Below are 72,089 nucleotides of genomic sequence, written 5' to 3'. Positions count from 1 at the left end.
TGTTATGCGTAAGAAGAAATTACATTGTTAGTTATGGCAATGCACTCTCCAATTTCTGTTGAGTAAAATACTTTGTGTGTATCAATTTTATTCCAATAAAAGTATTACAAGTTTTAAGAAATCAAATTCATTTAATAATTGAAAATTAATCCATAATCTGTAATTCTACCTATCAAATCAAAATTTTATCAACTGACAAACAACTCAAATTAACTCTTTAATCTCTGAGTCTAGTCAAATTATGCCATATAGAACGAAAAAGTAATTCTTAAAAAAGAGCGCTAAAAAGAACATTTACAATCTTGGCAAAAACATAGTGAGAGTTTTGCTATGCATTTGCTTTGATGCTTTTCTTGTTGTCTCAACAGGGTTTTGACCTTTTTCTTCTTCTTTTGGTACCCCAAAACAGATATGCTGACCTGAAGAACAACAGGTTGACTAATTACACCTTCAATTTCGATCAGATGCTTAGTGATAAGGTATGCGAATGGATATCCCTTCGATTAAATGAATAAATCTGTTAATCATTTTCAACGAGTTATTAAACCCAAGTTCAATTCTTTAATTACACCAGACTTCTTTTACAATTTGAGGAGCCGATGCTTGTTCATTTATGAACGCTCTCAATATGTAGGGATATGTTCGTTCAATTACTTATTTTTGCTGCAGCCTTTGTATTCTATTACTCTGTTTGAAATTTGATTCTCTTATTTTTCTTTTATGGGCAGGGAAATACCGCTGTGTATTTGCTGTATGCACATGCTCGCATTTGTTCAATTATCAGGAAATCCGGTAGAGATATAGAGGAGTTAAAAAAGGTAATCTCATCCTTTTTATGTGCTCCAACTGAACTTTTCTTTATCAAGAATTTTTAACCGTTTTCTCTAAGGCCCCTTTTGGCCGCCCCAGAAACATTGAAGTAGGCAAACACATAATAAATGTCATAGTTTATCAATGTTAACTGATATTTCAATCATGTTAAAATTACAACAGTGGCGTTAGAATTACTATATGTGATTGTTGAATCGTTTTCGTTGGACAGAGTGGGGCGATGGATTTGGCTCATCAAGATGAACGCATGTTAGGACTCCATTTGCTCCAATTTCCTGAAGTAAGAATATATGGAATTTTATTACTTGTTAGCACTTAAACGGGTTTTTATTATTCGATTTCTAGGAACGAAGTTTTAATCAAGTAAATTTTGCCATCTCATTTTGCAGATTGTTGAAGAAGCTTGTACCAATCTTTTGCCCAACTTGTTGTGTGAATATCTTTACAAATTATCTGAAGACTTCACTAAATTCTATACCAACTGTCAGGTATGAAGTTCTCCTAGCTGAGAATAATGTAAACCAAAGAAATGCTGAAAACAAATGTTGTGCACCCGTTTAACCCGTGGCTTAAGTTGCAAATAGACCAGCTCGAAACCACTAATAAAACACCAAATAATAATAGTTCATTGTCTAAGATTCATGAAAATCTTGAAAAGTGGTGAAGATACTATGTAGAAATCGCTGAGGGGTGTGGTGGGGTAGCTAAGATCCCTCCACCCTTAACGAGAAGGTTTTTCCAGTAGAGAGCACTTCACACCTTTAGCAGGCCTCTCTGGCGCATATTCAGATCAGTTAGACCGACTTTGGATATCGGATAATTTAACCAAAAGAAAGATACTATGTAGAGTACATATGGTATTTAAGTTGATAGCTAGCATTTACGAATATACATTTTGGAACGTGGCAGGTGGTTGGCTCAGCGGAGGAAACAAGCAGGCTCTTGCTATGCGAGGCAACAGCAGTTGTCATGAGAAAGTGTTTCCATCTTTTGGGTATCACTCCTGTTTACAAAATTTGATCTCATATGAGTTTTTTGTATTCTTCTTTAGTGAGTATTCAAAATTGAAATGTATTTGAACAGAGCGATCCAAAATGTTACTATTAATGTAGTCGATTTTGACTAATTTGAAATTGGAGGAGTAATTGATCGATCAATTGATGTATATATCAGCTTCAGTTTCATCCATACAGTTTGGGACTGAGGCGTAATTGTGTTGTAGTTTCATGTATCCAGTGATTGTTAAGTCAAAATCTTGTAGTCAGTTGTGCCCATAAGTTGGTGTGCTTTTTTATATATTGGTAGTGCAAGTGATGCAAATATTACTCCCTCTTTCATTTTATGTAGCATTTTTTTCTTCAATTTGTTTAAAAAAGAAAAATGCCTTCTTATATTTGAAAGAAAATAAATTTTAACTTTCAATTTTTTCCTTAATAACATGCTTTTGTGTTCATAAAAACATCATGGCACGTTTAAAATAGAGTATTAAACGTTATTTTTTCTCTTAAATTTTGTATTTAGTTAAACCTTATCACATTAGATAAGGTAAAGTTAATTCCTTTTGACTAAAAAAGGAAAAAAGGTTGGTTATCAAATTACTTAGACCTCTGCTTTCTTTTCCAAAATGGTATAATTAAATATTTATTTTTCAATGCTGAATTTGTGCCATGAAATTAATGGGGGTAACTAAGGACATTTCCAATACCGACAATAACTTTCATTGCAATAAATATAATAGCTTTTGTGCTCTTTGATTTTGCACTTTCTAACATTTTGAGTTTAAAATTTTCCTCAACACTCATCTCGTTGATTCTTCCCCTCATTTTAAAAAAAATAAAAATCTTTGACCTCTGTCTGGCAATACTAATACTTTTTTTATTTTTACCTTTTTTTTTTGTGGTGGTGGTAGGCTAGTAGCTAAGAAGCTACAAATTGGACTACAATATATCATGAATTTAAACTTGTATTAGGTGCCATTGTTGTCCATCCAACTCAATTGCTTTATCAAATCAATCAATCAATTTTCTTTCAATCTCAAACTACAGGGGTTCCCACTGCACTCTACGCCACTACATTTTGGTAATTGTCTATTTGTTTATTTATTTATTTTTAAGGTTAAGGTAGTAAGTAGTCCTACCGTTTCAATTTATGTGAACCTGTTTGATTGAGTATGAAGTTTAAGAAAAAAGCGAAGACTTTTGAAATTTATAGTCTCAAACAAGTTAAAAAGGGGTCCAGGATATTTGTGTGGTTATAAAACCTTCTCATTTATGGTAGAATTGTAAGGGTTATCAATTGAGTCTCGGTTTTAGAAAGGGGTCATTCTTTTTGGAACAGACCAAAAAGGAAATATGTTAACATAAACTGATAGCCTGTTTGGCCAAGCTTCTTTTTTTGGCCAAAAGTGTTTTTTTTTTGCAAAAAACACTTTTGGCCAAAATTGAGGCGTTTGGCCAAACTTTTGGAAAGAAAAAAGTGATTTTGAGGAGAAACAGAAGTAGTTTTGGAGAAGCAGAAAAAAATAGTTTCTCTCCAAAAGCACTTTTTTGAGAAACACTTTTGAAAAAAATACACTTAGAAGCAGTTTTTTAAAGCTTGGCCAAATACTAATCGCTGCTCAGAAGTGCTTTTCAAATTAATTAGTCAAACACAAACTGCTTCTCACCAAAAGTACTTTTGAGAAAAACACTTTTGAAAAAAAGAATTCTCAAAATAAACTGATTTTTGCAGCTTGGCCAAACGGGCTATGAAACGGAGGGAGTAATATTTTTTTGAAGTATATTATTCTTTTTAAAATTTGACATCCTCGGAAACGAATAATATGATGACAGAAAGTTGTCTCCAAAAGCAAATTATTGAACATTAGGGTCTCAAGTTTGAGCGAAATAAACATAGGCGTCTTTTGGTTAAGTACTAGCAAATTATTGAACATAAAATAATACATTTTTTTGGTTTTTTGAAAATGATGGAAAATATGTGTTCATTAGTATAGCGAGGGAAAATTTTATTTTGTGTCTCCCACAACTGACACTAGTTGTATGAGACAATTTTTTTGTCTTACAATTTTGTGGACCCAGAAGTGTAAGATTAGGGTCCACAAATTTGTGAGACAAAAAGGAGCCTCATACAACCAGTGTAAGTTGTATGAGACACAAAATAAAACTTCTCAAATATAGAGAAGAAGAGATTTTATTGATGAATTTTTGCGGATATAATTTTGTTTGTTTCCTTGATTTTTCTCTCTAGATCGTCCTCCGTAATTCGAGGACTTAAATAACGTATTTCTCGAACGTAGAATGATTGTAATTTTCTTGAGATATATTTGATCTCCATAAAAATGAAGAACATCCATTGATCACTTCGACGACTTTGAAAAAGACAATATTTGATGTCTTTGATCTCCCTGTGAAAATTTCATGAATTTAGAAATTTCGAGATTTTCTTATTGCATAACTTAATGTATGTATTGTTTCATATTTTTAACCAAACACTATATTATTCGTTACCGTGATTTTTTTTAATGCAGCCAGTATTACATTTCTTATGTTGAATTCTATGTTTGGGTTAATTACTACAAATTATCAACCTAACGACCTCGTAGAGTAGTCCTAAATTAAATTAAGGCGTAGTTGATATATTAACTGATATTTTTTAAAAATATGCCAACATCGTTTTTTTTCTTTCTTTCTTCCTTTTCTAATTTCCAAGGGGTGAAAAAGCAAATTGCCACTGCAAATTTTCTTTTAATTTTTTTTAGAACCTTTCCTTTTTGTGTCTTATAGTCCTTACAATCTTGTCCACCCCCTTAAAGTGATTCTTTTTGTCATTTCATATATTGCTCGTTTCCTTTTTCTTTAACTACTTAGATTTTATTTCAGATTTTCTTGTAATGCCCCTCTTCATAACAAGGAGAAATTTTGTAAGTTACGAAGAAAAAAAAATCAAATATAAGGGAGTTTAAATATTTGTAGACAATTAAAATTTTATTGAATTTAAATCCATAATGAAATTTGGATTTAATCTCAATTAAATGTATTTTAGGTCAAATATTATGGACTAATATAATTAAATTAATTATATAAGTCCAATATATATGGATTAAATAAATAAGTCTTAATCTATTGGGCTAGCCCATTTAATTGGGCTAAAGTGATGAACCCACTTCATTAAGCCCAAGATGACATCTTTCTAGAGGCCCAGATTGGTGTCATGTGTCAAATGACGTGGCATGACAAGTCAAGCGGAAGAGCCAAAAGGATCATGCCACATGTCAAAATGACAAGGCATGCCAAGTCAAATTAAAAGGCCAATGAAATCGCACCACGTGTGCAAGTGTCATGTTCTGACCAATCAAATGCGGCCTTGTCACTCTTCAATTTGATTGGTCGGAAAGAGTTTGTTCTTATCATAATTCTTCTCTCCCACAACTATAAATAGGGGTCATCATAATCTAGAAAAGACACCGGAAGTTATAACAAGAAGCAACAAAGAGCTTGTGGATCAAACGCCGCAAATTTCTCTACAGTTTCAAGCTTCAAGCAATCAAGTTCAAGCTCAAGGACGAAGAACAAATCAAGATCAAGCTCAAGAACGAAGAACAAATCAACATTCAACGAGTACGAGTTCAAATCAAAGTTCGTGCAAGTTGAATTCAAGATCATCGCTCGTAGCAACAAATATAGATTCAAGATCAAGCTCCAAGGCCCTTGAATTTATTTACTATTGGAAGGAAGAATAGCTGTAGCAATAGAAAATAAGGAGAGATTGGACCTTGAAGCGTTGTAAATACGGTGAGAAATCAGTGAAAATACTAGATTCCAACACCATTGACCAAAAGAAGAAGATTAATAGTGGTAGGACCTTTCTTCGTTTTCATCGAAGGTAAAAGGAACAATGATAATATGTTTAGATCGTTTGTTTAGGGCTAGTTATTTGTATTTTAGTGGAAATAACACTATATAGCTGAGGTGGACAGTGAGGTGGACATAAAAAATGATGTGGCACGATTTATAATGGTTACTTTTGCCACGTAGACGGAGATTGCAGAACACGCGCTTGGTTAATTAATAAGCCAGCAAAAACGTGTCTAATTGGTATGAGAATTGCCTAAGAAACGTGTCTACTTGGAAAGAGGTCTAATTTAAGTGTCTAAGTGAAAGATCGTGCCAACTTTAGGTGTCTCCGTATGTATTATGCCAAAAAAAATGAAGGCACATATAATCTCGTTCTAGTCTTGGTTTATAAGTATTACACCAAGTGTGGATTTTATAATTAGTACAATTTATATAAGGTAAAATATTAATTGATACTATGTCCTAAATATTAGAACTTTTTACATAGTTTAATAAGGATAGATTTAATATGCAAACTTTTAATTGATTTCAATGTCCTAAATATTAGGAGAGTAACTTAAATTATAATTTTGTCTATTGTGAAAGTTGTTTTTGAAGGGTAAAAAAGACGAACGATATTTCGCTAAGAGCCTTCGTACTTTTAATATAGTATAGATAATAATAAAACTATTTGTATGTAATCACGCATGTATGAAAAAGAAATAGTATCTTATTTGGTATTTGTATTTTTAATTAATGACTACTAATATGGAGACGTAACTTTGTGCTTATTTTGTGTGCGCGCTAAATATTGAACGTTTATGAATTTTTTTAAAAAAAGCTATTGGAGCAAGCAAAATTACAAAATATTATAGGATGGGACGATGCCACGAGCATCATATTTCGAGATATGCTCAAAAGATAGTGGAGTACAAGCTTATCTATACAAAGAATTTCTATAGCATTATGTTTGGAACCCTCTAAGAAAGGTATGGACAAAAGAAAAAGCAACGAAAGAAAATTTTCAAAAATTCTAAAACTAACGGAAACAAAAACCAAAGGGGAAAAGCCCCCCGTAAGGCAAGAATCTCAAATAATATAAATTCTAAATAATTCTAAAATTAAAAGGAAGCACACGGTAGTTTAAAACTATCAAACCCTAGAATGAAAATGATCTTAAATTAATGAAATATTCAAGGGATATGAGTTAGAATGCCTAACCAATTTTATGCGACAAATGCAACGATCTAAACAACCTATACAACATTTGTATATGAGTCAGTTTTAAGCCAATGACCATATATGAAGTATTGCAAACAAAATCATAATTAACAAATATTCAATGTGGAGCTGTTACTTAATAATGTACGAACGACCATTATTACATAACTTTAAAAATATAGTAAAATTTACCTCAAATCACAAAAAAATTACTTATGCGGACATCAATGCTATGAGCAGTTTATGACAAAGAATATAGGATGGTGACTTCTTTTATAGAAATGGTTAGCTCCTCCTTATTCTAAACTGTTTTAGTATACCAAATTGAATCCTAAACCTACACAAAAAAGACAATAGAAATTGCGTCCTAAACAAACACAAAAAAGACAATGGAAAAAAGACTTACCGTACTAAGGATCCTAAAACTAAAGGAAACAAAAATAAAAAAGAAAAAAAACTCGTACGGCAAGTATGTCAAACAATAAGAATTCTAAATCTAAAAGGAAGCATATGATAGTTTTTAATTTTGCTCAAAAATAATAATTAATGATTAGAATTACAAGTATATCCAACATATAATGCACTTACAAAGGGTAAAAAAGGCGAACAATATTTTGATAGGGCCTTCGTGCTTTTAATATATTGTAGATAGATATAAATATAGATAGATTCACTTGATGAGTAATAAAATTCTTAATTACCAAAAAAAAAAAAGAGGCAAAATTCGAATACGTCTTAACGTTTCGACATTTAATTAGATACAGATTCTTTTTCTTTTTTCTAATTATAGAAAAAGACTTTAATTTATACAAGGTAACCGAATTCTTCTTATTATCAAAATTGAATAATAGGTGGTTGTTCTCCATATCACTTCATATGCTTCACAAAAAGATAATAAACAAAAAAAGTTAGTTTTTACATTTTGTGGAGTCTCGACAAGTCATGCATATAGTATAAGATTGCTAAGAATCATTAAATACTTTTCAAATATAAAATTGTGTCATTTTCTAACAAATTTTCTGAGAAACAGCGTTACAATGGGGAAAGAGAGTACGGAATAGTAATTGTGTGACATAGGAGTTAAGGGTTTAGCTCCGGGAATATTTTTCAAATAAGAATATGTTCCCCGTCACCCAAATTCATAAAAATGTCGTGAATATTAGCACATAAAAAATTAAAAATCATTATGAATTTATGTTTTATGACCTTAAAACGTTAAAAATGGAATACGGTCATGGAAAAACAATAACTATTAATCATTAGGTCGTTTCTGATGGGCCCGCAAAATTTTAGGCGATTCGGAGCCCATCGCCCGAATTCATGAAGATAGCGTAGATATTAACATACGAAAAATTAGAAATCATCTTGAATTCCTATTTTATGGCCATAAAATACCAAAGAACGAGGAACATTTATGGAGAAGCGATGACTATTGTTCATTAGGTCATTTCTTATGGGTCCACAAAATTTTAGGCGATTCAAAACCCGCCATCCGAATTCATGAAGATGGCGTGGACATTAGCAGACATGAAACATTGGAAATTGTATAGAATTCTTATTTTATGGCCCTAAAACGGTAAAATTAAGTAATAGTCACAACAAAGCAATGATTATTGTTCGTTAGGTCGTTTCTGATGGACCGACAAAATTGTAGGCGATTCGAAATCCATCACCCGAATTTATGAAGTTGGTGTGAACATTAGCACACGAAAATCGAAAATCGTTCTGAATTCATGTTTTATGGCCCTAAAACGCCAAAAATTGAGAAACAATCATGGAGTAGCAATGACCATTATTTATTAGGTCATTTCTGATGAGACCACAAAATTTTAGGCGATTCGGAGTTCGTCGCCCGAATACATAAAAATGGCGTGGACATTTGCATGAAAAATTAAAAATCTTCCTGAATTCCTGTTTTATGGCCCTACAACATTTAAAACGAGGAAAATTCATGGCAAAGCCATGACTTTTGTTCATAGGTTGTTTCTGATGAGCCCCATTTTCTTTAGGCAATTTGGAGCCCGTCGTCCGAATTCGTGAAGATGACATGGACATTAATTAGCACACGAACAATTGAAAATCGTCTTGATTCCTGTTTTATGGCCCTAAAACGCCCAAAAATGAGGAACGGTCACGGCGAAGCGATAAATATTGTTCATTAGGTCGTTTCTGATGGGCCCACAAAATTTAGGCAATTCATAGCTCATCGCTCCAATTCATGAAGATGACGTGGACATTAGCACACGAAAATTGGAAATCATTCTAAATTCCTGTTTTTTTGCCCTAAAATGCTACAAAATGAGGAACAAACATGGCGAAGAGATGACTATTGTTCATTAGGTTGTTTGTAGTCGGCCCACAAAATTTTAGGCGATTCAGAGCCTGTCGCCCGAATTCATGAAGATGGTGTGGATATTAGCACACAAAAAATTAGAAATCGTCTTGAATTCCTGTCTTATGGCCGTAAACGTCAAAAAACGAGGAACAGTCATGACGAAGTGATGACTATTTTTTATTAGGTCGTTTCAAATGAATCCACAAAATTTTAGACGATTCAGAATCCGTCGCCCGAAATCATGAAGATGGTGTGGACATTAGCATACGAAAATTGGGATATTTCTGAATTCCTATTTTATGGCCCTAAAAAGCCAAAACATGAGGAACGATCATAGCAAAACAATGATTATTTTTCATTTGGTCATTTTTTATGGGCTCGTAAAATTTTAGGTGATTGGGAGCCCGTCCCCAGAATTCATGAAAATGGCGTTGACATTAGTACATGAAAAATTGGAAAACAAACTGAACTCCTGTTTTATGGCCCTAAACCGTCAAAAAAATGAGGAATAGTCATGGCGAAGCAATAACTATTATTCATTAGGTAGTTTCTAATGGGCACACAAAATTTTATGTGATTTGGAGACCGGCGCACGAATTCAAGAAGATAGCGTGGACATTAACATACCAAAATTGGAAATCGTCCTGAAATCCTGTTTTATGGCCCTAAAACGCCAACAAACAAGGAACGGTTATGGCGAAGTAATGACTATTGTTCATTAGATCGTTTATGATGGAACCACAAAATTTTAGGCGATTTGGAGCTCGTCGACCGAATTCATGAAGATGGCGTGGACATTAGCACACAAAAAATTAGAAATCGTCATGAATTACAATTTTATGGCCTTAAAACTCCTCAAAACGAGAAACGGTCATGATGAACCGTATTCAACTCGATTGTATTTAAAACAAAAAATCAGAAAAACAATAATATTCGGCACTATTAAAAAAATACAGACCTTTGGAATACATAAATACAGTCGAAAAAAAATAATGTATTTATACAAAAATATTATGTATTTGAGTGTAGTTGTACATAATACAATATATTTGTATCATTGTATGTGACTCAATAGCAAAGAAGAGAGGAAAGTTCTCCGGATATGGCGTTTTCCGACCAAGCAAAATAATGTATACATTGTATTAAAACTAATAATGGAGACGAACAAAAGCCACCCTCAAATCTTCTCCAATGACTCTGCTTCAGATTTCTAAAAGCTCAATCCGTAGCCATGGCCAGATCTGTTCGCCTACTCCCTCTTCGCTTCAGATCTATTCTCTTAGCTTCAGAAAGTCCATCATCGCCACCAAAAATGGTTGTTACTACGGGTGCCTTGATGGAAAAGGGAGAAAGATTTTGAGGGAGAAGAGAGAGGATTAAGAATCTTGCAGAGAGAGAGAACATAACTGGTATATTTTACGCCTCAATGGTAGGGTATAAAATAAATACTTAGTTTGCTATAAAATAGAAAATATAACTATAGGTAATAATATTTTGAAATTGTTTTAGTTTACAACAAATAGGGTGTAATAGTTTGCTATAGGAGGTAAAATTTCCTTTATGAAACTTGGTAAGAGTTGTCCCTCTGTGGTTAGGTCATTTCAATAATCTTTTTGCAGAAACGATCCCAGATAGCCATTCTAAAGGGCTACTATTTAGAAATTAGCCAGTACGTCCTGAATTCCAATTTTTCTAACAAAAATATTTTGAATTGTTCTGAAGTTAAAACTTTTAGTTTAACATTTCAACAAAAATAAATACTGACTAATCTCTAAATAGCATCCTTGAGAATGGCTATTTATGCACTTGCCCCAGTCTTTTTTGATAAGTGTGGTATCCCGGTTAGCTTACGCTCACCTAGATTAATTTTACGAGGTACTTGCTATCTCTCATTAATACAAGTACTAGGTAACTCAGTCTAGTAAGACCTCGACATATGAAAAGAAATGAAAATTTTACCTCCTATAGTAAACTATTACACTCTATTTATTATAAACCAAAATATTTCAAAATATTATTACTTATAACTACCTTTTCTATTTTATAGCAATATAGGTATTTATTTATACCTACCATTGAGGCATGAAATACGCAAATTATGTTCTTTCTCTATCTCTTCCTTCTCTCTCTCTCTATCAGCAAGAATTTCAATCCTCTCTCTTCTCCTTCGAATCAGCAGAATCGTCGACGTTATTATCGTGGTTGTCGTCAAAATTGTCGGCGTCATCATCCACTATTGGCTCATCCTCTTAGGCGAACAAATCTGGCCATGGCTACGTAGGAGAAGATTTGAGGGCTGGGTTTTTGTTCGTCTCCATTTTATTTTTAATACAATGTATACAATATTTTGCTTGGCCGGAAAACGCCATCTCCGGCAATTTTTTTCTTCTTTTTTGCTATTTAGTCACATACAATGATACAAATACATTATAATATGTACAAGTACACTCAAATACATTATAATTTTTGTATAAATACATTTATTTTTCGCCTATATCTATGTATTTCGAAGGTTTATATTTTTTTAATACAGTTGAATATCTCTGTATTTTGTGTTTTTTTGTTGTTTGAATACAGTAAAATTGAATACAATATATAATAATGAATAATGAATATTTGTGAATTGAATATAATGTATACAGTCGAATTGAATAGAACGGTATACATCCTATTTCTTGATTTTTTGTTGTTTGGATACAATAGAATTCAATATAGTGAAATTGAATACAATTCAATATTGCGCTTTCCGTTATTAAACACTCGTAATCATTATTTTTTAGGCAGATTACCCCATTGTATTTATAAATACATTTGCGCGAATACAATTAAACAATTGTAATCCATTTTTTTAGGCGGATTACCTCGTATTTATAAATATAGTCGCGCGAATACATGGAATGCAACATAGTAGCATCAAAATTTATGTAGAATTGATTTTGTTGAGTTAATAGGAGTGATACACACTAATTGATCCTCTTTCCATTGTTAAATGGCTGGAATTCCCTATTTTCTAGGTGAATTCCACTACTGTATTCATGAATACAGTAGTGCAAATACAGCGAATACAGTCGCAAAGCTGAATAGTAGCTATAGGAAGTAATTATGTATATGATAGCTATATGAAGTTAATATCCACTAAATAATAGTTGTTTCTAAAAATTCCTCAAAAGAAATCACCTATTTTTTTGCCTTCGCTGAAGTTTGAACCCAACTCTCAACCCACTTCATAGACCACTAAGCGGGGCATTTGCATCTATATCCGCTTTTTGTGTCACGTTTTAACTTGTGCCCGCTTTGCAAAAAACAAATGCAAGCGTACCCGCTTTTTCGCATAACTTCAGCATACGTGGCTGAAGTGGCAAAGGCAATCACGCAAAATTTCAGCATTCTAGTAGACGGGCCTGAAGTAACAAGTGTGCTGAAGTTTTTATTTGTAATTGTTGAACTTAAGCATAGTAGCTGAAGTTTTGTTCTCTATTTGCATTGCTGAAATTTTTGTTTTTGTAACTGGGGAACTCCAGCTCTAGAGCTGAAGTTTTTGTTTTGTAACTGGCGAACTTCAGCTCTAGAGCTTAAGTTTTTGTTTTTGTAACTGGCGAACTTCAGCTTTAGAGCTGAAGTTTTGTTCTGTAACTGGCGAACTTCAGCTCTAAAGCTCTAGAGCTAAAGTTATTTAGTTCATTTGTAAAAACTTCTAACACTATATAAAGAAGAAGGAGAAAGAGGAGTAAAACCTATTCAATACTAGCCTAAAGATAATATGTTAAAGTTCTATTTTTACTCAGTTTAAGTTCCTAAGGGAAGTGTCATAGGATATTTACACTGGGGAAATATTGTTTTATCTTTTGTACTATTTTTATGATTTAGATTCTACATTTCTTTTCTTTAGCTGATCAGCTTATTGTTCTAAGGTCTAAGACAGTTGAATCGATTGGGTCACACACATAATCAGACACCAAAGACGTATGACAATGACACATATGGCTCTTTCTTTAGTTCCATAGCAGCACCAACAACAGCAGAAGAAAGAAGAAGAAAACGAAGAAGGAGAAATGGGGCTGAAGTTATTTAAAAAGTAGGTACACGTTAAAAGTTTTTAAAAAATGGGTATAGGTTAAATGTGGGCGACCAAATCACCCCGTGCAATTTTTACCCACTAAGCTATAAACCTCGGTTGACAGGTCATTTCAATAATCTGCAACAGCAATTGTTAAAAGAGAACACTCCACTAAAGTACTATATGTCCTTTGGACAAAATTTTCAGACATTGATGGAAATGAAACTTTATACATTTTGGGAAATTCAGCCGTGTTAAATCATTTGCTTTGATATTTTATACATACACAAATACAAAACTAGGAATGTAATGAAATTTCTCTTCAAAAGAATATCACCAATTTAAATAAGAAGAAAGACAAGGGGAAATTAGAGATGGGGAAGGACCAAAATAAATTAGTAAACATTAGAAACCTATATAGACAATAGTAACTCTTAAGTTGTTAATTGTTAGTAGTATTATGGTTTCTAATATAACTACTTCTCTTAGAGTAGTTTGCAATAGTGTAACTGTAGCGCAAATGCTGCTCAAGTCACTTCTCATTACTTTTTATAACCCATCTATCTCAGACAACATAGTAATAACAATAAACCCAGTGAAATACCACAAGTAAGATCTGGGGAGGGTAGTGTGTACACAAACCTTACCCCTATCCTTGGGAGGTAGAGAGGTTGTTTCCAAAAGACCCTCGGCTCGAGAGGATGAATACAAACAATCAAATATCAACAACAACAGCCAGAAAAATAATAACAACAATGTAAGAACTAAAAAAAATAGATGAAGGAAAGCAATAGCAACAAGGCACAAGCAGCGAAAAACTGAAGCAGAAGATAGTAAGAAGTAGCCGTAATACTAGCACTCTAGGAACAACAACGAGATACTACTAGACTTGCCCTAAACAACCCGGTAAGGATCAGAAAAACGCCCGACAACATAGTAAACAGCTAGATTAAAATCTTTACAAGTGAGGATAGGTCAAATATAAACACACGATAAATGCAAAGAAAGTGGTATCTTTCCCTTTTCAGTGGATAATGGGTATGCCCTTCTACCCTTCTCTACGTATATACTAAACTTGGTTCACAGATAGAATTTTGAACTCGTGTGCACCTACAACATATCTCGCTACTTTTCCTTTTCATAGAGCTTATATTAGATACCTTATAACTATCAACTGACTGCTGCTCAGAGATTAAACTTTCCCATAGGAGGAACATCACCTCTCATTACTCTCCAAGGGCCGCCATACAACATCGGCTTCATTAGAGGCACTTCTTGCCCAGGGTGTTCTTCCCAGTATTTTTCCTGTTATTATAGTGGGGAAAAGCTCTTACATTAAGACAAGAATTTAGAATAAACAGTAAACTAAAGGCTGAAAAAGTAAATTTGATTCTTAATATACAAGGGAAAGTCATCTACTTTGAACAAATGAGTACTTCTATATAGCTCATATGATACAGAACATGAGTAAGCTACTTATCTTCTGAAATGGCAATGACTTATACAAAATATTTTTAAAAAAGGCTATAGCTAGAGGGAAAGATAACTTATTCCGAAAAGCAGATGCATACTGAAAAATAAGAATTAGATCAAAGGAGAAGAAGCAAAAGAAATGGATCAATGTGACTAGATAAGACAGAGACAAATTCAGATGATTCTCCTACCTTGACTGCAATATCTTTTCAGATAGGGAGGTCAAATCAAACTATGTACGAGTCCCGACCATAGGATTTGCACATTGAAAATACTAAACTGATAACTGAAGCTTGTTCATGAACTAAAAAATGATCAATCATAGTTTAGAACCATTTATTATAAAAATCAAATTAATGAAACTTCTGAATAATGAGTGGAGCTCTTTTTCTGACAAGTAAATAATGTGTTGAACTTCCATTCTTTAAAGTCGCACTTTCCATGTATAAATGAGCAAGTAGCAAAAGTTAAGAGTTTGATTTATAATAACTCATCATTGACTCAACGACCCTCTTCTAAACAAAGTAGCAAGGTGAAGGAAGTTAGCACGAGCAGGCTAACATGACACAATTATATGCATTTCCACTCAATCCTGCATTTGTCCAACTAACTATATCGGGGGTTTTATAATCCTGCTCTACCCCTCCAACCAAAAAACGCAGTGGTGCTTTCAAGTTCCAAAAGTAACTTCATGAAGTTTCAATTCCAAGTTTTTCCAAACAAAAAGCCAAGCATTTAGTGTAACAAAATTAAGGACCTAAAGCAACTATACCTTGTAGAGTTGCTCAGTGATGGCTGCCCCAATAACCCCTGTATAAAATGCACAAACATAGATTGTGACAAGAGGTGTAAACGATTTTGGTCTCCTAAATGGTTCGACCATATCCCATAGAATTGTCTTCTCCCACTTTGTGTACATAATCTGCATATTTCCTCCACATATAGGTTGCCATTTCCACGATATCCTTTAATTATCAGTTGAACTGCATGGAGGAAATATCTCGTTAATTCACAGATGTAGCTGTTCACATGCAGAAAAGATGATTTATTAAGGATACTTTTGTTTAATGCAGGACATATCAACATTAGATAGCTCGTATTACTGCAAGTTTATCGGCATAAAAGCAGTCTTACAAATCATTCTATAAAAACATAATGTTAATATGGATCAAGACTATACTAAAAGAACCAATATTACGAGGAGGAAAATCTGCAAGAGAAAAGAGTAACATTTTTGGTAACATTAGGGAGATCTGTTAAGGAGGACAGAGTATTCTTGCAGTTTAACTATCTCCATGTTATCATCAGCAACCTACAAGGTAAAATCTAATTTCTGATTTTTTCAACATTAATGGTCGTTATAGGCTATGTTGCTTGGATCCTCCTAAATTCCACCGCACCCGTGTCAAATCCTCCACCATACTTTACATATAAGTTCTTTTAACTTTCCTATTTTCAATTGCATTACAAACTAACTTCACTTAGAAAAAAAATAGATTTCAGTAATTTAAACCCTAATTTTTATAATTAGCTAAAAGTTAATCAATTTTTTGGTCTTCTATAGAGGAAATATATATAGAAATAGAAATCCAGTACTAGCAAGAAAACCCACATTAACAAAGGATGAACTCTTATAGATACAATATAACCAAACAAAGGATGTGTATAAAAGCTTTCATTTCAATTATTCTTAAGTACAAAACTAACGAAACACATACAAACAAGATCTGTGAAATGCAAACAAGAAAAACGTGAAGAACAAAATTCTAAAAACTGAAAGAACCTATTTGGAGAAAGAGAATTACCAGATCTGTGGGAGAAACCGAAAAAGGAGTAATTTTGAGTGAAGAAAATTTTGAGTGAAGAGTTATGCTAAAAACGTTGAGGCTTGACTCTTGAGGAACTTCAGTCTTCAGAATCTGGAGAGCACAGAAGCGGCTGAGGCGCTGAGCGGGTGAAATGAAATAATAGGCTAGGATAGAGGAAATTAGGAAATAATAAGGGTAGAGGAAAATGGAAATAATAAGTTAGGTTAGAGGAAATTGTATTATAGAATAGGGGTTTAGTTGTCTTTTTAGTATATTTTATCGATTTATCGATAAATCGATAACCGGAGAGGACGAAATCGAAATCGATAACTCGATAAAAAAAATTTCGAAATCGAAATCGAAATCGATAAATCGATAACAAATAATCGATTCGATTTATCGATAAATCGATTCAAATGCACACCCCTACACATAGGTATTTATAATACCTTAACTCTGCACTTGTGGTGTTAAAAACATTACACAATGTGGTCACTTATAAAGTAATTGTAGATTTATTTTTATGACAAATATTAATTGGTAAACTGATTAAGATATCTAACTCACTATTACCAGTAGCGTAGCAAACCTATGTGTCAAGGGTGGTCAAGCGTACATCCTTCGCCGAAAATTATACTGTATATAATTGTCTTTGTATCGTGAAAAAAATGAGATTAAACACCGTAAAAAATCTCTCTCTAGAATGAAAATTTCCTCTTAGTGAAAGCTAGTCATGGGTAGGAAATCGAAAGCTGGAGGAGGAGAAAAACAATAGCAGAGCAATGTCACAAATGGAGGAAAGCAGAATGTACCGCAATCTACAGATGCGAAGAAAACTAAAAGTATTAATGTGCTCCAAGGAATTGCACCGCTGAATTTAGCAAAAGGAACGATGGATCAGACGCCAAACCAATGCAAATTGGTAAATAGAAGTGGAAACAGCAACATGCAGAGTAGCGGGAAGAGCTCATGGGCGAATATGGTAGAAGAAGAAGCGATGGAGGAAGCAGAGGCGGAAAAATCGCAACAAACTGTGAATTCATGGAGTAATGAGTGGGGCCGATTCCTCAAACTGAAGGATTCGACTTGAGTAGTGAGGAATTGACATATCAAAATGTGAAAATCATAATTGACAATATTAAGAAGGAGGTCGAGTACTGGAAATCAACAGTGATTTGATATGCATGTGCTGGGATCTAATCCACCTCTAGCAGTTATGGAAGGTTATTTCAATAGAATTTGGGGAAATAGAGGAATTGACAAAGTTGCAGTAGTGAATAAGGGAGTTTTCCTTGTGAGATTTCAATCTGAAGAAGCTAGAAACAGAACAGTTGAGGAAGGAGTCCAGATGTTTGATAAAAAGCTAATAGTAATCAAGCCTTGGAAGCAGGACATTGATATGAAAAAGGAAACAATTGACAGGATTCCTATATGGATTAGGCTAATAGGATTGGACATCAAATACAGGGGGAAAATGTACTTGCTAAAATTGCAGGAATGGTAGGAAAACCATTGAAGGCAGATAGTGCTACATCACAAAAGGAAAGACTTACATTTTCTAGGATACTTGTTGAGGTATCAATTAATCAACAGTATCCATCAACAATCATGTTTAAAAATGAATATGGGAAGATTATAGAATAAAGAGTAGTGTATGAATGAAAACTAGTACATTGTCCCACCTGTAATATTTTTGGGCATAAACAAACAGATTGCAGAAGGAACATGAAGAAGATTGGTGCAATATTTTTCGATGTTAATTTTATTTTCTTGACGCAATTTAATTTTATTTTCTTGAAAATCTGTTTGCAACTAATTTTCAACATATGAAAAGTAAACTACAACCACAAAAGAATAAAGTAATTTTATTGATAAACATCGCGGGTTACAACTTTGTTTATTCCTTGATTCTTCCTCCGAATTGTCCTCTGTAATTCGAGGACTGGATCAGCTTATTCTCGAACATAGGATGATGCAAACCTTCATGGGATGTATTTGATCTCCATAAAAGTCGATCATTGTATGGATATTCCTCGTGAAGTACTTGATTATCAAGAAGACCATCTATTGATCACGATATTATTTTATGCCTTGATCTCTTTGTGAATATCCCAAGAGTTTATGGAATTTTGTGACACATATAACCCTTATTATAGGTGTGAATTAGGATTTAAGGTAGAGTAACCTCCAAGAAACCCTAATAGACTTCTAGGATTTCAAGAGTCCTATAGTATCTTTAATTTAGAATTTGGCTTGATCCCTTAAAATTTTGATGTCTACAAATGCCCCCTACTTCAAGGTTTGTCGGGGTGTGGGCTTGCCGAAACTTTAAGACGAGACATGAAGTACTCTACATCGCAACAAATGATTTTGAAACTTGGAGTTTTCGATTTACAGGAGGAAGAGATGAATGGCAGAACTGGTCCCACTGAGCGTGCCAATTTGTTTGCAACTAATTTCCAACATATGAAAAATAAACTCCAACCACAAAAGAATAAAGTGATTTTATTGATAAACATTACGAGTTACAACTCTGTTTATCCCTTAATTCTTTCTCTGAATTGTCCTCCGTGATTCGAGGGCTGGATCAGCTTATTCTCGAACATAGGATGATGCAAACCTTCACGGGATGTATTTGATCTCCATGAAAGTCGATCATTGTATGGATATTTTTCTTGAAGTACTTGATTATCAAGAAGACCATCTATTGATCACGATATTATTTTATGCCTTGATCTCTTTGTGAATATCCCAAGAGTTTATGGGATTTTGTGACACATTTTCAAGGGAATATGTGTCATGACCCAAATCGAAGGGGCTGTGACGGGCACCCGGTGCCTTACTCAACTGAGTACCAACGTAACATATCTTTCTTATCATACTATCATGGGTAAATGAACTAGAAAACCTGTCATGAGATAACAAGAATAAAACATAAGGGAATACTCAACATATGATGATCCAACATGATATACAAACTTATACATGTGACATACGGGCCTATAAGGCCGACATGACCATTTATAAACTCAAAACATATGCTGACAAGGCCATACAAGTATCCATACACCTAACATTTATCTACAAGCCTCTAAGAGTACATAAAATCATAAAGGTCGGGACAGGGCCCCGCCATACCAATCAATACATATCCAAAGCATACTGACCAAATAGGCAATTCCGCAGCAACTAGAGTGCACCAAGACCTTCCGCTGAGCTAATAGCCTACTTGGAGGACTGTCAACCTATCAATCAGGACCTACGAGCATGAAACGCAGCGTCCCCAAGCAAAAGGAACATCAATACGAATAAAGTTCCGAGTATGTAAGGCAGAAAAACATAAACAAGAACAATAATGTAAAGAGAGATAAATGAGATACAACCTGTAACATCTGAGTGTCTCTGGGAGCTACTGACATGAAATGCATAATGTATATATACATAAATTTTAAAAAACGTACGACTCTATGGGCATCATCATCATCATCATCATATCGTACCCGGCCTCAAAGAGGACCCAGTAAAAACGTACTCGACCATCATAAGGCTCGGTAGAATCATATTCGATCATGTAGAGCTCGATAAACCCAACTGACCAGTGGTTGCACAATAGGTGCCGCACCCGACCGACTATAGCGCGGCTCGGTAGAGTAAAATAGATACTATATATAATGCATGCTGGACTCATGGAATCACGTTCTAAACCTTTCGGAGTAACCTAAGGTCGTTGCACCTTCGATTAACATTATGTACATCCATATCATCAATATGAACCTCAGTAGAATTTAAGGATCATATATACTTGCTTAGAATAAATTTATAAGGAAAGAACAATATGGGCAACCTTAGTTGCTTGGAGTAGATCCGTTATGAAATAACGTATCATTTATGTTTATTTCATTTTAGATCATGCCAAAAGAAAGAAGGAAGTGCCTTAATATACCTTAAACCCGTTGAGTCCTTAATACCTTCCAAGCAACTCTTCAAACAAGTCAACTCAATCTATCACAGTATAAGGATATTCAAAATCAGTGCTGAGCAAAGGCTAAGTCTGTAACTTAAGCTAGTAGCTTATTTACGTAAATTCGAGCAGCATATCCCCTGTAACAAGGGCCTCCTCCAATACCATATACCAACAACAACAACCAGAGAAATCCATCAACATATAAATATCAATAACAAGATACCATATAATAACAGCAAGTCACAACTACTTCACGATGAACGACAAGCTCCGACTGAAATCCGTATAACCCATATCACCCTTTATAGACTTCTTACATTAACTTAACAGTATCATTAACATGATAATGAAGTCATTCATCAATGATTCCATTCTTATACCATATATTTATAACAAAGGAAACAATCATCAACTCCAACTATCTTCAATTAGTAACTTGATTCACTATTCATGTCTACTCCATCCATTCAACTTAATCAACATCAATATAACCTTAAGAACATGCAAGAACACAATACACATACCTCATACAGTAACTTCAAGTGAAAATCCAAGTTATATTCAGCTTACAACAACCATCAATGGCAATACAACACCATAGAAGTGACTTAAGCTAATCCATGTATTATCTTGTAGTTTATCATCTTAACAACTTAACCAACATAAAATTAAGCTTAAGCACAATAAGTAGGTTGTTATACTCAACTTAGCTAGTAGCAACAACTTGCAATTTCAGCCAAACACAACCCACAACAATCCTCAATGACAACACAACCTCAAAGAGGTATTGTTCTTTACTAGAACTAAGTTTTGATGTTGAAATATGGTGTTATCACTTTGGAATCACTTCAAACCCTTGTGGTATCTATTTAGAAGGGTTAGGAGAAGTTTGGAGACGAAGTTGAATTGAAAATGAGTTAAAAATAGGCGTCCAAATCGTTTATAAAGTGAAGTAGGTCGACCACCGCCTAAGTGGGTCCCATTGGGAGCTGCTTGCGCGGTCTCACGAAAATACGAATATCTCTCTACTCCGATGTCGTATCGATGAGCGGTTTAATGCGTTAGAAACTAGACTCGCAGATCTTCAATTTGGTAGGTAGATAACCCAATAATTCGAAGTATATTTGGAGAAAGATCAGCTACATTGGACCTAATTTTCAGCATATTTATGAATGTAACTTGTGGTGACCTTTGCCAAATTTTTTTCCAGAACTTGCTTGCCTTAAAAACGTAGCAAATGACTATCATACGACTAAAATAACTCATAGAATAACATCCTTGTAATGTTAATAACCCTAGTCTCACCCCAAAGTACATGTTATAATATTCCAAACTTGTCGATTTTCGACGAAACTTGTTTTCTTCAACTGGTTTAACTTCTAAGCTTTCCAACCCTCTTGGTACTCGTTATTCATGATCTTAAAGATTTGTAACCTCCAAGATAACATGATGAACTTACGTTATGTACTTTAAAAAACGATCTCATTTTCGAGCTTACATAAATTGGCTTACAACGTACTCTCACGTACGAAAACATGGTATGTAACAATATGTAACCCTTATTATAGGCGTGGGTTAGGGTTTAGGGTAGAGTAAACTTCAAGAAACCCTAATAGACTCCTAGGATTTCAAGAGTCCTGTAGTATCTTTAATTTAGGATTTGGCTTGATCCCTTAAAATTTCGATGTCTACAATATTCACTAACTGAGACAACATGAAAAAACATAGAATATAATATTCATGTACTCTGAGATCTAAAAAAAATCACATTTTAACCCCACGGCTAAATAAAACTTACTTCTCTTCATAAAATATCTTATTTGCTACGGTACGATTGAAATATCTATTATCTAACAACAGAATATTCCTAATTTTAGAATAATAGTTAGATTAGAGAAAGTAATGATATATTAATACATTACAGTCACATTCAGAATTTTAATGCAACGAACGTGGAATATCACAAACAATTACTTCTTTTAAAAAAAATGGTATTAATATAAATATGTATTTCTTAAAAAATTTCGACCACATAAACATGAATCAATGAATCATCACCTAAGATTGCAATATGCGATAAGGGTTCGAGCCTTGAGAACTAATGTGTCTTTGGTAGGGAGGATTCATACTCAAAGTGATGGATTATCTTGCCTGATTCGAATTAATCGAACCTCAAAACGAATTAATTGCACCCTAAAGTAGATACCGAACATCCAATAAAAAACAAAAGCAGATCTAATGTGCTAAGTACTACACTATTGTAGAATTATATTAAAATAAATCTTGGGCCTAACTCATACCCCAAAGCTAGCTCGAAGAGAGGATGATTGCCCAAGCCTTACAAGGAAACCAGGGATCTCATCCTGGTCCGATGTGGGATTCATTCCATTCATTACCCCCTCACGCCTCGATTCAAACATTTTTATTCGGGGTTTCACTGTCCTATCTGGAGTGTCCACAATCATGGACAAGGAGTATTTCCACTCCTCTCAATTGGTCCGGGGGCATTCCGCCCCTCTTTCTAGGGCCCACATCGATCACGAGCCTCACTCTGATACCTCTTGGGTCTAACTTCCAGTGACGAATTCAGAATTTTAAAGTCATGGGTGCTAATCGATAAAAATTCCAAAAGAAGAGAAAAAAGGAATATTGTGGGTGCTCACTCAATATTTATAATGTACATATTTTTATAATTGCCTCGGTAAATTTACTACATATGATCAAAAGTAATGGGTGCTTAATCACCCACAAATGCCAATGTGGATCCGCCACCGCTAACTTCCCACCCCAAAGGTTAGCTTGAAAGGAGAAAGATTGCCAAGCCTTATGCTACACCGGGAATCTTGTCCCGGTCCAATGTGGGATTCATTCCATTCATCATACTACCATTTAAGCTTTTAGCAAAATACAGTGAGACACAAACCAAATACATATATACATACAGATTCTTTTTTTTAAATACATAAGTAGGAGTAGTACATATTTGTTTTTTTTAAATGTATATATTATACTTTCCTTTTCGTGGGGAACAGACATACCAATATGCCAAATACTACTGTACACTGTATAACATTATTTTATTATTTTATTATTTTAAAGCAGCGGAATCGAAGCTAATTCCCTCAACTCCATTTCATAAATAATTCTTGAATCCGCTGACACAGACATTCACAAAAATACACAGTCCTCTATTTCTCTCTGTCTCTCTGCAATTTTTGCAGTATTACACTCCTCTCGAGCTCAATGAATACAAGTAGTACTACACTTTACAAAGAGCCGTTGTAAAAAAAGTGTACTTACAAAATAAAGGAGTGAACATTTTTGTTTTTATATATTGAGCTAAATAAGAACTCTGAGCTGAGCAGTGAAGAAAGAGCAAGATTTCTTAGAAGAAGTAAAATGATAAGAGGATTTAGAGTCATAATTTTTTCAACTTCTCTGCTCTTATTGATTCTTGGTAAGTTTATCCTTTTGCATTTCTTGAATGAAAAGTTCAGTTTTTTTTAATTATTTAGGTTCTTGATGCTACATTTCACTCATATTAACTTGTTGTTTCAGCTCCCATATCAAATATGTTGTTGAGTGTTCCATAGTTGCTTTAGTCATAAGTGTTACTCCATCTGTCTCAATTTATATGATACATTACAGAATAATATTTTTATATATTTAAAAATAATTTAAATTTAAAATTTTCATTTTACTATAGTTAGACAAATGAAAGTGAGTACGTGACGGTTAAAGTTGCTACCATGTGATTACCATATGACCACTAGGTCATGGATTCGAGCCGTGAAAATAGCTCTTGCGTAAAGACAGTGCAAGACTTCATACAATGTACCCTTGTGGTTTGGCCCTCCCGGACCCGTGCCTAGTGGGAATGTACCCTTGTGGTTTGGCCCTCCCGGACCCGCGCCTAGTGGGAGCTTAATACACCATGCTAAAATAAGTGGAAGGAGATAATTTTTCTAGTAACCTAGGATCCCCCCCCCCCCCTTTCCTCTTTTGTAACTCCATTTTGTGTATATATCTATTCTCTGGTATAAAGATGAAATGAAATGTTGCAGTAAACTTTGACCAGCTTATGCCTTGCTTCATTTGGGGTTTTTCATTGAAAAAATGTACAAAATTTAACTGTAAATCCCTGTTTAGGTGTATTGAAATGTTAGTACCATGCTTTTGCTCCTACTTATGTTAGTGTAAAAATGTGTTAAAGGAACTACATTATTCTGGTGTTTTTTTTTTTTTTTTTTTGGTTCTCCTATTTTTAACCCTCTTTTTTATTTGTTTCTTTTTGTTTACCTCTGCTGATCTTTGTGGGAGGGTAAATTCTTCTACATGACTTGTCAGCATATGTGAAAGGAAGGACAGAACCTGTTAGCTGAACAATTATTGATCCATTATTTATGCATTAATGTGTTGCAACTGTTTTTGTCTGCTTTCAATAATGTTGGCTTTATAAGCAGTGGTGGTTGCATTTCGAATGCTGTTCCTCTAGCTTTTTTAAAAGAGTTTAAGTTATATGCACGGATGGTGTAAAGGATTTGTTGGTAATTATATAATGTGCGATGATGGAAAGTGACAATATGGAACATTTTATATTACTAATGAGCGTTGATTAGTAATATAATTTAAATGGTAAGTAACCTGCTATAACAAGTCAAATCTTAGTGTATATAACTTAAACGTTATTAATAGTGTTGATTGAGTTTGTATGATAACAAGATGTTGAATTTGTTGTAAAATAATGTGCCATGATGGAAAGTGACAATGTCGGAAACAACCTCTCTACCTTCATAAGGTAGGGGTAAGGTCTGCGTACACACTACCCTCCCCAGATCCTCACTTGTGGGATTACATTGGTTTGTTGTTGTTGATGGAAAGTGACAATGTGGAGTTAATCAAATCTCATGTGATTAATTTGCTTTTTTCTGGAGATCACAGATCACAATTCCTAGTTAGTATTTGGCACTTCTCGCTTGGTTTTTTTTTTAACGGTTACTAGATTTCCTCTTCATGTTTGTCTGCTAATACTCGGAAATTAAAATTTGACCCGAGGGAGATTTAGAAGTTGGTGCCACTAGATTTGCATACAAGTTTCAATCTTTAACGAGCGAAGATGAATGAATTAATTGTCAAATGAATTAATTTGCTTTTTTCTGGAGATCACAGATCACAATTCCTAGTTAGTATTTGGTACTTCTCGCTTGGTTTCTTTTAACGGTTACTAGATTTACTCTTCATGTTTGTCTGCTAATACTTGGAAATTAAAATTTGACCCGAGGGAGATTTAGAAGTTGGTGCCACTAGATTTGCATACAAGTTTCAATCTTTAACAAGCGAAGATGAATGAATTAATTGTCAAATGGATTCATTCGCCTGATTGTTTCTTTTTATCAGCGCCGCACATTGCAAATCAAAGCAATGTGTTTCTTTGGCTATATTTTTTTTTCTCTGAGGCGAATGGTCTCTTACCATCCTTTACATGACCACTTTCCAGAAAATAAGGCGAATGAACTATATGCTTGAGTAAAAACCATACTTGACCAACGGCGTTAGCAAAAGTATGAACTTTGAGACTAACTGAATGCAATATAGTACAATCTGTGAGTCAGAATATAAGATCTTATCGTCTTTGCTTAAATATTCCTTTGCTGTCTATTGATCATTCTTCACTAAATGGCAGGCATTTGCAGAGCAAGCAAAGTTGGAGTTTGCTATGGACGAAATGCTGACGATCTTCCTACGCCTGATAAAGTTGTGCAGCTCATTCAACTGCACAACATTAAATATGTAAGGATATACGACTCTAATATCCAGGTCCTCAAGGCCTTTGCGAACACCGGAATTGAGCTTATGATTGGAATTCCAAACTCAGACTTATTGGCGTTTGCTCAGTTCCAGTCCAATGCTAATACATGGTTAAAAAACAGCATACTTCCTTACTATCCAGCCACAAAAATCACTTACATAACTGTTGGTGCTGAACTCACGGAAGCCCCAAATAGTACATCTGCACTGGTCATACCTGCAATGCAAAATGTGTTGACGGCTTTGAGAAAAGCTGGTCTTCATAAGAGGATTAAAGTCTCTAGTACGCATTCATTGGGCGTATTATCCCGGTCATTCCCACCTTCCGCAGGGGCATTTAACAGTAGTCATGCCTTTTTTCTAAAGCCCATGCTGGAATTCCTTGCAGAGAATCAATCACCTTTTATGATCGACTTATATCCATATTACGCATATAGAGATTCTTCGACTAATGTATCCTTAGACTATGCTCTATTCGAGGCATCTTCCGAAGTGATTGATTCCAACACTGGTCTACTCTACACGAACATGTTCGATGCCCAGCTTGATGCTATTAACTATGCTTTAATGGGTCTGAATTTCAAAACAGTTAATATCATGGTCACTGAAACAGGCTGGCCATCTAAAGGATCTCCAAAAGAGACTGCCGCAACTCCAGATAATGCACAGACTTACAACACAAATTTGATACGACATGTTATCAACAATACTGGAACTCCCGCTAAGCCAGGAGTGTCGATTGATACTTACGTTTTCTCGTTATTCAATGAGAACAGGAAGCCTGGTTTAGCATCCGAGAGGAACTGGGGTTTATTTTTCCCGGACCAGACAAGTGTATATAACCTTGATTTTACTGGAAAGGGTGTTGTAGACGTGAATACGGATGGAAATGCTACCAGTTCAAATGGAACCTGGTGCATCGCTTCATCTTCTGCTTCTGAAGCTGACCTTCAGAATGCCTTGAGTTGGGCTTGCGGTTCTGGAAATGTCGACTGCTCTGCTATACAACCTAGCCAACCTTGTTTTGAGCCTGATAACACTGCATCTCATGCATCTTATGCATTCAATAGTTACTACCAGCAAAATGGAGCTACTGACATCGCTTGCAGTTTTGGAGGAGTTGGAGTCAGAACGAATAAGAACCCAAGTACGTAAACAAAGATCCATCTCATACTCTTCACCCAAATCTATTTCCAATTAGGCTGCAGGTAGTGTTAGATCTTATTAATTTAGGATTACATCTCTTTGCCTTAGATATGGTCTTATCTTATTCTTCCTAGTCAAAGACAAAAGGTCAAAAATTCGGATTATTTAACTATCTCATAAGTTGCTACTTATATCCAACTATATTTTCGCCCGTCAAATTTTAAAACGGCTCATATTACTTCAGTGTCAATTGTATATGTAGCCCATATGCTGTGGAAGTACAAAAGCAACAAGTATATTTTCTGCAGCTACCTGGTTGTTGTCATGTGTGTGAATTGATGAAAAACGACCTTCTGGAAGTTGAGACATTAATAAGTTTAGATTGACGTTTTAAGTTTGTTGATGAACTTTTGCCCTTAGGGCTTTAGTCTAATGGTAAGTGCAGCGCCTCATGTGTGGTTATGGGTTTGAATCTTGCCACTGACATAGTATTTAAGTGGAGACGGGTAGAGGTGGGACGGTCCATTATCCACCGAGTTTTGAACTGTGCGCCATTGGCCCTCAGGATTACTCGGTTATCAAAAAAAAGTTGTTGATGAATTTTGCTGATGGATAAGCACAACTTCAGTTGCCTTCGCTGAGTAAACAAAATGACATTTGAAATGTCACTTATGTGTTGGTCATGTACTGTACTGTATCCTTGTTTGAGTTTTTCAGAGAATTCCTCAATATGTTCCCATCTGACTGCTGCTCTTTGCAATGCAGGTTATGACAACTGTCTATATGCAACCACTGGGTATGTACTTCTAACTAAATCATTTTTTCACATACTAGTATATTCTTGCTCTTTGATTGTGTTGTTCATTATTGGTCTCAAATTTCGCAGGGGTAAAAAGGCTATCGCTACTAATGCAACGGCTAGTCCTACCAAGTCTTCATCATCGCCTCGTAGGAGTTCCCAGTGGACTCAGCATCTACTTATAGCTTTTCCTTTGTTCCTCCTGGTACTCTTCTGATATAACTTGGTTGGAGAAGTCTCGCGTAAATGGACCCAAGATTAATCCGAAAAGAAAAAAAAATTAAAAGCAAGGATAGTGCAAGGAATCATAAGTTTGCTTCTCAAATGTATTGCAGATTCCCACAGATGCACAAATTTTGTATGATAGCCAAGGTGTTGAACTTTGGGAGATGTAAAATAGAAACCAGAATTATTCGAACTGGAAACATTAGTAAACTATTTTGTTGATTCATTGGCTAGCAAACTTAGTACTAATTAATTCATTTTAGTGAATCATGAATCTTGTTAAGCTAGTTTATCACACTGTTTTACTTCTGTCATGTAATGGAGTTTTCACAATTTTCCTCATTCATTAGTATTTCAAAAAGCAAGTTGCATAGTATTTCTTTTAGAACATATGCAATCTTGAGAGGTCAAGATCAGAAAAGTTGGCATAGCTACAAGATTTTATTAGTTCATTTATGAGGACGAAGTATTCAAGTCTTCAATATTAGTACAACAAACTTTTTCATTATACCATTCAAGTTTTCGCCCTAATTTTTCATTAGGACACGAAAAATTGAAAATCATCATCAATTCCTATTTTATGGTCCTAAACGCCAAAAAGTGAGGAACAATCATGGTGAAGCGATAAGTATTATTCACTTTGCCATAAGTATTATTTCATTAGATCGTTTCTGATGGCCCAACAAATATTTAAGCAATTCTTAGCCCGTGGCCTCATGAAGATGTCCTAGATTCCTCTTATATGCCCCGAAAATGCCAAAAAGCGAGGACGGGTTACGGTGAAGACATGACTATTGTTTATTAGGTAATTAATGATGGACCCACAAAATTTTAAGCGATTCAAAGCCATGACTTCGACATGACCATTGCTCGTTTTTTGGCATTTAGGGCCAAAAAACTAAAATTCGGGTCGACTCCAAAATTTTCATGTGCTATACGCCATCTGCATGAATCCGGACTATTGGATCCGAATCGCCTAAAATTTTATGGGGCAATAAAAGATGACTAATGAACAATAGTCACGACTTCGGCATGATTGTTCCTCGTTTTTTTTATATTTTAGGGCAAAAAATTGGAATTCAGGTCAATTTTCAAATTTTTGTATGTTATAATTCTCGTCATCTGCATCAATTCGAGCTACCGGATCCGAATGGCCGAATATTTAGTAATGCCATTTATAAATGACCTAATGAACAATAGTCATGGCTTTGTCACGATCGTTCCTTATTTTTTGGGCGTTTTATGGCCAAAAACTTGAATTCGGGTCGATTTCAAACTTTTTGTGTGCTATAGTCCACGCCATCTGCATGAAACTGGGTTACAAGATCCAAATCGCCTAAAATTTTATGGGTCGTAAAAAATGATCTAATGAATAATCTTCATGGCTTCCGCATGATCGTTCCTCGTTTTTTGACATTTTAAGACCAAAAAACGATAATTCAGGTCGATTTCTCAATATTCGTGTGCTTATAGTCCACGCCATCGATATGAATACGGGTTATGGGATTCGAATCGCCTAAAATTTTGCGGGGCCTTAAAAGTAACCTAATGAACAATAATCCTGGCTTAGGCATGACTGTTCCTCGTTTTCGACATTTTAGGGCCAAAAAATTAGAATTCGGGCCGATATCAAAATTTTTATGTACTATAGTTCATGCCATCTGCATGAATCCTGGCTATCGAATCCGAATCGCCAAAAATTTAGTGGTGCCGTAAAAAATGACCTAGTGAATAATAGTTATGGCTTCGTCATGACCGTTCCTCGTTTTTTGGATATTTTAGGGCAAAAAATCTGGAATTCGAGCCGATTTCAAAATTTGTGTACTATAGTACATGCCATATGTATGAATCTGGGCTACCGGATTCAAATCGACTAAAATTTTATGGAGCCCTCAAAAATGACCTAATGAATAATAGTCATAGTTTCGGCATGACCGTTTCTCATCTATGGGCATTTAGGGCAAAAAAATAAGAATCAGGCCGATTTTAAAATTTTCGTGTGCTATATAGTCCACGTCGTCTGTATGAATACGGGCTACCGGATCTGAATCGAATAAAATTTTGCGGGGCAGTCAAAATTGACCTAATAAACAATGGTCATGGCTTCGACATGACCGTTCCTCTATTTATGTTATTTTAGGACCAAAAAACTAGAATTCATGCCGTTTTTCAGATTTTTGTGTGCTATAGTCGACGCCTTCTGCATGAATCCGGACTACCGAATTCGTATTACCTAAAATTTGTGGGGCCATAAAAGATGATCTAATGAATAATAATCGTGAATTCGGCATGACCGTTCCTCATTTTTTAGCATTTTAGGCCAAAAAATTGGAATTCGAACCTATTTCCAAATTTTATGCGCTGTAGTCTACGCCATCTACATGAATACGGATACCGTGTCTGAATCGCCTAATTTTGCTGGACAATAAAAATGACATAATGAACAATATTTATGGCTTCGACAAGACCGCTCCTCAAATTTTAGCATTTTAGGACCAAAAAACTAGAAATCGGTCCGAATTCTATTTTTTGGTAACGATCATGCCAAAGCCATTACTATTGTTGATTCAATCATTTTCGATAGTCCCGCAAAATTTTAGGCGATTTGGATCCAGTAGCCCGGATTCATATAGATGGCGTGGACTGCATACAAAAATTTTGAAATCGGCCCAAATTTCAGATTTTCGGCCCTAAAACACCAAAACACGAGGAACAATACGGAGAAGCAATGACTATGCTTTATTAGGTTGTTTCTGATAGGCTCTTAAAATTTTAGGCAATTCGGGGCCGGTGGCCCGAATTCATGAAGATGACGTGGATATTAGCACAAAAAAAAAGAAATCATGTTGAATCCCTGTTTTGCGGCCCCAAAATACCAAAAAAAAAGGAACGATTCTGGAGAAACAATGACTACTGTTCATTAGATAGTTTTCTGATGGGGTGAAGAGCGCAAAATACAACACGAAATTGATGCTCGTTAGCCAAAGATAGTATACTAAAATTATCGTCTCCATAGGGATAGGATTTAAACAATGCTCTAGTAATTTCTGGTTTAACTGATATTCAGGATGATCAAAATTTGATTTGGAATGATTACGAACTACGATTAATTACTAAAGTAAAGCAATTGACAATTGACTGAAACAAACTAGAGATTAGCACAATTGGTTTCTTATCAATGTGAGAAATAAGGGTCATGACAAGATAGGCGCAAAATAGCTATTTGGGATCCAATTCTAGTTCAATTCATTTTAATGTTTTAATAAATCTAACGAATTCACTCGATGATTAGTTCAAACGTGAAGTCAAGATTACTCTTCCGATTAAATCTTAACTCTACGAAGTGAACTAATATAAGCACTGTGAAATATGCAAGCATGCGTTAATGGTTTAGTCTTCAGGAGAACGTCTCTCGAATATTCTCCTAACTTGATTTAAGCAACAATTCAACAAGCTCTTTCGATTACTTAAGAGAATCACTAAATTAAACCAAACAAAATAACTCAAGATAATCACCACAATATTCCTGTTTTGATTAAATAAACTGGTGAATAAAAGTGTAAACAATTCAAAGCTCCATAAATGAATTCAAGCAAAGAACTAGAGTCAAAATCCACAAATTACAATCAAAATACCATATCCGTCAAACCTTAAGGGAAACTACTCCATAATTATGGAGGAAGTCATCGCAAATATAACTAAAGAGTAAGAAAGCATCAATATAACGTTACAATCTAAACTCTCGTATTGAATTGATGGAAAGATGATGAAATCTTATGTCTTGTAGCCTCTAATGCTCTCCAAAAGCATTCAAGGTCAAAAGTCCCTTCAAAAACGTCTTTTTGGTATATTTATACCATGTAGGAGTGGGCTACAACAAAACTACCCTTTTTAAGCCGAAACAGGAGAAATACTCTGAGAAAATTGTACAGGTGTGTCGCCACAGGCGGGGCGCTAGTGGGGAAGTTCAGAAAGCGACTTCTGACCCTCGAACACGATCCCGGTTTAATTCCTCGGGCTTTACTCAAACTTCAAAGCTACAACTTGTTCGATTTAGCTCCCGATTATCTTTTTAACTCAGAATCACTTCCTACAAGGCACAAAACACATAATAAGTACAATTCACTATCATTTAAGCTCAAATGCAAGTAAAATGTAGTAATTCGAGTGCAAAATGTTTCTAACCTATCATCTGTCGACGCCCCCTTTTTTTCCAACGTGGAGTCGAAATCGGGTATACGACATTGGGAAGGACAACTCTATTCCCTTTCGAGAATTGGGTTTATAAGTTGAAGAGTCTCCACCTAATGATTATAGTGCATTAGGACACTTTTAAGAAAGGTTTGAGTTGGAAAACCGGAGTTTGGGTAAGGGCTAGAAATTATCTCGAGGGGAAGGTGTTAGGCACCCCTCAAGATCCACTAGTGTGGTCCCGGCCATGTTACAATTGTGACTTTACAAGTAAACAATCAAGGCTCAAATAAAGACTCACATATAACATTGCAATTAGGTTAAAAACTTTTGAAGGTAAGTAGAGAGGGCAGAAATTTGAAAAAGATTTGAAGAGTTTTACAAGAAGAGATGAAAGCAAATAAAGGGAGGGGGTCCTAGGTTTATGATTAATATGGATCACTTCAATGCAATATCCAACAATCACTCCTCAGAAGAGGGGTCACACGTGATATTAGCACGCCGGTCATCATATCCATATTCTACCCTTCCCACCCTGTTAAGGTATTAAAGCGCGGAATGATATCGTTACTTATTGCATGCTATTACCCGACCCAATCCTATCAGTCTCGGAGGCATTGAGACTACTAATCCTAAAGGGGAGGGAGTTGGGGCTTTTCAGAGTTTAAAAAGGGTAAAAGTCTAAGGCGACAAACAAAAAATACATAAGCAGTTAGGGGAAAACAAATAGCAGTTAAAGGCTCAAACAGGCCTCCTTACTTAAAGGAGCAAATTATCTAGCATGACTTCAAATACTGGTTATAGTCTGATTTAAATTAAAAGAGCGTGAGGCAGACTGATTTATTACATATTTCAGATAAGAAGTCCGAATCAGACCTGCCTACTGGTTGGAATTGTCAAAGAGTGATGCAGTTATAAAATTTTACCCTAAGGCTTGCCTAGACGTTAAACAGAACCTATAAGCATGATATCTATCAGTTTCAGAAAAACAAAGAGAGTGAACTGATTGCAGAAAAGATTTGTTAGTTACAAAAGCATAAGTTCTGCAGGTGTTTACACGTTATTGCTACTAATTTTAGACGAATAGGCGGTTCAAGTTAGTTAACAGCTCCTATAAGCATGCTTTCTAAGTGTCACTAATTTTAAACACTGTTATTGCTTATGCAAGAATCCTATAGGCATGTTGTCTACATGCAATTGATTAGTTATTTAAATCCTATAATAGGTTTGCCTAATGACGGATGCAGAATGCAGAAAGTCCTATAGGCATGGTGTCTATATGAAGATGCGGAATTTTAGAATCGGCTTACAGGCATGGCATCTATTATGAAATTGCAGAAAACCTTATGGACATAGTATCTATATGAGAATGCAGAAAACCCTATAAACATGGTATCTATATGAGAATGCAGAAAATCTTATGGACATGGTATCTATATGAGAATGTAGAAAATCTTATGATTTATAAAATGCAGAACTTTAGAAAATAGTAATCTCTATAGGCATGATCTCTAGATGAGATGCAAAATTTTACAAATGATAACCCCTATAGGCATGATATGTACCCCTTTGCATACAGTTCCTCACCCTTTTCCACTAGCCGACCCCAAAAGTTATTACAAATTATTATAACCCAGAATGAATAAGGAAAAAAAAGTAAAATAAAATTATATCAGAAATCTAAAAATCCCAACCAAGGAGAGCCTGATTCAGACTTCTGTCTGAAGCATGAAGTAAACCAACTCCAAAGATCAAGTTCCAAAGCCCTTATCTTATTTGGGATGTGTCAAAGTTCCCAAAAGTTTCAAAGGGCTTCGGGCAATGCTTACACCCCCAAATATATTACAGAATCAGATTATAGTGCAGTGCGGAAGGGCCAACCCTCAAATGTCCAAGTTCAGAGGGAACTCAAGGTCCCAAAGCAAGGCTCATAGGAGGGGGGGGGGGGCAGAACTTATAGTCTAAGAGTAGGTGCAAGTGCAGGGGAGGGGAGTGATAAGCTGGTGGTCATGCCAAGCAACTTGAAGTACTGGCACACCCCTGACCAACTTGTCATTTCAAGTTGAGGAGTTAGGGCTTATTGAATGCTAGGCTCAGGCCTGGGCAGCCATTTAAGAGGCTACTAGATCATGAGCCTTAACTCAGCATACATAGGGGGTAAGGGTAAGGGATTCATAACAGAAACAATAGACAAAGGAAAAGTGGGCAAAGGACATGATCAGCAATAAAACATACTGACACCCTTTACATGGGGTTAACATTCAGTTCATGGACAACAACTCATGTTGCCATGCCCTGAATCCCCATTTACAAACACATAAAGGGTAAAGGTATAGGGATCAAGCACTCGCAAGAAAGTAAAGCAAACAACAGCATATGAACATCTCAAACTTTGCAGGTAATAGGCATAGATGTAAAGGTTCTAAGTAAACACATTAGGATGATTGCTAGGAACTGAGTTAGGACATACCAGTAAAAGAGCAAGAGCAGGATGCAAAGACAAAGTAGTAGCAGTATATTAGCCTTGACTTTCAGTCGGCTAATAATAAGCAGGAGCAGAGAACAACAGTAGAGAAAAAAGCAAGAGGGAATGCAGGTTTTGAAAGTAGTAGTAGTGTGTAAGAGTATGCAATTCGAAAGTGTGTTGTAAAAGTATTGAATTGTCAGTACATGGTTGTAACATTTAAGGAAAGAAAATCAATTAACAGCCAAGAAATCAGAAGTTGAAGATTTTGTATGAATGAACCAAGTTAGAAAGAGGGGAAAGATTTAATCTTAAGGAAAATCAGCAAACAATCAATTAAACCTTTTAACAGGAATTCTGAATCAATCACTAGCTTGAAAACCCTTTTGAAGAAAGATTCTTCACATATAAAAGCATAACGACACGAGAAAGAAAGATTGTCATGCTCTTGTGAAATCAGTAGAAAGAATCTAGTGTAGAAGAATTTTAAAAGTTCAGAATTGTATGAAAACAAAAGGGGTCCTAACTCAGTTCAAAGACTCAAAAATTAGTCTGAAAGAGTCAAGGGTTCTCAAATAGAACCCTAGTTTAATCACACGATCAAACCTCGGCAGAACCCCCAAATTCTAGGGTTTCCACCTCGAGTCAAATACATAGATGAGGAGGCAAGTAGTCGAAGCAGGCTCAGAGATTTCTTTCAGAAACTCATGAGAAAACAAGCAAAAAATAGTAGAAAGTTCAAAGCAAACAGAGTGAAGAAACTAATTCGAAGTATAATGAGATTAGAAGAAACAGTAGAGGAAAACATGCTTAAGCAGGTCTTTTTAGAAGAAATTTAAAACAAGGTAAAGTAGAAGAGAAAACAGTAAGCACTTAAGAACATGGTAGAAGGGTACAGTAGGTGAAACATATCAGAATATAACAGAACATATTGAAAAAGCATATGAGACCATAGCATAGAAAACATAGTAGAAGAAAGGACGAAAAACATAAGAACACAGTAGGAAAACATGCGTGGTAAAAGGGAAACATAAGAACACAGTAGAAGAACATGCGTGGTAATAAAGAAAACCTAAGAACATAGTAGAGACAACTACACACAAAGAAAAGGAAAAGAAAATCCAGAGAAACATTTTAAGCATTTTCAGAAAACCCTAAATCGAAAAGAAGTGATTTTGAAAGTAATTTTTGAAAGAAAAGTTGGGGAAATCATTTGAACACTCAAGTAGAGCATAGATACACAACAGATCTAAAAGAAAATCGGAGAAAACCTCGAAGGGTTAGGGTTTCAGAAGAACCCTAGAAAAAGCTTTGAAAAGGTCACCGATCTGAGTCAGAGAGGTCAGAACCAGGCTCAAAACACCATGATATGTCGGATCAAGGCCGGCGATGACTATGGAACCTTGAATCGTTAGAGGTCTGGGTGCAAACCTTCGAGGTATGGCCTCGATTCCTCAGGTATCAGGCGTGTAAGAGCGAGGGGAGGTGAGTATAGGTCGTCCATGGCCTAAGAAGCCATGGATTCCGGTGAGTCGGAGGTTGAAGATGGTGGAGACGATTAAGGTTTCAGGAACATTTGAGAGCATTTGAGGGGGGGGGGGTATCCAAAGGTGGCTATCAGAATGAAATGGGGGGATTAGGGTAGGGTTAGGTGAATTAAAATGGTAAGGGACAATTGTGGCCGTTGATCAAAATGATTAACGGCCTGGATTAAAAGAAAGGCCGGGCGGATTAGTGAATGGGTTAAGGGGCTCGGGTTAAATGAAATTGGGTTAATTGGAGGCTAAAATTGAAATATAAAAGGGGCTGTAATTGAAATAAATGAGGCTAAATGTTAAACAGTCATTTCTTCCCTTTTATTTTATAAAAATAGTAAAAATGATTTTTATAAATAAATTAAAAACAGTGAACTAATTAATAATATATAAATATTAATCTAAAAATGCTGGAAATTATTTTACAATTATAAAATACTGTTAATCTTAAAGTAGGCTATAATAGCAATTATATGCAATTTAGCTTTTAAAATACCAAATAAATTTGTAAAAATATACAAAAATTATTTTAACTATATTTTGGTATAAATATGGGAATAAAATAAATTATTCACTTGATAATTTTGGAAATAATTATGGATTTTGCACTGCTAAAATAGACAATAAATTGATTTTAAAAATCTTAAAAATTAGGGAAAAATACCAAAACTCTTGGGGCATGCTTATATATGCATGTACATGCTATTTTGAAAGTATTTTGTATAAAAATACATAGGGAAAAAATTGGGTATCAACATCATCATGGGCCGACAAAGTTTTAGGAGAATTAGAGTCCGTCACCCGAACAAAATGAAGATGACATAGATATTAGCACATGAAAATTTGAAAATCACCTCGAATTCCTGTTTTATGGCCCTAAAATACCAAAAATGAGGAATGGTCGTGGCGTAGCAACGAATATTGTTCATTAGGTCGTTTCTAATCGTTCCACAAAATTTTAGGCGATTCGTAGCCTTTTACCCAAATTAATGAAGATGGCGCAAACATTAGCATACAAAAAATTAAAAATAGTCTAGAATTCATATTTTATAGCCCTAAAACGCAAAAACACGAGGAGCAACCATGTCATAGCAAGGAATATTGTTCACTAGATCATTTCTGATGGGCTCATTAAATTTTAGGCGATCTGAAGCCCGTCGCCCAAATTCATGAAGATAACGTGGACATTAGCACATGAAAAATTAGAAATCGTTCTAAATTGCTGTTTTATGGCCGTAAAAGAAAAAATGAGGAACAATCATGGCGAATCGATGACTATTGTTCATTAAATCATTTCTGATAAGCCTACAAAATTTTAGATGATTCGGAGTTCGTCGCCTGAATTAATGAAGATGTTGTGGACATTAACACACGAGAAATTAAAAATCATCCTGAATTGTTTTATGGTCATGAAATGCCAAAAACAAGGAACGGACATAGCGAAGTAATGATTATTGTTCACTAGGTTATTTCTGATGCGCCCATAAAATTTTAGGCGATTTGGAGCTTGTCACCCGAATTTATAAAGACAACGTGGACATTAGCATATGAAAAAATTGGAAATGATCCTGAATTCTTGTTTTAAGAACCCAAAATGCCAAAGAACGAGGAATGATCATAGCTAAGCAATGATTATCGTTCATTTGATCGTTTCTAATGGGTCCACAAAAGGCTAATTGGAGCCCGTCGCCCAAATTCATGAAAATGGTGTGGACATTAGCATACGAAAAATTAAAAATCATCTTGAATTCTTGTTTTATGGCCCTAAAATGCCCAAAAAATGAGGAACAATCATGGCCAATAGATTACTATTGTTCATTAGATCATTATTTACGGGTCCATAAAAATTTAGGCGATTCGGAACCCATTGCACGAATTCATGAAGATGACATGGATATTAACACATAAAAAATTGAAAATTGTCCTGAATTTCTATTTTATGGCTTTAAAATGCCAAACACGAGGAACAATCATGGGGAAACAATGATTATTATTTATTAGGTTATTTTTAATGGGTTCACAAAATTTTAGTCAATTCGGAGCCCGTCACCCATAATCATAAAAATGGCGGTGACATTAGCAAACGAAAAATTGGAAATCATCCAGAGTTCCTATTTTATAGCGCCCGAAAATACTAAAAACGAAGAACGGTCATGGCGTAGCAATGACTATTGTGTATTAGTTCGTTTCAGATAGGATCACAAAATTATAGGCGAATCGGAACCCATCGCCTGAATTCATGACGATGGTGTGTACATTATCACACAAAAAATTAGAAATCATGTCCCGTTTTATGACCCTAAAATGCCAAAAACCGAAGAACAATCATAACATAGCAATGAATATGGTTCATTAGGTCGCTTTTATACGCATTTATGTGATTCGGAATCCGTCGCCCAAATTTATAACGATGGCGTGGATATTAGCACAAGAAAAATTAAAATCATCTAAATTTCTATTTCATGACCCTAAAACGTTAAAAAATGAGAAACAATCATGGCAAAGCAATGACCATTGTACATTAGGTCATTTTTTATGGGCCCATAAAATTTTAGGTGATTCGGAACCCGTCACTCGAATGAATGAAGATGACATGGACATTAGCACACGAAAAATTAAAAATCGTCCTGAATTTCTGTTTTAAGGCCCTGAAAGCTAAAATGAGGAATGGTCATGTGAGAGCAATGACTATTATTTATTAGGTCATTTCTGATAGACCTACAAAACTTTAGGTGATTCGTATCCCGTCGCACAAATTCATAAAGATGGCTTGCGTTCGGGCCGATATCAAAATTTTTATATACTATAGTCCACGCCATCTGCATGAATCCGGGCTATCGGATCCGAATCTCCTAAAATTTAGTGGTGCCATAAAAAATAACCTAATGAATAGTAGTTATGGCTTCGCCATGATCGATCCTCATTTTTGGGGCATTTTAGGGCCAAAAAATTAGAATTCAGGCCGATTTTAAAATTTGTGTGGTATAGTATATACCATCTGTATAAATTCAGGCTATCGTATCCGAATCACCTAAAATTTTGTAGAGCCATAAAAAATGGCCTAATGAATAATAGTCATAACTTCGGCATGGCCATTTCTCGTTGTATGGGCATTTTAGGGCAAAAAAAATAAATTAGATCCGATTTCAAAATTTTGTGTGCTATATAGTCCACGTCATCTGCATGAGTTCCTCGTTTTTGGGGCATTTTAGGATCAAAAAATTGAAATTCGGGCCGATTTTAAAATTTATGTGTTATAGTACACACCATGTGTATGAATCCAGGCTACCAGATCTAAATCACCTAAAATTTTATGGAGACATCAAAAATGGCCTAATGAATAATAGTCATAGCTTTGGCATGACCGTTTCTCGTTTTATGGGCATTTTAGGGCAAAAAAATAGATTCGATCCGATTTCAAAATTTTGTGTGCTATATAGTCCACGTCATCTGCATGAATCCAGACTACCGGATCTGAATCGCATAAAATTTTGCTGGGCAATCAAAATTGACCTAATAAATAATAGTCATGGCTTCGACATTACCGTTTTCGGCCTAAAACACCAAAACATGAGGAACAATACGAAGAAGCAATGACTATGGTTTATTAGGTTGTTTCTGATAGGCTCTCAAAAGTTTAGGCAATTCGGGGTAGGTGGCCCGAATTCATGAAGATGGTATGGATATTAGCACATAAAAAATAGGGAATCATGTTGAATACCTGTTTTGCGGTCCTAAAATACCAAAAAATAAGGAACGATCATGGCAAAGCAATGACTATTGCTCATTAGATAGTTTCTGATGGGTTGAAGAGCGCAAAACACAACACAAAATTGATGCTCTCTAGACAAGGATAGTATAGTAAAATTATCGTCTCCACAGGGATTGAATTTAAATAATGCTCTAGTAATTTCTGGTTTAACTGCTATTCAGGATGATCAAAACTTGATTTGGAATGATTAAGAACTACGATTAACTACTAAAGTAAAGCAATTGACAATTGACTGAAACAAACTAGAGATTAGCATAATTGGTTTCTTATCAATGTGAGAAATAAGGGTCATAACAGGATAGGGGCAAGATAACTATTTAGGATCCAACTCTAGTTCAATTCATTCTAACGAATTCACTCGATGATTAGTTCAAACATGTAGTCAAGATTCCTCTTCCGATTAAATCTTAACTCTACGAAGTGAACTAATATAAGCACTGTGAAATATGCAAGCATGCGTTAATGGTTTAGTCTTCAGGAGAACGTCTCTCGAATATTCTCCTAACTTGATTTAACCAACAATTCAACAAGCTCTTTCGATTACTTAAGAGAATCACTAAATTAAACCAAACAAAATAACTCAAGATAATCACCACAATATTCTTCTTTCGATTAAATAAACTGGTGAATAAAAGTGTAAACAATTCAAAGCTCCATAAATGAATTCAAGCAAAGAACTAGAGTCAAAATCCACAAATTACAATCAAAATACCATATCCGTCAAACCTTAAGGGAAACTACTCCATAATTATGGAGGAAGTCATCGCAAATATAACTAAAGAGTAAGAAAGCATCAATATAACGTTACAATCTAAACTCTCGTATTGAATTGATGGAAAGATGGTGAAATCTTATGTCTTGAAGCCTCCAATTCTCTCCAAAAGCTTTTAAGGTCAAAAGTCCCTTCAAAAACGTCTTTTTGGTGTATTTATACCACGTAGGAGTGGACTACGACGAAACTACCCTTTTCAAGCCGAAAAAGGAGAAATACTCTGAGAAAATTGTACAGGCGTATCTCCCCATGCGGGGTGCTAGTGGGAAAGTTCAGAAAGCGACTTCTGACCTCCGGACGCTATCCCGATTTAATTTCTTGGGATTTTACTTAGACTTCAATGCTCCAACTTGTTCAATTTAGCTCCCGATTATCTTTTTAACCTAGAATCACTTCCTGCAAGGCATAAAACACATAATAAGCACAATTCACTATCATTTAAGCTCAAACATAAGTAAAATGTAGTAATTAGGGTGCAAACTATGACTAAACATGAGTTTCTAGCCTACCATCATGCGCCGACAAAGTTTTAGGAGAATCAGAGTTCGTCACTCGAATAAATGAAGATGGCATAGATATTAGCACATAAAAAATTGAAAATCGCCTAGAATTCATGTTTTATGGCCCTAAAAATGCCAAAAACGAGGAATGCTCGTGGCATAGCAATGACTATTGTTCATTAGGTCATTTTTGATCGATCCACAAAATTTTAGGCGATTCAGAGCCCGTCACCCGAATTAATGAAGATGGCGCAGATGTTAGCACACGAAAAATTGAAAATAGCTAGAATTCATGTTTTATGGCCCAAAACGCGAAAAAACGAGGAACGGACATGTCGTAGCAAGGAATATTGTTAAATAGGTCGTTTCTGATGGGCCCATAAAATTTTAGGCGATGTGAAGCCTGTCGTCCAAATTCATGAAGCTAACATGGACATTAGCACACGGAAAATTAGAAATCGTCCTAAATTCCTGTTTTATGGCCCTAAAATAAAAAAACGAGGAACAATCATGGCGAATCAATGACTATTGTTCATTAAATCATTTCTGATAAGCCTACAAAATTTTAGATGATTCGGAGCCTGTCGCCCGAATTAATGAAGATGACATGGACATTAGCACACGAGAAATTAAAAATCATCCTGAATTGTTTTATGGTCCTGAAATACCAAAAATGAGGAACAGACATGGCGAAGTAATGACTATTGTTCACTAGGTCGTTCTCATTTCTGATGCGCCCATAAAATTTTAGGCGATTTGGAGCTTGTCGCCCGAATTTATGAAGATAACGTGGACATTAGCACACAAAAAATTGGAAATGATCCTGAATTCTTGTTTATGAACCCAAAACGCCAAAAAACGAGGAATGATCATGGCTAAGCAATGATTATTGTTCATTTAATCGTTTCTAATGGGTCCACAAAAAGGCTAATCTTGAATTCTTGTTTTATGGCCCTAAAATGCCCAAAAAAAGAGAAACAATCATGGCGAAGCGATTACTATTGTTTATTAGATCATTATTTACAGGCCCACATATTTTTAGGCGATTCGGAACCCGTTGCACGAATTCATGAAGATGACGTGGACATTAGCACACGCAAAATTAAAATCGTCCTAAATTTCTGTTTTATGACCCTAAAACGTCAAAAAATGTGATACAGTCATAGCGAAGCGATGACCATTGTACATTAGGTCGTTTCTGATAGGCCCATAAATTTTTAGGTGATTCGGAACCCGTCGCTCGAATTAATGAAGATGCCATGGACATTAGCACACAAAAAATTAAAAACCGTCCTGAATTCCTATTTTAAGACCCTGAATGCCAAAATGAGGAACGGTCATGTCGGAGCAATGTCTATTATTTATTAGGTCATTTCTGATGGGCCTACAAAACTTTAGGCGATTCAGATCCTGTCACACGAATTCATAAAGATGGCTGGAACATTATGACCCTAAAATGTCAAAAAACGAGGAACTGTCATAGCGAATCGGAGTCTATCGCCCGAATTCGTGAAGATGGTGTGGACATCAGCACACGAAAAATTAAAAATCATCCTGAATTCCTGTTTTATGGCCATAAAATGCAAAAAAAAGAGGAATAGTCATGGCAAGGCGATGACTATTGTTCATTAGGTCGTTTCTGATGGTCCCACAAAATTTTAGGCGATTCAGAGCCTGTCGCTCGAATTCATGAAGATGTTGTGGACATTAGTACACTAAAAATTGAAAATCGTTTTGAATTCCTGTTGTATGGCCCTAAAATACCGAAAAATAGAAATGGTCATAGTGAAGCAATGACTATTGTTCATTAGGTCGTTTTTTATGTGCCCACAAAATTTTGGGCGATTCAAAACCCAGCTCCTGAATTCATGAAGATAGTATGGACACTAGCACACGCAAAATTGGAAATCATCTTAAATTCCTATTTTATGGCCCTAGAATCCCAACAAACGAGGAACGGTCATGGCAAAACAATGATTATTTTTCATTAGGTTATTTCTGATAGGCCCACAAAATTTTAGACAAATCGAAACTTGTCTCCCGAATTCATGAATAAGGTGTGAATATTAACACACGAAAATTAAAAATCATACTGAATTCATTTTATGGCCCTAAATGCCTAAAATCGAGGAACAATCATAATGAAACAATACTATTATTCATTAGATCATTTTTGATGGGCCACTACTTTAGGCGATTCAGAACTCATCGGTCGAATTATAAAGAAAGATTGCAACTAAAGGTATGACTAATTGGTCAAAGAAGTGGATAAAAATCCTGGAAGAACATAATTCAGTATCAGCAGAAGCCCTTAAAGTGAGCAAAATTATCATATATATGTGATGATGAGATAGCAAGTACCCGATGAAATAGTCGAACGACTCCAACTAGTTTGAGGGTGAGGTAGTTACTTTAGATATATTCTTCAAGTATATAGGTACACCATTTTGGCAGCTAAAGGAGATTGTTGGTTTTTTTTGGGTGGGTGGGGGTGGGGGTGGGGGTGAATTTTGGGGCACAACCATTTTGTATGCATACCATGCATAGAAACAGAAGCTAAGCATGTATGAGGAAGATTTTGAGAGATGAAATCCAGGAGCTGTATATTACACAAACCAAAAAGTGAAATCCATTGTTAAGTACCAATAACATTCCATTCAAAAATAATCAGAGTGTCTCACTTAAAAATAATTTAAATCAATTCTTGCAAAACCAAAACACAAAGAGAACTGTTTGAATCCAGAAAGTAATCATATCTACCACTTTCCAATTCTTGAGTATCCATCCATTATCAGCAAACACCACAAACTTCAATACAAACATATTGAAAGAAAATTCTGCAACCATTTCAAAGGAAGGCAATTCATTAGAAATTCAATCTTGCAGAAAATATCAAAGGAAACCAAAGGTGAATAACACTTACCGGTAAATTAAAAACCTTGTTCAAGGAGATAATCGCCGAGCCTCTCGACAACCAGGTTACACTGTCCTGGAGTCATTGGCTCATCATAGATGCCAATAAGTATAGCCATATTAGTCTTTTTGATTGTAATACCACCCGGTCCCTGAATAAAAAAGAATGAAATATCACAAACAGCCTTTTGAAGTATGGCATTTCTAATAAACACTTGATTCAGTTGTACATACTACTACATCAACAAATACGCCTCAATCCTAAATAGGTTGGGTCGGTTATATGAATCTTCACTATCCATATAGCTCCATTTATGCTCATTTCATGTCAATATTGTACAAAATAAAAATAAAATAAAAGTAGTAGAAGTTCCCTATTACAACAACAACAACAACAAAAAACCCAGTGTAATTTCACAAGTAGGGTCAGGGAGGATAGTGCGTACGCAGACCAGTGGCGGAGGCAGATTTCCGCTAAGAAGGTTCAGAAAAAGTGAAAAAATTAAAAGAGATTGTGGCCAGTGATAATTGAACCACTGACCTTACAAAGATTTTCAACCTCCTTGACCACTAAGCTATGCTTTTGGGTTGTGTCAAGGGGATTCAGAACATAATATATAGAGGTAAAACAAATTTTGCCTTATATACACAGTATAATTTTTGGCGAAGGGGGTTTGGGTAAACCCCCTTCCCCCCCTAATTCCACCCCTGCGCAGACCTTAATCTTTCAGTTTTACATAAGAATCTCGAATTAAGTATCATCCTCAATATTCTGAAACGAGGTACGACATAATCTGGTAGTTCAAGAAGTAAGAAAAGATCTTGCATTCCAATAATCCTTAAAAACACTCTTTAAGTTGCATTGCAAGAAAATCACACAAATGCATTCTACTAGCTCAAACAGTATGCAAAACCTTTTTTTTGCAGTTTCATTTCAACATTCCAAATGAACATAAAAGATACCTTCTTTCCTCGAATGACAACACCTGCTTCACCTTGAAGGACCATGTATTTTGTGCCACCAAGATGCAGGCCAGTAGGAGCAAGTGTACCAGGTTCCTCAAAATCATTCATAATGGCCTTAATCTCCTCGGGCTTGAACTACAAGAACATGAATATCAATAAATTACAAAGTCATCGACAAAGTCGTAAGATGCAAACTTAGAAGGCAAACATATTCATAAGCAATTGTTCTTGTCTATTCACACATTGATATGTGAAAATCAGGTCTGTACTCAAATGCAAATCTAGCATGACTTCTGTTAGTTCAGTTGAATCCATCACTTTTTGGCTCGAACTATCTATACATAAGCCAAAATAATTTAAGATGTATACATATAATAAAATCGACTCTAGATCCTAAATTTCAATAAATATTATATCTGAACTTCTATCTAAAATTATTAATATTAGATCTAAACCCATAATTTTAAGAGCAAAGTGAGTTCTGTGTTAACAACCAGGGCAGATGTAACCTTTTGACTACGGGTTCATCTGAGCCCATAACTTTGAATATGGTATATAGATATGTATGTAAAAACCTAAAATCTTAATAAATGTTAGATTTGAACCCATAATTTTAACGGTATAATTAATTCAGTATAAAATTGAACTCATTAAATTTCAATCTTGGATCCGACTTAACAATCTTAAAGGTCGAACTCCTGGATCCGGCTCTATCCACCATCTACAAAGAAAGTGACTATAAAATCAATAACAATAAGATCTGTTCAATATTAACTAAGCATCTCAATGGTCAACTAAATTCTCCGCAAGTCAACGGCTTCACCAAAAAAGATTTTGGATCGGATTTGAATAAACCAATCTAGATTTATCATCAAAAGCAAATTGAACTAAACAAAAAAAAAACTTATACTACTGATTCGATAAATCACAAAAATAGGAAAATAGATGAAAGACCTGAGGGAAATTGGAGCTTTGAGCCCAAACGGCGCCGTCGTGACCGACGATAGCGGCGGCGGTCAGGTGGTTGCCCTCAATGTCACACAAAAGGTGCTCATCGACGTATGTTTGCCACGACATGATGATTTTCCGATGATGTTTTTTAGACAAAATGTGTGTGTGAGGGATATGTCTGAAATCATCATCGGAATTTATTTAAGATGTAATGTGTACTTCCTATGTGGTTGAAAAGTCGTTAATATCCCTTAGTGATATTTTTCTTTTATTTTTCAATAAATGCATATAGATTTAATTTACCAAAAAGGTCCTGCAATACCCTTCTATTGTTATAGATTATTTAGAATTTATCGTCCATTTAGGAGTATATGCGTGCGAATAATAAGACGATAAAAGTCTTTCTGGTTCGATAGTATAACGAGGGCATAGTTTAAGTGATTTACAATAGTATAGGGGTATTTCAAGATCTTTTCCGTTTAATTTATACATGTATTGACGATGTAAACGATTTTTCAGTCACATTTAACTTGTAATACAATCAAACCTCTCTATAACATCTCATTTGATCCGATATTTTTTGGCTGCTATAGTGAAGTGTTGTTATACAGGACATATATTATAACTTAGCATAAAATCGGTTCCGAAAAACCTGAATTTTATAGTGAATGGTTATTATATATAGATGATGTTATAGTAGTTTAATACTATTTTTTTCTCATATTAGGAGTACCAATTAATATTAATCAATATATATATATAATAAATAACCTGATTGGATAAATACTTTTTACACATAAGCTTTTGAATATTACTCAAGTTAGCTCAGCTTCTTTAAGAATAAATAATTTCTTGGCATAAAGATTTTATTATTTTAGTGGATTTATCAGACACGAGTTTGAATAAATTAAATAGTAGGCTCTAATTTTGGATGCTCAAAGAAAAACATAGACAATTTTGAGCTTCCTAAAACATAAATAGTTCTAAACCCCGGACGAATGATGGTTCAAATTGACAACAAATATTAGGGTTGCTATTCGATTTAGCAGTTATCGACTTATAAATGTATTAATTCGCTAGTCATCTAATAAAATATCGGTCGGATCAATATCGGACAGTTATCGCCAGTTTATCAATAAATCAAATAGACAATATAAATTACATAAGTAAGCTAGACAGTAAACAATAGATAAACGATCCAATCACAATCACACTCTAGCAGGCTAATGAAGCTCTCATTAACTGACAGTTTCTTTTATTTTAGATCTTCTACAATAAGCAAGCCAAAATACAAATTGGAGATCCTTAACTAGTAATAAAAGTTCGGTTAATATAAATTATGGATAAAATTTTGCTTCAGTTACCAAGTTAAATGATTCATTGGAGCAGAAAAGTATCAAGAACTATCCAGATTTGCCTAGTCCTACCCCAAAAACAAGTTCCGATGATGTTGAAGCTCAAGATGCTAAGAAGTTGCTTCATAACGGTTAAAAATATAAATATAATCTATATTATATTAAAAGGAGGGTGATATGCATTATGGTTAAGCCAAGTGGCAAGTTAAAAAGAAGCCACTTGACAATTTTAGGACAATATTAATAATTATGAATTATAAATGGAACATAATTAATGGAAGTAGTTGAATGAATAGATTTTAGACATAATAGATCTTAGACAAATTTAGAATCCGTTTGGATTGACTTAGAAAAAGTGATTTTAAACCAAAAAGCAAAAATAGCATTTAAACCAAAAAACAATAAGTTGGGGTTGCCCAACTTGTTACTTTGGCTTATTTAAAACAGTTTTTTTTTTTACTTATTTTAAGTACTTTTTAACTTTATCAAACACTGCAAAAAAACTTAAAAACTGATTTGAACAGCTTAAAAGCTAATCCAAACAACATCCTAATCTATATAGGGAGTATTTATTTCTGTATATTCATTTATAAGCTAATAAAAGATCACATTACAATATAATAATATTAAGTAATAAATAATACAAAAACTATAAGCAAATAGCAAAAAAGAGAAATTTTTTTGTCTAAGAATGTAGAAGGATAATACTTACTTGAATTTGAGATGAAAAATAAAGTGGTAGTAAGAATTTTATTAAAATAATATAATTTAATGTGCTAAAACAAAACAAATCATAATGTTACATGGTTAGTATTATTTAATATTGACTGTAAAATATAATACATGTGTTAAAATCAAGAGGTTGGGTTATTACGAATATAAAAAAAGAAAACAGGTTATTCACTATGAGATTTGAAAAATGATTTCATGTATTTGTTGAAGTTTGGCAAATTTGTCCCACATCGGTGGGCTCTTGAATTTTGGGGGGATTTTCCCCCTATAAAAGAAGGCCTAATGTTTAGGATTTAAACACACCTCTCATTTGCCTTCTCATCTGTTTAAGGCATTTGTATCTTCTCTCTTTAGTATTATTTCACTTGTATTTTTGGAGTGGAATAAAATATTTGGTTGTCTCCGAGGAGTAGGCAAAATTAGCCGAACCTCGTAAATTCTGGTGTTCCCTTTATTGTTGCTTTATTGTCTTATTTATTATTTGGTGGCTGTCATAATTTTTGGTATAGTAGTTGTGACTTATTCACACTCTATACATTTGGCTTCCGCAACAATTGGTATCAGAGCCAAGGTACTGTCTAAGTATGCTCTGTGGTTGCAGCATAGTCTGATCTTCCACATCAGAAAAGATTTATCTTGGTAACTGAGTCAAGGTTCTGTCTGAGTATGCTCTGTAGTTGCAGCTTAGTCTGATCTTCTACATCAGAAAGGAAATAATCTTGATTTGTGTCGTCAGCTATTAAATAATATTTGTGTCAAATATGGGAGACAATAAACAAGAAGAATCTACATCAAGTGTCAACAACACGTCATCATTGGCATCTTCGCTTATGACAAGAATTGTGTCAAATGCGAAATTTGCGGTCGAAATATTTGACGGGTCCGGACATTTTGGGATGTGGCAAGGCGAGGTTCTAGATGTCCTTTTTCAACAAGGGCTAGATCTGGCCATTGAAGAAAAGAAACCAGATGTTATTGGAGAAGAAGATTGGAGAATTATCAACCGTGTTGCTTGCGGTACTATTCGATCCTACCTTGCTAGAGAGCAGAAATATCCATACATAAAGGAAACTTCTGCAAGTAAATTATGGAAAGCACTGGAGGATAAATTTTTGAAGAAAAACAGTCAAAATAAATTGTACATGAAGAAGAGACTGTTTCACTTCACCTATGTTCCTGGTACCACGATGAATGAACATATCACCAGTTTCAATAAGTTGGTCACAGATTTGCAAAATATGGATACAACTTATGATGATGGTGACTTGGCCTTAATGTTGTTGGCGTCACTTCTTGATGAGTACGAGCACCTTGAGACTACTCTACTCCATGGAAATGACGAAGTTTCTCTCAGAGAAGTTTGTTCGGCTTTGTACAGCTATGAACAAAGAAAGCGAGAAAAACAGAAGGGCGGAGAAGGAGAAGCACTGTTTGTGAGGGGTCGTCCTCAAAATCAAACGAGGACAAAGAAGGGAAGATCCAAGTCAAGATCCAGACCCAGCAAAGATGAATGTGCCTTTTGTCGAGAAAAAGGGCACTGGAAGAAAGACTGTCCGAAGTTGAAGAATAAGGCCAAACATAACAATGGAAAGGCTATTATGGATTCAAATGTAGCTGATTGTGATGATTCAGACTTCTCATTATTTACAACAGAGTCATCAACATCATCAGACATATGGTTGATGGACTCGACTTGTAGCTATCATATGTGTCCCAACAGGGACTGGTTCGTGGAATTTCAAGAAGGAGAATATGGAGTCGTCCACACAGCGGATAACAGCCCTCTTACCTCATATGGCATTGGTTCAATACGATTAAGGAACCATGATGGAATGATCAGAACATTGACAGATGTTCGATATGTACCGGATTTGAAGAAGAATCTCATCTCTGTGGGAGCTCTAGAATCAAAAGGGTTCAAAATCATTGCAGAAAATGGAGTGATGAGAGTATGCTCCGGTGCACTAGTGGTAATGAAGGCTAATCGGAAGAATAATAATATGTACCGCTATCGTGGCAGTACAGTTATTGGGACAGCGACAGTGACATCCAGTGATGACAAAGAAGCAGAAGCAACCAAGCTATGGCACATGCGCTTGGGACATGCTGGAGGAAAATCCTTGAAAACTCTATCAGATCAAGGATTGTTAAAAGGAGTAAAGGCTTGCAACTTGGAGTTTTGTGAGCATTGTGTCAAAGGGAAACAGACAAGGGTTAAATTTGGTACAGCGATCCATAATACTAAAGGCATTTTGGATTATGTACACTCTGATGTTTGGGGTCCTTCCAAAACACCTTCATTGGGTGGGAAACACTATTTTATAACCTTTGTTGATGATTTTTCCCGAAGAGTATGGATGTATACAATGAAGAGCAAAGATGAAGTGTTGGGAATTTTTCTCAAATGGAAGACGATGGTGGAGAATCAAACAGGCAAGAGGATCAAGTGTATTCGCACAGACAATGGAGGTGAATACAAAAGTGATCATTTCAATAAGGTCTGTGAAAATGATGGCATCGTCCGACACTTCACTGTTAGACATACACCACAACAGAATGGAGTGGCAGAACGTATGAACCGGACCTTGCTGGAGAAGGTACGGTGTATGTTGTCCAATGCTGGCTTGGGCAAAGAATTTTGGGCTGAGGCAGTTACATATGCATGCCACCTCATTAATCGCTTACCATCTGCTGCTATTGATGGCAAGACACCATTTGAAAAATGGTATGGAAAACCTGCCATAGATTATAACTCTTTGCACGTGTTTGGCTCAACTGCATATTATCATGTGACGGAGTCAAAATTGGATCCAAAGGCAAAGAAGGCTATTTTTATGGGAATTACTTCTGGAGTCAAAGGATATCGCTTATGGTGTCCTATCACAAAGAAAGTAATATCCAGCAGGGATGTTACCTTTGATGAATCTGCTATGGTAAATAAGGTAACAGAAGATACCAAACAAAATGAAGGTGCTTCTAAGCAGATGGAGCTTGAGGGAAAATTTATTTTTCCTACACAAGAAGCAGAGGAGGAAACAAATGAAGATTACCCTCTGGAAGGAGAGCCAGTAGAGGAGATTCCAACTCAGGAACCTCAACAACAACTTGAATCAATAGCAACCAGCAGGCCAAAAAGGACAATAACGAAACCTGTTCGTCTCATAGAGACGGTTGCTTGTGCAACCTCAATTGTAGCTGATGATGTTCCTACCACTTATAAAGATGTTGTCCAAAGTTCAGAAGAAGATAAGTGGAGGATTGCCATGAATGATGAAATACAGTCCCTTCATCAGAATCATACATGGAGATTGGCCAATCTCCCGAAGGGAAAAAAGCAATTGGGTGCAAATGGGTATTTGCAAAGAAAGAAGGATTTCCTAACCAAGTAGATGTTCGCTACAAAGCAAGATTGGTGGCCAAAGGATATGCTCAAAAGGAGGGAATTGATTACAATGAAGTGTTTTCTCCAGTTGTAAAACATTCCTCCATTAGAATTATGTTGGCTTTGGTAGCACAATTGGATTTGGAACTAGTTCAGATGGATGTAAAAACTGCGTTTTTATATGGAAACTTGGAGGAGGAAATCTACATGACTCAGCCAGAAGGATTCAAAGTTGCTGGAAAAGAAAATATGGTGTGCAAACTTGAAAAATCGTTGTACGGATTGAAACAATCTTCTAGACAATGGTACAAGCGATTTGACGAGTTTATGTTGCGGCAAGGGTACAAGAGAAGCAAATACGATCATTGTGTGTATTTGCACAAGCTTAAAGATGGTTCCTTTGTATATCTTCTCCTATATGTTGATGATATGTTGATAGCTTCCAAGAATTTGGAAGAAATTGATAAGTTGAAGATTCAACTGAAGAAGGAGTTCGAGATGAAGGATTTGGGTGAGGCAAAGAAAATTCTTGGCATGGAGATAATTAGAGATAGACGTTCAAAGAAACTCTGTTTATCTCAAAAGGAATATTTGAAGAGAGTACTTCAACGTTTTGGCATAGATGACAAGACTAAGCCAGTTAGTACTCCACTTGCTTCCCATTTTAAGCTAAGTACTACTATGTCGCTAATGGATGAAGCTGAACGAAAGTATATGTCAAAGGTACCATACGCAAATGCTGTTGGTAGCTTGATGTATGCAATGGTTTGCACAAGGCCTGACATTTCAAAAGCTGTTGGAGTTATTAGCAGATATATGCACAATCCAGGGAAGGAGCATTGGCAAGCTGTGAAGTGGATTCTACGGTATATTCATAATACTGTAGATGTCGGGTTAGTTTTTGAGCAGGAAGACAATCAGTCTGTCGTTGGATATTGTGACTCAGATTTTGCGGGTGATCTGGACAAACGAAGATCAACTACTGGTTATGTGTTTACTTTTGCAAAGGCACCAGTTAGTTGGAAGTCTACTTTGCAGTCAACAGTTGCTTTGTCTACAACAGAGGCAGAGTACATGGCTATTACAGAGGCTGTGAAAGAGGCAATTTGGCTTGAAGGATTGCTAAAGGAGCTTGGTGTTGAACAAAAAGGTATCACAATTTTTTGTGATAGTCAAAGTGCTATTCAATTAGCGAAGAACCAAGTGTATCATGCAAGGACGAAGCACATTGATGTTCGGTATCATTTCGTACGAGAAATCATAGAAGAAGGTGGAGTCACGGTGAAGAAAATTCATACTACAGAGAATCATGCTGATATGCTGACAAAGGTGGTGACTGCGGTCAAGTTTCAACATTGTTTGGATTTGATCAACATTGTTGAAAACTGAAGATTAAAGATGAAGACACAATCAAAATTTGTTATTGAGAGAAAATTGAAGATGTGGAATTTTGCCAAGGTGGAGATTTGTTGAAGTTTGGCAAATTTGTCCCACATCGGTGGGCTCTTGAATTTTGGGGGGATTTTTCCCCTATAAAAGAAGGCCTAATGTTTAGGATTTAAACATACCTCTCATTTGCCTTCTCATCTGTTTAAGGCATTTGTATCTTCTCTCTTTAGTATTATTTCACTTGTATTTTTGGAGTGGAATAAAATATTTGGTTGTCTCCGAGGAGTAGGCAAAATTAGCCGAACCTCGTAAATTCTGGTGTTCCCTTTATTGTTGCTTTATTGTCTTATTTATTATTTGGTGGCTGTCATAATTTTTGGTATAGTAGTTGTGACTTATTCACACTCTATACATTTGGCTTCCGCAACAGTAACGACGCGATCACACATAATCGATCGTTACATAAAGTGGCACATTTTATCGTTACGTAACATAATTCAAATAACCCAAATCATATTCGAGTTGATTTATATCGCGCATCGCGGGAGTACTAATACTAGTAATTCTTAACGGGTTAACGGTTTATCCAATAAGGAAATTGAGTAATTTTCTCCCAAACTGATAAACCATTAATTATAAAATTTCAATCCGTTCACCAACCGATAATTCGATACCAATAAATCATTAAGCTACTTTTACAGATCGGTTATCAGTTACGATTAAATTTTGAATGGCCCTAACAAATATAGCATTATTCTCATTATTTTGGCTTGTGAATGAGTTAGATTTTTTTTTTTAACAAATTATAAGTGTGACATTTTACACTAGTTTTTTTCTAGCGATCACACTTCTAATAGTGCGATCCTACTATTTGATAAAATGGCCGTTCTTTTTGTTAGAAAATTTTATTTTTTTCCTTTTGATGTAGAAAATTTTAAATGAGCTATCTAATTCAGGATTGACGCAATTGATGAATACATTATTACTTTAAAAGAATTATCATAAGTGTTATTCTTTTTTTAGAGCCGACTATCAAAAATGGTATTATTATTGTTCTAATTTTATTTTATTCGTAAAACTCGATTAATTTAATGGTGGAATATTGCTTAAAATAGTAACCAACCACAACTCTCCATAATTGAGTCTCCAGCTACGAGATCTTCTCTCATTCTCACAGGGCCCCCAACTATTATCATATTACTATCAGACCCCCAAAGTTTTTAATAATTGCAACATCACTTTCTCTAGAGTCTAGACTAAAGTTGATAGTTTATACTAGTGATTTATGTTTTGACTTTTCTCATTTGAAGTTTGTAAATTGACAATGAGAAATACAAATTCGTATACATGAGTATTACGTGGAACAATGATTTTGAATAATGTTTTCTTACTATTAACAAAAGATGGAGTAGTTGTAATTTTTTTTACGTATTCCAAAATAATATTATCAGATTTATTGATAATATCAGCAAGTCCACACATGCAGAAATATTAGACTCGAATTTGCCAAAGAGGGTAAGATAACTTTAAGCGTCACTTTAATTATTTTTTAATATAATATTGGCTTGAAATAAAATAATAAATTTAAATGAGAAATATGATTATGTTTTCAATCAGAAACATGATTATTGATGATTCATATATCGATCCAATTTATTTGGGATCGAAATATAATTATCACTGTTGTATGTTTCTAATTCGTGATGAAGCGTTAAATTGGTGCATTTTTTTTATTATAAGCTTAATGTCTTAGCAAAAAGTGTTCAAAATTCAACTAATATGCTACGTTTATATTTATTTTTTGAACTCATTTCAAATTTTCCTGAAGTAATATTTGATTTTTTTTTTCACGTTGTTAGTAAGAAGTGAAAAACTAATTAGATAAGAATGATAATTGCAAAAAGTTATCATGATTTCATATTCAACTTTTGAGAAAGCTAAAGTCGAAAATGACTTTGAAAAAAACAGTCGATAATAACTATTACAATGCCATTTTCTCCTCAATTTGCTGGCCATTAAAGTTGCCAACTCAAGATTCCATTATTGATATTTTCCATTTGCTGCTTTTGTCAAAATTATGTACTGGCAAGCCTTCTTTTAGGTATAGCGATTGGATACCACTTTTTAAATGTACTTTACAAAGATCTTATAATCTAGTATTTTATTTAAATAGTCACGTCTTGATGTAGGAAATGGGGAAAATGATATATAAATTTTTTAGATATAATTTGAATAATGCAATTTGTTGTATCAAAGTTTCTTAACTTTTAAAACTTTCACTTCAGTAAATTTATTTTTTAGCTCTTAAGACCAAAGGGAGGTAATACACATTAGTTACATAAAAGGCGTAATGGCTTCCTGATCACTTAAACTTGTAAGGCTTTTGAAAGCCGATACACAAATTTTGGACTTTTCCATTTGAACATTCAAACTCGTGAAACCCTTAACTAATAAACACATTTGACCCTTGACCCTATGCGCGTGTATTACACATTCACATACGTGTCCATCCAGTCAGCAAATGACCAATGGGATTGTTACACATCAAGGGCGCCAAAACAAACCCCATAGTTGTGCTGGAATAAATTTATTAATTTCTAATTTTTCTTCTATTTCCCTTATTTTCTTCTTCACCATAGCTGTGCAACTTTTACCTAACTCAAGGTACCAAAATGACCCAGCAAGCCAAATTAACTACAAAGAGGGCCACAAATAATTTACACATTACTACGGCAGAAAAAATCGATCACAAAGGAACAACAACGGATACTTAGAACTGTTCAAGTGAATTAGAGAAAACGAGTAAAAGTATGGATAATATATGATCAACAGAAATCTGGAAATTGTACCACGAACCAGAAAAAAAACAACTCGCCGACGATCTCGAACGTCCTCAACACTCAAACCGAACAACCACAAAAATATCTTTGTCCATTTGTTTTTTCGCTCACTTCCCCATCTCCTTTTCTCTCATTCTCACCCCCCCCCCAGATCTGTTTCTCTGTCCCTTGCGTGTATGTGTGTTTATCTTGCAGCCGTTTCTGGTGGTAGGCAGCTAGCTTTTAGATTGAGAACAAGAAAAGCTCAAAATCCGGGGGGGGGGGAGGCGCTGTTAGGCGTAGATGAGGAGGAGAGACTGGTTGAGTTCGTTTGGTCGTTGCTGTGAGTTATGGGTGAAGCCTTGTTTCTGGTCATTGGGGATGATGCGAAGATACATGGGTGGTGTGTAGAAGACGAGATCCAGGGGGTGTTTCTATTATGGAAATCGGCGGACGAGATTTCTTCTTCTTTTTTGGTTTTCCTTATAGTTTCTGTTTATTTTTTTGATTTTACAATCTTTTTTAATGAATAGTAACAGATACACGCGCCATTTGAATGTGACTTGTACGCACTATGTCCACGTAAGATAAGCTATCGCCACATAAGCATAGTCAATGGTCACATGTATTTATTAGTTATAGGTTTCACGAGTTTGAGTGTTTAAATGGGAAAGATTAAAGTTTGTGTATCGGCTTTCAAAAGCCCTACAAGTTTAAGTGGCCAGGAAGCCATTTCGCCTACATAAGATAGTTTACTATGATGCAATACTTGGACATTTTCTCAATAAAAATTCTCCAAATTAAGAAATTTTACCTGTTTCTTAGTTTTAATATTTACTTTATATAAAAATGTGCAATATTGAATCAATAAAGTAAGTAATTATGTTGGATGGACTGTTTATTTTTTGACACCCTTAAGAAAAGTTTTGAGAAAAAATGCTCTGGGCCTGAATTTTAAAACACGGTTGCAAGAATTTTGAACCACCAAAAATTCGGATGATCACCAAAATGTTTAATGCTAGTGAAGCATTAGAAAATGATGATCACCAGAACTTTCAGCCTGATGAAAATTTTGGTGATCCATCAAGATTTGTCGCAAAAATCTGACGATCACCGTAATTGTTGCGTGCTTTAAAATTCTACCTAACATGCTTTAAAATTCTAACAATCGAGAAAAATCCTGCCCAAAAAACTTTAAAATCTAATGAGGCTTTTTTTTCTAACTTCTTTTACTATGAAAAATAAAATGAATAATGACATCGAAATATCCTATTTTTGTCATTCGACCTTAATAAAGCATCTAAAGCGAAAAAAGAACAAATACTCCATATAGGCTAGTTGGTTGTAAATTAAAATGGAATTTTTACATTTCTATACACTATATGAAATTATATTACCCTCTCTACTCAAGTTTTACTATAATTATATTTTATATACCCAATTACCATTTATGTACATTTTAAGGAAATTAATAATAATAATTAGTGTCCTAAAATTACTCTAACATATCTTCCACTCCCCCACGTTTCTGTCTTTACACCTCCCTCCACCATGTATCTTGCACTCACCCACTATTCCACCATTACAACAATAACAACAACAACAATCCAGTATAATCTCACTATTGGGGTCTGGGGAGGGTAGTGTGTACGCAGACCTTACCCTTACCATGGGGTAGAGATGTTATTTTCAATAGACCCTCGGCATCCTTCCCTCCAAGAACTCCCACCTTGCTCTTGGGGTGACTCGAACTCACAATCTCTTGATTGGAAGTGGAGGTTACTTACCATCCGAGCAACCCCTTTTGTCAATCATTAAAAGCTATTCCACAATTGACAATCATTAAAAAGTTTTGAAGCTTTGAATTCGAATTTAGGTTTTCAAAAAATAATATTTGTTTGAATTGGATGTTGTTGCAAAAAATTAGAAATTCTCTCTACGTCTCTCTCTCTATTTCTCAATCCCTAATTTTAATAATGTAAAGCAAAGGAAAAAAGAGCAGCAATTCTACCATTGACAGCCATTAAAAATCTTTGAAGCTTTTGAATTCGAATTTGAATTTTCAAAAATCATTATTTGTTTGGATTGGGTGTTGTTGCAAACAATTGGGAATATGGTTTGAAGTTTATATCTCAATTTTGAGGGTGTTTTGGTGAAGATTAGACTTGTTTTTGGCAGAATTTCAGATTGAAACTCGAAGAAGAAGACATGATATACATTATATTGACGAAATTGTAGTAAAATTGTAGCAATTTTTTTTGGTAATTAAAATTTTATTAATCACCAGAATATTTACAAATCAGGAACCATAGTATGACTACATCACAGTCTGCTATCTAATTAAGCTACTAAGAAATACTTACTACTAGAACTAACTAAATACTAAGATGTTGGACCATTTCTTTAATTCTAGTAGATGCTCGGATATTACACACATATAAAATTTCCCTCAGTAATTGATCTGAACTCCTTGATCTCCTTTCAAATCTGCGTTGATTCCTTTCAATCCATATTGTATGCACCCATTCTGTATATGCCATCTTGAATACCAAGCTCTCTGTGATTTACCCTTTGCTATTTGAATGATCCAATTCTCCAGTTGTTCCCATTGTGTTGTCCTGAAACAGGAACCTTCATCCATTTTAGCACACTTTCCCAAATTTTGACAGAGTAAGGACATTCCATGAAGATATGGTTTCTCGTTTCATTGTGACTATTACATAGATTGCAGGCATGATCCACATTTACACCCAAGGAGGCAATTCTATCCACAGTCAGAAATTTACCCTGCATCTGTAGCCATAATGTAAATTGAGCTTTTGGATGAGCATTATTTCCAAATCTCAGTCTCTTCCATGAAATCCTCTCGTTGTTCCCAATTAACTGAAGATATATCTGCTTAATTAAACTACCAACAGTGTTGTTTTGAATCAGTACCAATGTATTTCTAGCCTCAAACATTTTCCTTACCATCCAACCAGCCTGTAGAGGAATATCCATTTGACAAAATTGTTGATTCTTGATATAGTATGCATGCAACCATCTGATCCATAGCCTGTCTATCTTATGATCAATGTCCCACTAACTTTAGTTATTGCAACTTTATTCCATAGTCTCATGTTTATCAAGCCTAGTCCACCCATTGACTTTGGAGTGCAAACCTTCTCCCAAGCTAATAAAGCGTTCCTAGTGACCTATTGTAGCGCTTCATGTTCATATATATATATATATATATATATATATATATATATATATATATATATATTATTTAACTATTGTATGAAAGTTTTGTTTTACCATGTATAAATTAGATACAAAATATACAAAAGATATATTGTATAAATTTTGTATTTAACTTGTATGTTATTGTAGTTGTATTTAACTGAGTAGAAATAATATGTGAAAGTTGTAGATAAGTTATAGATAAATTGTATAATATATAATTAGTTGTATGAAATTTATTTTACTATGTATATATCAAATACAAAATATACAAAAGATAGATTGTATAAATTTTGTATAAAATTTATATTTGTGATGACCCAAAAGGTCATTACTTGTTTTAAAAATAAATTCTATATTCTGAGGCCTTAAAAACCTCTTTTTGTCTCACCTCAATTTGTGTGCCCTTTCCAGGCTTGTATCCGGAAAGCCATTATATGAAAATCTGTAAAAAAAATGATAAATTTTGCTTTTGAAATGAATTTAAATTGACTTTGGTCAACATTCTTGGTAAGCGGATCCGGACCCGTGATCCGACGGTCTCGTAGGGTCCGTAGTAAATTTTGGGATTTGGGCATATGCCCAAAATCGAATTCTGAGGTCCCAAGCCCAAGAAATGAATGTTTAAAGAAAATTATTTTCTGGAATATATAGCGTTTTTGGAAATGAAAGATGTTTGAAATTGATGGTATCAAGCCCGTATTTTGGTTCCGGAGCGTGGTACAAGTTTGAAATAATAATTAGGTTGAATCTGTAAAATTTGGTAAAGATCAGAATTGGTTTAGTATAAAAACAGACTTAAAGTTGAGAAATCGGAAATTTTGGTGTTCTTGAATGATTTTATGAATTTGGTGTTTAATTCATAGTTGTTGATGTTATTTTGATGATTTGATTGCACGAGAAAGTTCGTATGATGTTTTTTATGTTGGTGTGTATGTTTGGTTTGGAGCTCCGAGGGATCGGGTGAGTTTTGGATAGGCCATAGAGTGGAATTGAACTTAGGAAGTTGAGGGTTTTCAGCTGGTATGTGTTGCAGGCCCTAATCTCGCAATTGCAAGCTCAGGTGTCACAATTGCGAGCCTATCAAGCTTGAGAATTGCGAGGGTCACTTCGCAATTGCGAAGTATGCCCTGGCCAGCCTTTCTCGCAATTGCGAGCAATTCTTCGCAAATGCGAATAACTCAGATATCCCTAGCTATCGCAAATGCGAGTTCGCAATTGCGAACATCTGATCGCAAATGCGAAGATAGCAGGTTCCTTAAGGGTTCGCAATTGCGACATCTGCAATCTGCTAAATCATAACTTAGACGTATTTTTCAAACCTTTTCAAGACCTAAACACCTTTGGGCATTTTTTCAAAGACAACTACTCTTCCAAATCGATTGTAAGTCATTTCTAACTCGTTTTCATTAATCTTTAACATCTTTTCACATGATTTCAACTCAAAATCAAGGGTTTTCATGAGGAAAATTGGGTGTTTTGGGTAGAACTTAGGTCTTTCAAATTTTGGGAATTTGGATCTCGATTTGAGGTCCGATTTCAAAATAAATTATATATTTGGGTTCGTGGGTGAATGGGTAATCGGGTTTTGGTTCGAACCTTGGGGTTTGATCATGTGGGCCCGGGGTCAATTTTTGACTTTTTTGGAAAATCATTGGAAAACTTATTTTCATGCATTAGAATTTATTGATATAGTTAAGTAACTTGTGGCTAAATACAAGCAAATTGGTGGTGGAAACAAGAGGTAAAGTGGTAGTTGAGGTTTGAATTGTGTTCGTGACTTCGAGGTAAGTGTTTGGTCTAAGCTTAGCTCGAGGGATTAGGAGTTGTGTCTTATTGCTATGTATTAATTGTAGAGTATGATGTATAGTCATGGTGACGCGTATCTATACGTCGGTGTCAAATATGCCCGTGGGTCTAGTGTTGTAATTGTTGTGACTCCGTTGAGATTTATTCATGCTTAATATGTTGATTAGCATTGTTGGTTCCCTTGCCGGGATGCTATTGTTTATGATATTGTCTCCCTTGCCGGGATGTTATTGTTTATGATATTGTCTCCCTTGCTGGGATGTTATTGTTATGACATTGTTTCCCTTGCCGGGGTGTTATTTTTTATGATATTGTCTCCCTTGTCGGAATGTTATTGTTATACTCTTGTTCCCTTGCCGGGATTCTTTTGTGATTGATGTTGATTTGTAAATTGGATCGGGTTGCACGCATGCAACAAGATATATGAAATGGGAGCAGGTGTCACGGCGCCACAAAGATATTTGAGATGGGATCGGGTTGCACGTCTGCAATAAGATATATGAAATGGGAGTGGGTGACACGCTGCCCCAGTAATATTTGAAATGGGATTGGGTGGCACGTCTGCAATGAGATATATGAAATGGGATCGGATTGCACGCCTGCAACAAGATATATGAAATGGGTTCGGGTGGCACGCCGCCACAGTAAAATTTGAAATGGGATCGGGTTGCATGCCTGCAACAAGAAAGATATGAAAGTGAATACTGTGTTTGTTTTTCTTATTCTTGTTAGCAATTGAATTTTGGTTTCTTTACATTCCTTTTTGGTATTCTGTTGTTATCTGATACTCCCCGCATCATGCTTTCCTCCTCTCATCTTTAACTGTGAATATCTGCTTTTAGTTTTCCGCTGTATATGATATAACTGCAGAGGTTTATTTGGTAGTCTGGTCCTATCCTCGTCACTACTTCACCAAGGATAGGCTAGGCACTTACCAGCACATGGGGTCGGTTGTGCTGACACTACACTCTGTATTGTGTGCAGATACTAGTGCTGCAGTTTTTGGACCGCAGTGAGGATGCTGTCTTCAGTCCATTCAGGTGACCCAAGGTAGTCCTGCAGGCGTCCGCAGGCCCTGACGTCTCCTTTTATCTTTCTATACTGTTTCTTCTATATATTTCTGAAACTGCTTGTATTTATCTTTCAGACCCTTATTGGTAGTACTCTTAGACAATTTGTGAAATTGTGACACCAGATCTGGGTAGCTTTTTAGTTTGTGGAATTGTATCGGTATTAATATTAAACTGTTACATTTCGTCTCTCCCGCTTATTCAATTCCGCTGTTTATATGATGTTTGTTCACCATTGTTAAAGGATTAAAATGTATGAAAAAGGTTAAGTAATTGGAACAATTGGCTTTCCTAGCTTTTATTTGTAGGCACCATCACAACCCCTGAGGGTGAAAAATCCGGACCGTGACAATATTTAAGTTGTATGTTATTGTAGTTGTATTTAACTGGAAAGAAATAATGTGTGAAAGTTGTAGATAAGTTGTAAATAAATTATATAATATATAATTAGTTGTATAAAATTTATTTTTACTATGTATAAATTAGATAGGTAAGTGTTACCAATTCTGAGTTCATATTGAAATATTGAACTCAAAATTTTCACCAAATCTGCAAATCATTTTCACCAAATCTAAGATCATATTGATTTTGTCAATAGACTGGGGCTGTGTTAATGCTAATGTTATATGAAACCTACTATTTCAATAGACCGAGGAGATTTTGAAAAATCAGAAGATGATTTGTGAGAAAACATATGAGTGGAAACATAAGAAAATAGAAGCGGAGAAAAAAAAGGAAAAGGGTATAACTACTTCCCTTGATTGAAGACACAAATAATAGATTGGGAGCCTTTTAAGGTGGATTGTATATATTTTGTAACTAAAACTTATTTATATCGGGTAATTAACTAAGGGATTTTTTCCTATCTATACCATATATGAAACCTTATTACCAAAAATGTTCATAATTTGTTAATTACCCGCCCAGTCCACACTTTTACTACAATTTATAGACCAATCCATAATTAGGAAGATTCTGCCATTTAAAACGCGCTAAAAAGAAGGCATGAAATCTGCGTTTGATTCTTTCCACATTAAATTCGAATTTTGAAAAGGAAAGAGATCTCATTGCTGCGTAATTCTCTCATTCACTACAATTCTAAAACAACGCAAGCTTCATAAGCTCCAGTAGTCAAATTGCTTTTACAAATTCTACAATGCAATACAAATTGTAGAATTCAAAATTGTTCTTCATCGACCTCAGTACTCAAATTGTCGAACATATATCTGTTCTTCATCTTTTTTCTCTCAACTACACGAAATCATGTCAAAAATCCCAATAATGCTAAAATTGAATGGAAATTGGGATCACTATGGCAGATTTAGAGATTTTGAAGTTGATGCCATTGTGGTAGATGAGAATGCAAGCTACGGAATTCTGATTTCTACAATTGCAGAACAACTATCGATTGATACATCAGATAAAATTGTAGAAATCAAATACATTGTGAACGACAATTGTCCTCCAATGGAGATTAGGAATGATATGGGGGTTCGTGTGTATATGGAGACCAAAAGGAGAATAAGAACTTAGGTTCGTATCCTTTATGTATAAGCATAAGAGATTTCAATATGGAATTGGCAATCACAAACGATAACACAAGTGCAGGTATGTTTAATTCGACATTGCAGAGAGTTATTGTGTTAGTGTATTATCTACAATATTACAACATTTATCTACAAATTAACTATATTAAACAATGTACTGAAGCTCATAAAGCAATGTTGTTTTCAAAATTATCTACATAGTTACTACATTTATCTCTATGTTGCTGCAGGTTCGTCTGGATCCCTAAACTTACTTGAATTTCCATCCTCGCGAGGGTACGTAGGGAGTTCTTTCCAATTAAAGGACAATCGAAACGGGATTTATTTATTTATTTCAGAGTCGCCACTTAGGAGATTTAGGGTGTCCCAAGTCACCAATTTTAATCCCGAATCGAGGAAAAGAATGACTCTGTATTACAGTCCGCGAACCAGAAATCCGGATAAGGAATTCTGTTAACCCGGGAGAAGGTATTAGGCATTCCCGAATTCCGTGGTTTTAGTACGGTCGCTCAATTGTCATATTTGGCTCTAACAATTTATCTAAGCTCGAATCTCTAACCCCGAACCAGTGGTTCAGGGTTACCAATAAAATTCCCCAGCAGAGTCGCCAGAGCTGTCATACCTCCTTTTTCTGCCCCGCGAGGGTACAAGGAGTTTTTTCCAATTAAAGGACAGTTGAAACGGGATTTGTTTATTTATTTCAGAGTCGCCACTTGGGAGATTTAGGGTGTCCCAAGTCACCAGTTTAATCCCGAATCGAGGAAAAGAATGACTTTGTATTGCAGTCCGCGAACCAGAAATCCGGATAAGGAATTCTGTTAACCCGGGAGAAGGTGTTAGGCATTCACGAGTTCCGTGGTTCTAGCATGGTCGCTCAACTGTTATATTTGGCTTGACTATCTGATATAATACGTATTATAAACTTATGTGCAAATTTAACTTTTAAAAACCGCTTTTATCATTATTTATTTTATACAAAATTGCAACGTCGTGAAAACGCATCTCGAGCCACGCCACAACGAGTGCACACGTGATTTGTTGACGCATTTTGACTTCGTCAAGATCGTGATTTGGGTTACATAAATGTACACCCGTATTCAAGAAAATAACCTTATTAAATATGCGCCAAAATACTACGCGTTATGATATTATTAGGTAAGACCGTGAATTTTACTAAATCGCCCATCTTGAAATCTAGGTATTTTCTTATATAAAAATAAATAAATAAATAAGATTGGAGGACTGCAATTTTTTGTATTATTTATATTTGTTTATTTGTTAGCGAGATCCTCCCTTATTTTATGAATACCCTTTAATGACTACATCTTTATTATTACTAAGTTTGTCCATAATTATGAAGTCAATCTCTACATACTTAAAAATAACATATTAATTACTAATTCAAAACAAATATTAATGGAAAGTAATATTACTAAAATGATAATTACGAACAACATGGAATTGCCCAAAAAGTAAAAAAAAACTAATTATCCCATAGTTGGATTAAAACATATTGTTAGTATGACTTAAGCTTATTGAAATTAATTATTTACAAATACTGAAAATTAAAAAAAAAAACTTGATTACTAAACCATATTTCTAAAAGTTAAACAATTTAAACTTAACTAACTTTGTTTTAATTCACATCATGTCCTAATACTTGATTCGCAAACTAATTCATGTTTTAACTGAAATTAACTACATGATTCCGATTAACTTAATATTGACAAAAAAACCTTATGAATAAGGAATCAATCAATTTTTGCCAAACTAATTCAATAACGCCATTTTTTTACGTTATTTCTTCTATTTTGATTATTAAACAGTTTTAATTAGTAATTCGTCTTGAATATATTTCCTAATAATCCGGTTAAGGCGTTATTTAATATATCGCTATAACATGTCTAATTATGCCAAATGACAGTGATTGACAGAATAATAATACATGAATAATCTAAATACAATACAAAAAATTAAAACTAAATTAAAAATTTAACATTCCGTTCTTCATTTCAGCTTACAAAATGCCAAAATTACAGTTGTGTACCTGGTATTGCCAATATAAGAAGAAGAAAGTCAGCCATGCAGTAATAACAATACAGCACAACAACAAAAGTCCAATAGCAGTAACAACCCAGGAACAGAGTTTGCAAACCGGTGGAGTATTAAACTCAAAACAAAAGCTTCAAGCTTTGATGAAAAACAATTAATTCTGATTTCAAATAATGAAAGAAAGCAAATGATTTTTTTTTAGTTTTTTTAAAAGTTTATATATATTTTTTCGGAATTTTCTCTCTTAAATGTTCAACCCTCTTTTTTTTCTCTCTCTTATTTTCTTTCTGTTCAGATTCGTTCTTTTTCTTCTGTATTCTCTCGTATCTGTTTTCAGATTCAAGACTTCTATATATATCCCATCCCATAAATCTTTTAATCAATTAAAATCAACCCATTTTCTCTACCAAACCCATTATCTTCCCACTCATCCCCATTACATTAAATAAACATATCACACCACCCCATTATATTTTGTCCCCCATGCCTAACATAAATAAATACAAGATTCCCCCCACTAAATTTTGTATTGTCCCCTCTTTATATTAAACAACTATATCACAACCCACCCCATTTCATTTTGTCCCCCATGCTTCATATAAACAATTACAAAATGTACAATTCCTAAACTACCCCTCTGACCCTATTGCAAATTACTATTTTACCCCCCGAAAGTACTATAAATTACCAAACTACCCATCAGCTATAACACATCAATTAATCAGACTTAACCAAAATATAGACAATATGATTAATTTCTAACAATGTTGGAGCAACCAAGCTTTCTTCTTCAATTTACGGGCCTTTCTGACATCTGCCGCTGTTGGTTTGAACCCTAACCCGAAGGTGTCCAGATTTTTGGGCAAAGACACAGGTTGAGTAATGCCCTGCAGTTCAACCCCCAAACCCTTCCCGGGCACGGACCCGTTATTCAACATTTCTGACACTACCATGACGGTCGCAGCTGACACCCTAGGACATGACATGCTTTTACCCTCAGACACCCTGCTCACCGGAACCGTGTCGAGGATCTGATACACCCATGGCCCCTTATTAAGAAATAAACATGGTTTTATGAAGTGGTGAAAATCTTCACGGACACCATAAGGCGATGAAAGTTGAGAGAAAAACCAAAATGAGAGAGACTTGATAGTGAAAACCCTTCGGGCACTACAAGTCGAATAAGATTGAGAATCAGATGGGGAATTTCCAATTGAAGGTCTTGAAAGACGATTGACGACGGAGAATAGGCCACATATGCATGTCCTGACCATTAGAGGCTTTTTTTAGCAAAAGGGGGGTTGGACCCGATGAGGGTTGCCTACGTATCTCACATCCGATGAGAATCAAAAAGTAATTTGACATATATATTTGATTTATGTTCTTTCTTTGGTCCGTAATGTAGGCTTTTGGATTGATTTAGAAAGAAAGGTATAAAAGGCTCAAAACAATTCAAATGGGGTTCAAATTACAACTTTCGGAATCCCACTTTCATAACAATCACCACTTCTGCCCCAGTTTCTTGCTTGGGGATTTTTGGATTTCTATTTGGTATGACTGAACCTCGGAGTAAGGCTGCCTACGTACCCTTTCGGGATCAAGTCAAACGTAGTTTACTTCATAGAGACTACGTTGTTATGTTTCTCTTCTTTCCCCCCCTTTTTTTCTTCACTTTTATTTCCTTTCTTTTTCTTCTTTTCTTTTTCTTTTTCTTTTCTTCTTCTTTTTTTTTTCTTTTCTTTCCTTCTTTTCTTTATGTTCGGCACTTGTGTTCTCTGATAGTGCCGCTGATTCCAAAAGAGGTGTATGAAAAATAAGTAAGGCTCGAAGGGGATAACAAGGGATAGGAGTGTTTGAATAGCAGAACAAAATGCCTTCATCATTTCAATCTTTAAGATATGCCAAATACGAACAGATACATTCAGAAAATAAAGAAATCATACATAATATCTCTTGACCGCATCGGAATTGATGGTCATTTCTACACATTTTCCTTCCACATCTGTCAAATACAATGCTCCATTAGACAACACTCTGGTTACTACAAATGGTCTCTGCCAGTTTGGGGCAAATTTTCCTTTTGCCTCAGCCCAATGAGGCAAGATCCGCCTCAGTACTAATTGCCCGACTTCAAATTTCCTTGGACGTACTTTTTTGTTGTATGCTCTTGCCATTCTTCGTTGGTACAGTTGGCCATGACACACTGATGCCAATCTTTTCTCATCGATCAAACTCAACTGCTCAAGACGGCTTTTCACCCATTCATCATCATCGATCTCAACCTCTGCAATGATTCGCAGAGATGGGATTTCCACATCTGCGGGTATTACTGCCTCGGTACCGTATACCAATGAGTAAGGAGTCGCCCCTACCGAGGTACGCACGGTGGTGCGATATCCTAACAATGCAAAAGACAATTTCTCGTGCCATTGTCTAGATCCTTCAACCATCTTCCGGAGTATTTTCTTTATGTCCTTCGGGAACATTCGGCTATGTCTTCATAAAACAGCGTCACCCGACTTCTTAGAAATTTGACATATATATTTTGCTATTATATTTTTTTTTGTAAAAAGGGAAGTTGGACATCACCCGACTTATTTATGACAAAATTAAAAATCTTGACATGTTTTTTTTTGTTTGTTTTTTTTTATTTGTTTTTTGGCTTTTTTTTTTTAGCAAAAAGGGGGTTGGACCCGATGAGGGTTGCCTACGTATCTCACATCCGGTGAGAATCAAACCCGCGTAGTTCGGGCAAATTAACCGAACTATTTTAAAACATGACTCTTTTCCATTTTATTTTTTTCTGGCAAGACAATCTATTTTCCTTTTCTATTTTTGAAAAAGACAAAATAACAATTTTTTTATTTTCAACAAACAATAAAACAATCTATTTTTCCAAAAATAAAAGATTCTTTTTTTTCTATATTTTTTAGTAAAACAAAATAAAATATTTTCCTCTTTTTTTTTCTTCAAAATTTCGGCAGAGTTCCGTGGTTTTAGCACGGTCGCTCAATTGTCATATTTGGCTCATTTGTCTGATTTTTAAACAATTAAGAACTTATATGCAAATTTAACTTTTAAAACCTCTTTTATCATTATTTATTTTATACAAAATTGCAACGTCGTGAAAACGCATCTCGAACCACGCCACAACCAGTGCACACGTGATTTTTTGACGCATTTTGACTTCGTCAAGATCGTGATTTGGGTTACATAAATGTACACCCGTATTTAAGAAAATAACCTTATTAAATATGCGCCAAAATACTACGCGTTATGATACTATTATGTAGGACTGAGAATTTTACTAAATCGCCCATCTCGGAATCTAGGTATTTTCTTATATTAAAAAAAAGATTGGAGGATTGCAATTTTTTGTATTATTTATATTTATTTATTTGTTAGCGAGATCCTCCCTTATTTTATGAATACCCTTTAATGACTACATCTTTATTATTAGTAAGTTTGTCCATAATTATGAAGTCAATCTCTACATACTTAAAAATAACATATTAATTACTAATTCAAAACAAATATTAATGGAAAGTAATATTACTAAAATGATAATTACGAACAACATGGAATTTCCCAAAAAGTAAAAAAAAAAAACTAATTATCCCATAGTTGGATTAAAACATATTGTTAGTATGACTTAAGCTTATTGAAATTAATTATTTACAAATACTGAAAAATTAAAAAAAAAAACTTGATTACTAAACCATATTTCTAGAAGTTAAACAATTTAAACTTAACTAACTTTGTTTTAATTCACATCATGTCCTAATACTTGATTCGCAAATTAATTCATGTTTTAACTGAAATTAACTACATGATTCTGATTAACTTAATGTTGACAAAAAAAACCTTATGAATAATGAATTAATCAATTTTTGCCAAACTGATTCAATAACGCCATTTTTTACGTTATTTCTTTTATTTTGATTATTAAACAGTTTTAATTAGTAATCCGTCTTGAATATATTTCCTAATAATCCGGTTAAGGCGTTATTTAATATATCGCTATAACATGTCTAATTATGCCAAATGACAGTGATTGACAGAATAATAATATATGAATAATCTAAATACAATACAAAAAAAATTAAAACTAAATTAAAAATTTAACATTCCGTTCTTCATTTCAACTTACAAAATGCCAAAATTACAGTTGTGTACCTGGTATTGCCAATATAAGAAGAAGAAAGTCAGCCACGCAGTAATAACCAAACAACACAACAACAAAAGTCCAATAACAGTAACAATCCATGAACAGTGTTTGCAAACCGGTGGAGTATTAAACTCAAAACAAAAGCTTCAAGCTTTGATGAAAAACAATTAATTCTGATTTCAAACAATGAAAGAAAGCAAAAGATTTTTTTTAGTTTTTTTTTTGAAAGTTTAAATATTTTTTCGGAATTTTCTCTCTCTTAAATGTTCAGCCCTTTTTTTTCTCTCTCCTATTTTCTTTCTGTTCAGATTCGTTCTTTCTCTTCTGTATTCTCTCCTATCTGTCTTCTTGTGTTTCAAGACTTCTTATAACCCATCCCATAAATCTTTCAATTAATTAAAATCAATACTTTTTCTCTACCCAACCCATTATCTTCCCACTCATCCCCATTACATTAAATAAACATATCACACCACCCCATTATATTTTGTCCCCCATGCCTAACATAAAATAATACAAGATTCCCCCCACTAAATTTTGTCTTGTCCCCCCTTTATATTAAATAACTATATCACAACTCACCCCATTACATTTTGTCCCCCATGCTTCATATAAACAATTACAAAATGTACAATTCCTAAACTACCCCTCCGACCTTACTGAAATTACCAAACTACCCCTGAACGTACTACAAATTACCAAACTACCCATCAGCTATAACACATCATTTAATCAAACTTAACCAAAATATAGACAATATGATTAATTTCTAACAATGTTCAAACAACAAATTTCATGAACATGATTTCTTCAACATTTCAACAACAAATCACATGAACACAAATTGAACAACAAAGAACAACTAAAATTTGATTGAACAATATTTTAGCAACAAACAATCCTATTTTCGGATTCAACAACAACAACAAACAAGTATATTTAGATTTCTAAATTAAATAATATTGAACTTAAAATCAACTACTCTAACAACATTACAACAAACAATTCTTATATTAAACTTAAACAAGATTATGAGACAAATTCAAGAAATAATCATAAATGATAAACAAGAAATCAAACTATACAAATTTCGGATTCAAGAACAATCAAACAAAGTATGAACATGAATTAAATCTATATTAAACAACAAGCATGACGGATTCAAACGATTAAATCAATATATTTCCTTCAACACAACTAATTTTTTTTTTAGATAAATAACAAGATTTGTTGTTAGAAACAATTATGAACTTAAACTTGAACTTAACAATATTAACAATTTCTAAAAATACATAAACACATGAAACAAATTGAAGAAATAATCAATTAAATTTCAATTTGAATCTAACAAACATCAAACTAACAAATATTTATTCTAACAACAATACAAACATGAAATAAACATGAAAAATAACTTAATTAATTTACCATTTGAATCTGAAAATTAAAATCAACAAAACACATGAACAAACTAGAAAATTATTTCAACGATGAACAACGAACAAAACAAGAATCAAATATTTAACGATTTTAACTTCGAGAAATATAAAAATGAAATATGGACAAAATAAAACTCAAAAACAACTAACCGGAGATGAATCAACGAAGAACTTCAATTGTAAACAAATCTGTCCAAGCCTCGACCAAAGCTCGAACGAAGGACGACGAAGACAAAGAAGAAGTAGAAGCATTCCGCAGCTACTGCCCCGACGAGCAGCAGCAGCAGTCCGTCCAACACCTGCTGCGACGAGCAGCAGCAGCACGACGTAGGAAGTAGCGGCGACAGCCGCGACGACGAAGAGAAGACGCAGTCGCGACATCAGACGAGGAAGACGAAGCAAAACAGTGAACGTGCAGGGAGCTGGACGCGGCAACATCAACCCAGCTGAAACCAGTTCGAGCTGGAAGGGACAGTAATGACGAAGAAGCAACGGCGATAGGCGTGTTTGGACGTGAGGTTGCTGAACGCAGCTGCGCGAGC

General features: G+C 34.9%; 4 protein-coding genes and 1 long non-coding RNA gene across 10 annotated transcripts in view; 2 read left to right on the top strand and 3 right to left on the bottom strand.

The window, feature by feature from the left end:
* Positions 1 to 2,084, top strand: part of LOC107776459 (arginine--tRNA ligase, chloroplastic/mitochondrial-like) — a 9,283-nt gene extending 7,199 nt beyond the window's left edge. For all 6 annotated transcript variants that reach the window (XM_016596357.2, XM_016596356.2, XM_016596360.2 and 3 more), the window contains 5 exons: positions 410 to 479; positions 729 to 818; positions 1,043 to 1,111; positions 1,221 to 1,319; positions 1,741 to 2,084. In XM_016596357.2, coding sequence (XP_016451843.1) covers positions 410 to 479; positions 729 to 818; positions 1,043 to 1,111; positions 1,221 to 1,319; positions 1,741 to 1,851 — 439 coding nt within the window. In that variant the 3' untranslated portion in view covers positions 1,852 to 2,084. The remainder of the gene's footprint in view (positions 1 to 409; positions 480 to 728; positions 819 to 1,042; positions 1,112 to 1,220; positions 1,320 to 1,740) is intronic.
* Positions 2,085 to 15,520: 13,436 nt separating this feature from the next.
* LOC107776460 (uncharacterized) lies at positions 15,521 to 16,753 on the bottom strand. The gene is made up of 2 exons (XR_012694413.1): positions 16,555 to 16,753; positions 15,521 to 15,732 (listed from the first exon to the last, which is right to left on the bottom strand). It is a non-coding gene; the product is annotated as an uncharacterized LOC107776460 (long non-coding RNA).
* A 6,928-nt stretch (positions 16,754 to 23,681) lies between these two features.
* Positions 23,682 to 28,794, top strand: LOC107776461 (glucan endo-1,3-beta-glucosidase 13). The gene is made up of 4 exons (XM_016596362.2): positions 23,682 to 23,978; positions 26,205 to 27,476; positions 28,241 to 28,271; positions 28,362 to 28,794. Exons 1-4 carry the CDS (start codon positions 23,921 to 23,923, stop codon positions 28,489 to 28,491), a joined length of 1,491 nt encoding a protein of 496 aa, XP_016451848.2. The 5' UTR covers positions 23,682 to 23,920; the 3' UTR covers positions 28,492 to 28,794.
* A 15,515-nt stretch (positions 28,795 to 44,309) lies between these two features.
* Positions 44,310 to 46,749, bottom strand: LOC107776462 (profilin-1-like). Its single transcript, XM_016596364.2, has 4 exons — positions 46,567 to 46,749; positions 45,610 to 45,747; positions 44,657 to 44,798; positions 44,310 to 44,570 (listed from the first exon to the last, which is right to left on the bottom strand). The coding sequence occupies exons 1-3, from the start codon at positions 46,687 to 46,689 to the stop codon at positions 44,664 to 44,666; spliced, it is 396 nt and encodes a 131-aa protein (XP_016451850.1). The 5' UTR covers positions 46,690 to 46,749; the 3' UTR covers positions 44,310 to 44,570; positions 44,657 to 44,663.
* A 12,065-nt stretch (positions 46,750 to 58,814) lies between these two features.
* LOC107776463 (uncharacterized) lies at positions 58,815 to 59,240 on the bottom strand. The gene has a single exon (XM_016596365.1). It carries the CDS (start codon positions 59,238 to 59,240, stop codon positions 58,815 to 58,817), a length of 426 nt encoding a protein of 141 aa, XP_016451851.1.
* Between the last annotated feature and the right edge of the window lie 12,849 nt (positions 59,241 to 72,089).

This window comes from Nicotiana tabacum, chromosome 8 (assembly GCF_000715075.1).
Source record: "Nicotiana tabacum cultivar K326 chromosome 8, ASM71507v2, whole genome shotgun sequence".
In the NCBI taxonomy this organism is placed as follows: domain Eukaryota; kingdom Viridiplantae; phylum Streptophyta; class Magnoliopsida; order Solanales; family Solanaceae; genus Nicotiana; species Nicotiana tabacum.
Note: the sequence above shows the minus strand (reverse complement) of the source record. Positions and strands in the feature narration are given on the sequence as shown.

Bases quoted from the DNA above. Each gene is read 5' to 3' on its own strand.
- LOC107776463 (XM_016596365.1), bottom strand. From the start codon at position 59,240: ATGGATATTCCTCTACAGGCTGGTTGGATGGTAAGGAAAATGTTTGAG.
- LOC107776462 (XM_016596364.2), bottom strand. From the start codon at position 46,689: ATGTCGTGGCAAACATACGTCGATGAGCACCTTTTGTGTGACATTGAG. The intron at 45,748-46,566 runs GTCTTTCATCTA...ATGTTCTTGTAG, and splicing joins AAAGCTCCAATTTCCCTCAG to TTCAAGCCCGAGGAGATTAA. The intron at 44,799-45,609 runs GTATCTTTTATG...TTTTTTATTCAG, and splicing joins TTGTCATTCGAGGAAAGAAG to GGACCGGGTGGTATTACAAT.
- LOC107776461 (XM_016596362.2), top strand. From the start codon at position 23,921: ATGATAAGAGGATTTAGAGTCATAATTTTTTCAACTTCTCTGCTCTTA. The intron at 27,477-28,240 runs GTACGTAAACAA...TTTGCAATGCAG, and splicing joins CAGAACGAATAAGAACCCAA to GTTATGACAACTGTCTATAT. The intron at 28,272-28,361 runs GTATGTACTTCT...CAAATTTCGCAG, and splicing joins TGTCTATATGCAACCACTGG to GGGTAAAAAGGCTATCGCTA.